General features: G+C 35.8%; 3 long non-coding RNA genes across 3 annotated transcripts; 1 reads left to right on the top strand and 2 right to left on the bottom strand.

Annotated features, from left to right (window-relative positions):
* Nucleotides 1-10,663: 10,663 nt before the first annotated feature.
* On the bottom strand, nucleotides 10,664-12,116 carry LOC146945595 (uncharacterized). The gene is made up of 2 exons (XR_015026432.1): nucleotides 11,764-12,116; nucleotides 10,664-11,209 (listed from the first exon to the last, which is right to left on the bottom strand). It is a non-coding gene; the product is annotated as an uncharacterized LOC146945595 (long non-coding RNA).
* Nucleotides 12,117-13,279: 1,163 nt separating this feature from the next.
* On the top strand, nucleotides 13,280-35,929 carry LOC146945596 (uncharacterized). The gene is made up of 3 exons (XR_015026431.1): nucleotides 13,280-14,107; nucleotides 34,466-34,775; nucleotides 35,515-35,929. It is a non-coding gene; the product is annotated as an uncharacterized LOC146945596 (long non-coding RNA).
* Nucleotides 35,930-42,017: 6,088 nt separating this feature from the next.
* Nucleotides 42,018-43,387, bottom strand: LOC146945597 (uncharacterized). The gene is made up of 2 exons (XR_015028177.1): nucleotides 43,257-43,387; nucleotides 42,018-42,279 (listed from the first exon to the last, which is right to left on the bottom strand). It is a non-coding gene; the product is annotated as an uncharacterized LOC146945597 (long non-coding RNA).
* Nucleotides 43,388-72,089: the final 28,702 nt, after the last annotated feature.

The raw sequence follows: 72,089 nt of genomic DNA on the forward strand, positions 1-72,089 counted from the left end.
TGAGACATGGTTAGAAAATTATTTTCAATATGTACCAAAATTGATTGTAGTGTTCGACACTAGAATACTTTCAAGAATATCCATGGATGTCTTAAAGGACTAATGATTGTTTCTTGAACACGGATTAAAGGAACATTGTAAAGAAGTTACAATGATGCTGACTTTAATATCGGTGTACAGTATATCCAAATCGCAATTTGGAATAAATGCTATGCTTGGATATCAACTATGAAATTTGTAAAAGTACAAGCTTCAAATAGTTGTTGTTTCTATTACAGATGTCAAATATATATTGGATTGTTTAGCTCATAACTGAACGAAACCATGTGTCTCTTGCGTTGCGGATTCCATTGATCCCGTTTGAGGTGAAATTGGTTTAATCTTGCGAGCAATGAATACTTGATTTCACCAATAATCCCAATGTATACTTTGACACTTCAATTTCTTTTCGATGGAAGATCGAAAGTGGAAATTGAAAGAAGTGTAACCTACCAACATAGGAAAGAGTTCCTTATCTACTAGAATAGTATCATGCCCAGGGTGTGCTTGATGCTAACACTTGATCAATATATATTGAGTTAATATTTGATTGGCTTTTAGTGCTAGTGGGAGATTGTTGGAGTAAGCCCTAATATCCAATCAATATTGATTGGGTTTGGCTTTGTATCATGATATTGATATAAATATATATTGTGAATATATATAATCATAAGGCATTTCTTTATTGATTTTGTTATGTTTCAAAATAATAAAGTCCCTAGAATAGATAGTTCATGTAATGGAATATTAAGTGTGACTTAATCATGAGATTACATTACGTAAAGAACGCTATTCTTAAACATATCCATAGTCAAGCTTTAATATGAATTGGGATAATAATAAAGCATAAAGACTATTATGTATGTAGACTGATGACTGCATCTCATGGGTCATTGATATTGAGATATTAAGTCTATACATAGGTATAAATATTAGGAGTAATATTTATACTGGATTGACCCGCCGTGAGAATACTATATAGTAAGTTATGAAATTGTCATAAGATATTCTCACAATGATAATAATGTATATCGCTCTTAGACCTGAAACCACTATGATCCCTAGATGTGGACTCAAGTGCTTTGTTGCCATTCTAACGTTGTCTGTAAAAGGATAACCATAACGTTGGTTGATGGGTACTTGATGAATCATGCTGAGGGACATGAGTGTCCTAGATGGGATTTGTCCCTCCTCATAAACAGGAGATATATCTTTAGGCCTCTTGATGAAATATGACTGTAAAATTGCATGGCCATGCCGAACTAAGTCAATATAAGATATTGGACTTATTCGTTATTCAGTATATTTCGGAATCAAGGAATATAAACATTGATCTATACAAGGGTGACAATATCTATGCCTTGGGATCAATAAAGATATCGAGACAAAGGAGTAAGTGTACACATGAGTATTATCATGGAAAGGTTTCGTCAGATCACTTGACATTCTTGTCACTTGGGTAGCAATGATGTGTTGCTAGATACCGCTCATTGTTTATAATATTAAATATTAGATTTAATATTATTGCCAACGTGACTAGAACCTATAGGGTCACACACAAAGAACAGTCAAAAGAGAAATATATAAGTATGACTTATATAAGGGGTGCGTTTAGTAAATAACGCTAATTAGTTAGCAAAATTACTAAACTCGTTGTTGGGCTTACTGAAGCCCAATAGTGACTTATGGCTTGCAGAGCACACTAGAAGTTCTATAAATAGAACTCTGGTGCTGAAGTTTTTGGTTACACGTTTTTGAAGCAACCCCTTTCTTCTCTGCACTTCCAATTCATTGGCTAGCACCGAGTTTTGGAGGAGAACTGTTCTTGTGAACTTGCTAGAGGCTTTGCTGCTTGCTGCTTGCTTGGCTGTGATTGAGATTCCAGTTTCCAGTTCTCAGCTTTCAGATTTCACACTTCGAGGTAACAATCGAATCACTGATTCATGTTTGAATTTCGTAATGATCCAAGGAATGAAAATCGAAATTCTTCTTCTTCTTCTTCTTCCGCTGTGTATGATATCTTTCAATTTTCCTTCACCATCAGCTTAGGTTTTGGTACTTCAGAAGCAGTAACTGTCTTCTTCTGAAACTTGGACTTCAGAACCTCAGATTTTGGTTTCACCAGACTCTGAGGAACAGGTTCTGATCTTTTCAGGATCCTTATCTTTGAAGTCTTGGAATCAGATTTGATCATAGCCTTTGGCTTAGAATTCTTTGGCTTTGAGGTGATCTTAGCCTTAGAGTTAGAAGCTTCAGGTTCTGATTGAACAATAGTTTCCAACTCAGCACCTTCAGGTACAAAGAAGGTTTTCAATCCTTCCTTGATGCATTCACAACATGCATTGAGACTGATTTCATTTGGTTTCCCTCCTGAAAAGCCAATCCCTTTGCCATTGTTTCTGTAAATGCTATAAATCATAGAAGCCACTCTGCTTCTGTCAATGCCAGATATGATAAAATCTTCAAGAGCAATTTCATGGTTGCTTAAAGGTTTTTCATCACACTTTTCTTATAGCTTCTGACATAAGAACCTGAGCTGATCTTCATAAGTTTTACGCATGAAGTCAAAGCCCCTAAGTCCTTGTTCAGAAGCTTTCAGATCCAATAGAGTTGATTTTTGCTATTTTACCAAATCAGCATATTTTTCTTTTAAATCCTTCAACTCATTGGTTCTTACTTCAAAATATGTAAGAAGTTCTTTAAGTGACTCAACAAGTTCATCTATGGGAATCTTAGAATATACCTCGTTTTCATCTTCAGAGTCTGAATCTGATCCTGCTTCTGAAGTTGCTGTTGCTACCAACCCAACAGCTATCTTTGCATCTTCATCAACTTCCTCTTTATCAGATCCAGATTCACTTCCCAAATCATCCCAGGTTGCCATTAAACTCTGCTTAATCTGCTTCTTGAATTTGCTTGGCTTGAATGTTGACTTCTTTGACTTGTCCTTTGTCTTCTCCTTCCGAAGATCAGGGCATTCAGCAATGAAGTGTCCAGGTTGAAGCATTCCTTCTGATCTTCTCTCCTTGAGCTTCTGGAGTTACCCCTTTTGGCTAGAAACTTTCTGTTCTTCTTGGCCAGATATTGAAGTCTGTTGGAGAGCATGGCCATTTCAGCAACATTTGGTTCAGAATCTGAACTTGATTGTTCTTCTTCTTCAGATTCAACCACTTTGAGAGCTTTTGATGACTTGCCTTTGGATGGAAGAGCTATTGATTTACTCTTCTTAGTAGACTCATGTTCATTAAGACTTAACTCATGAACTTTGAGAGAACTAACAAGATCTTCGACACTTAAAGTGTTTAAATCTTTAGCTTCCTCAATGGCAGACACCTTTGGTCTCCATCTAGCAGGCAAGCTTCTGAGTATCTTGCTCACATGGTCAGAAGCAACATAGCTCTTCTTTAGAATTTGTAGCCCAGAGACTAAGGTTTGAAACCTTGAGTACATCTCCTCAATAGTTTCATCATCCTTCATCTTGAATAACTCGTACTGATGTACAAGCATGAGAGCTTTAGCTTCTTTGACCTTCTTGCTGCCTTCGTAGTTTGAACAGAGAGAAGCAAACATAGCTTTAGCAGTGGATTTGTCACTCATCTTCATGTATTCTGCTTTGGGTATGGCAGTGACAAGAGCTCATCTGATAATATGATGCTTCTTGTAGAGTTTCTTTAACTTAGGAGTATGTTTCTTTCTATCCACAGCAGCTCCATCTTCATCAAGAACTAAGTCACCAACACCATCTTCTAGTATATCCCATAGTTCTTCATCTAAGCTCATGATATAACTATAGAAGTTGGTTTTCCACCAAGAAAATTCTTCAGTATCTCCGTTGAACTTATGAATCTTCCCAACACTGGATTTCTTACTGTCACTATAATCATGTGAAACATTATTATACCTAGTTTGACCAGAAGTAGAAGATTCAGTAGACATGTTTTTCTCAGATCTTGGACTGTTACACTGTTAGGTGTTATCAACAGAACTAATGCTCTAGATACCAATTGAAGGTGAGAAAACACAAGAAGGGGGGGGGGGGGCGAGTTGAATTGTGTTTTGAAAAATTCTTCGATTCTCTAAAAACTGAACACACTGATCAGAAGCTAAGTGAGACAGCTTCTGAAGTGATAATCAGAATCTGAACGCAGCGGAATAAAACAGAGAGAGAAGAAGAAAGACACAAAGCAATTATACTGGTTCCTTCCACAATCTGGAAGTAGTCCAGTCCCCCTTGCACTTCCAAGGAGATTTCACTATAATGTAATATCTGATTACAATTGCTCAAGCACACCTGCAAGAGACTTCCTTTGCTCAAGCACACTTTGCAAGAGTCTTCCTATGCTCAAGAACACAATCAAGAGACTTCCCTGCTCTAGAACAACTGCAAGAGACTTCTAACTAAACAAAATTACACAGAAAATTGTTTAAGTTTGAACACTTGATATACAATCAGAGGTGCTCACAATACAAATCAGATACAGACTCAATAACTTAAGAATTTCTAAGATGAAACTTTGAGACACATAAATTCTAAGTGAATGTAGAACAATTTCAGCAGAGGTTTGGAACTTGTAAAAATGTTGTGAGTCTTTCGTTTAGCATTACCAAATCTCTAAGTCTTCACTCCTTTATATAGAGGTGTGAAAGAGACGTTGTGAAATTGCCAGCACATCAAAGAGTCGTTGTTGAAGCTTGATCTTTCACTAGTGATCTTTTGCCTGATTTGGTTGTTGTCCTATGAAGAACAAATTTGAAATCCATTCCTTATCCAAAGGAACATCTTTGCAGGCGAAGCCGTATTCTAGAGCTGTTTTCTTGTCTTCTAGCGTGGACACAAAAACAGAGTAGTGGAGAAGGTGGTTGTACAGTTCGTACAATAGTACAATGTCAACGCTTTCGTCCAAAATTGCAAGCACATGCCTTCAAACACCTTTGAAATGACCGTTGCAAAATTCCACTAATCTTTTGTTGTCCTTTGATGAATTTCGATCCATGAAACAACTCTTGAATCCTTGAATTTCTCAAATTCAGTTGATCTTCAACTTCTAGTGAAATGGCTTCTGATGAGGCAGCTTCTGATAATGTAGCTTCTGATGATGACGTGGCGCTTCTGGACCTCTTGTCTTCAGGAGCACTAATCTTCAGGAGCACTATTCCGTCAGGAGCGCTTTAGTCTTCAGGGGCACTTTACTCTCTTCAGGAGCGCTTTTTCTCTTCAGGAGCATATTGCCTTCAGGAGCGCTTTTAATTATGGTCCTGTACACTTGAACAAATATTAGCTAGTCCAATTTACAATTTTTAATACCTTGTTATCATCAAAACTCTTTAAGGTTCATTGTTAAACACATTTTGTTCCAACACTAAGAAATGAAAAATGGTCATTTAAATCTGTAAGAAATTGCATTATTTGATTCCTATGTGTTTTAGCAACTCTAGAAGCTTCACGGCGACAAGTATGAATGCATACACAACTAGGAATAGGTCTATGTGAAGACAATTCCTCCCAAAAGGACTTCATTTCAGTAAAATAATCCAAAACGGATTTAACACCTTGCTTGAGATTATTAATGAAGAACGCAAATCAAGCCAAACCTCAAGAGCAGTATCACAAAACACTACAATTTGTGCAATTGAATCAGAAACAGAATTAGTGAGCCAAGATTGAACAAGATGATTGCATCGTTCCTAAGCTGCGCGGTTCAAATCATCAGAATCTGGCATAGGATGGTGCCATTGATGAACCCTAATTTGTTCTTCGTTCCCAATGATCATTCAATGGTACGACTCCAAGCAATGTAGTTGGAACCATTAAGTTTGGGAGTAATGGACAGTGAATTGGGGCTTTCACTATGATGAACAAAGTAAACAGATTCAGTATCTGGAGAAGAATTACATGGAGCCATGAAAATGAAGAAACATTTCAGAAACGGAGAAAAAACAGAGCAAGAATCACAACGACGAAGAAGAAGAAGATCAACGAAAGGAACCATTAAAGATGAAATTCAATCGAACAAAAAAACAGAAAATTCAACGAGAAACAAGAATCAAGATGTAGAATCTTGCACCAAAGATCAGGGAAGAACGATCAAATAAGATGATCAAAAGAGAAAGCACAACAGAAGAAAAACAGTTAGAAACCGTTATGGATCGAAACAACCTTTACCACGTAATAGAAGGCGCGTGATACCATATTAAGAAACAAGAAAGAATGATGAAATATGAATTCTCATTGATGAATCAATCATTACATTGGATATATATACAAAGATCTCAGTGTATGTTAGCCTAGTGTATGCATGCAGTAGCATATAACTACCTAGGGTTTATTACTTGTACAACAAGGAAAGAGTAAAACTAGCTATTATCATTAACATTCTCATCACTATGCAATAGTTATATCTATCCATTATTTATTTATTTATTAAATAAGTGGTAATTATACCCAAGGTAATCAAAACCGGACCGGAGAACGAACCGCTCCACTCATGGGTTCAAGGTTTAAAGGTCGGACCGGGGTTCAACCGGTAATAGTAAAATACACATTTTTTTATTTTTATAATATGAAAATATACAACCATAAATAATAATATTATTTTTTCATACTTTTAAAAATTAAATTTCACTCTAAATTTAAGAAATCATTTAAAATTAAAGATATTAATAACAAATATATAAAAATATATATTTACAAAATAAAAATATACTTATTAAAAATTAAATTATAGGTGAATTAATAAATTTATTTATTTTCTATCCTTTTATAGAACTTTGTTATGAAGCATATAATAACACTAAACCTGAAGCATGAAAAAACAAGTGTCATGAACTATTGGGCCATAATAATATACAGTAAGCCCAAACTTAAAAATAACCCTAATCCATAAATATGTATGTTTGTTTTGCCATTACCAAGTTTGCGCCGTCGCCTCATCCTCTTCATCTCTTCTTGTTCTGCATCTTTCTTCTCCATACTTGAAATTTGTAGAGGATAAGGAAGAAATGATATTCAATTTCTGATTTGGCTTCTACTGTATAATATAAGTATATAACAGGAAAGGAAAATCATGGATCTTCTGTTATGCCAGCCAAACGACGCTTAATTTTTCTTCCTTTTATTATACAAACGACAAAACACGGTCTAACCCGTGGAACCGGCCGAACCTCCGGTTTTGTCCGGTTTTCCCGGTTTCTGTCCGGCTTTCCGGTCTGTAACCCGGTTCTAGCCCAGGGCGGTTTTTAAGAAGAATCAAACCGGACATTGGTCCGGTTCGCGGTCGAACCGGTCGGTCCGGTCCGGTCTGATTACCATGATTATACCTTAAGTGGACATTCTGGTAATTGCCCATAAAGTAGAAAGTCTCTTTTGTAACCAACGTGGTTTACTCCATTTTTCACTGCTCTAAGGTCGTGAACATTTTACCATGTACCCCAACACTTATACCTTCATCCCTACAAATCATAAAAAATCCCAATTTTAACCCTTTTGTCATATGACTTCACCCTACAATACCTACAATATTTTTTGACAGAACAAGTTTTCCCGAAGTTGAAATCGAACACAAGATTTCTTGAAATTGAAATTTAAACAGTGGCTGAACTGCAGATTTCTGTCGATGAAATTACAGTTGTTTAGGTTACCGAAAAACGTTTTTGGTCTTCATCTTCCGTTCACAATTTCTAATTGTATGAATAATAATGAAAATGAAAGGAACTTTAAAAAAATCTAAACTCACGAAGCTAATAATAAACCACAATCCAAAAAGGAAAAAGTAAAAGAGAATAGTGAATCAATGTTTTCAACCTGGATACAAATAATGAGCGTTTAATCGAAGAGCGTTTGCTTATGATTTACATGATTTGTCCAAGGTTGTTCATATTTTCCCATGAATCTAATAGTTTTTGCAGAATTTTTTGACAAAATTACGACAAATTAAGATCAACCATCATTGCAATGCTGAAGATAGGATGAGAAAATCTTTTATGGAGATTTCGGTTTACTTTGTTTAAAAATTCATAAATCTGTCAGTGTTCTATACAATTTTTGCATAGGAAAAACTTGGATCAAGTTTTATGGAATTTTACTCGGTTCTGAAAAAAACATGTATCCATGGGAAATATTTTGTAAGGGTAAAATCAAATTACAAAAGTGACAAACGTGTAACCTCGTGAATTTGAGTTTGTGGAAGATTTGTTGTTAATACAATGATCATGGAAGAATTCCTTGATTCAAGATTAAGTGACGATGAGTTTGCAGGATTCATGCCATTTCCGACTTTTAATCAGTTGAAATATTTTGTAGGGGTGAAGTCAAATCATAAAAAGGGTAAAATTGGAACTTTCTATAATTTGTAGGGGTGAAAGTATAAGTGTATGAGTATAGGGTAAAATTTCCTAAGGTCGTTTGTTTGATACACACGGCATCCAATTTTTTGGTAAATTTTATTTTTTGATATTTTTCCCTCAATTATATTTTACTGTCCAGGAATTACGAGCCCTTACATTTTTATTTGAATGTTCAAAATATATTCTAGGGTTAAATATATTTTTTACTATAAATAATCAACACAAAAAAGCTAATTTTCCACAAATTACAATTAACAAGGGTATTTTAGTAAATAAAGCTAATTTTATCATTAAAATCAACACAATTTATCATTTTCTTAAAAATCGTGCGCAAACCTTAAAAGACTATTATTTTAAGACGGAGGGAGTATTTTATTTTATTTCTTCACTTCAGCTTGTAAGAATATTTTCATACAAAATTTAAGGTTAACAATTTCAAAGTTACTCACAACAACATATATAGACATAACTCTCTTTTTTCTCCTTCACAAACCCTAGTCGGCACCACTCTTCTTCTTGATGTATCGAAGAAGTGTGATTTATGGTTAATTTTGACAAAAAATCTCCTCTTTGAATTGTTTTTATTTATTTTTTTGTTAAATAAGTGATTTAATCTTATTTCATTTGTTTTTGTGATTTCATCTTCTTTGCACAACTCTGTTTATTTTGATTCTCGTCTTTGTGCGGTGTGTTTTTTATTCTACGCCTTAGTGTTATGTTTATTTGATTCAGGTGGAAAGACTAGCTTTGAGCAAGTGTAGATTCAATGAATGACTTCTACGTCGCCAACATTGCAAATACGGAGTATTCTGTAGGCTTGAATATAGTCATATTGGTAGGCATATGTATTATGCTGTTTTAGGCTATTAACATGGATACAATGAGTTTGATTAAAGATTTATCCTTTTTGTTTTTAGCGACATTAAATTTATATTATATTGATGTAATTTATCAATTTGAATGAATGAGTATCTTTTATTTTTGTAAAAAAAAAAAAATCAAAGTTAGTTATTTCTTAAAAAAAAATAAAAAATATTCATATATTTGCTATTTGGCGTGGGCGTGTTGCAAACCGCGGCTTGTAAAATTCATGATAAGTTCATTATATATGCAATACAGTAACAACCACCGTCCACCGCATTTGAAATCTTTGACGATTTCTGTTCTTTAATTTTGAAGCCAAAATGCATGGAAATTTAACATTTCGTACTGAACAAGTATTAATCGAAATAATATTTCTTAAATAAAACTGAAATTTTGTAGAAATTCACCATTTCCTGGGATTATCCCATTTGCTGCTAGAATTACCTAGCAACGCGTGTTTTCTTCAAATCATTATAAATATCCATAACACGTTAAGCTTCTTCAATACTCATCGACTCCAAAATATATTTGTGTTAATTTTCTCTTAGAAACAAGCTTGTGCACTATCCATCTCTCTCATTCAAACTTGAAATTTATAAGTTGTTGCACCATGAGTTCTAAACAGCCAAGCATTCAGAAAGTTCTTTATCCAACTACTAGGCCATCATCATCGACTACAACAACTACCTCTAAATCAACTGGGACTAAACCTCCAACCATGGGGCAAATATTTGGAATTAGAAACTAGAAAATATTTAGTTAATTGCACTTTTGATCCTCCAATCGTGATTGTGCGATTTTGGTATCACACTTTTTTTGCGATTTTGACCACTTATGATTTTCTCTTAATGGCGAGGCAGTCTCCCTCTCAACTTTCCTCAAGATTTAAGTTGACGTGCATGTGATCAATCATTAACGCGACACTCAAACTTTCATAACCAATATGCTTTTTCTTATAATTCAAACTTAACAAGGTCAAGAAGTTTGAAACCTTAGTAGCGAATTTCATTCGCTCTCACACTTGTGGTCTGATTTTTTGGCAACAACAACATAAATGATGACACATCAACGTAAATTTTGGAGAAAATTGGATGGAGGCTGCGAAATCACAAATGAGAAAAACAGAAGGGGTCAAAATCACTGAAGAAAAAAAGTAATGGCCAAAATCTCACAATCACAATAGTTGGAGACCAAAAGTACAATTAAGCAACATATTTTTACCGTTGTGTGTAATATACCTATGTAGATTTCCTTTATTCGTTGATTTAAATTTGTTTCTTTAATACATATATTCCTTTGTATTTGATGTAATAAGAAAGTTTAGGGTGTATTACTTTGCAAAAAATGAAATTATAATTTTATTATCTATATTTTATATTAGTGTTGACGTGGAAATATATTCTCTCAACAAATGAACTTGATGATCAACAAATTTTATTGAATAAATATTGAAGTGCACACTTTTTGAGCAATACATTGAGTCTTATATATACACCTATAACATAAGCTGGATTAATATCACAATGCAACAAATTTAAATATGTCTACGGTTTAAATAATATCAATAGCTTAACATTACAAAAGGTTACAAAAGAATATATATAAAACTTAATGGACCACTAACTTAATAATATAAAAGTTTAATTGTAGTGGGTTGACATTCCAAAATAGTTTTGCACACACAATCAATCAAAACATTCTAAATTGCCACGTCAATTAATGATTTTAATTTATATGGGCCAAACATGACAATTCAGAATGTTTTCATTGGTTGTGTGTGCAAAACTGTTTTAGACTGTCAACCCACCACAATTAAACTCATAATATAAAGGTCCAATAACTTAAACTCGATACTTTATTATTTAATAAATACAACTATTACAAAGAGTAAATCTTTAACTAACAATAGAATCCGTTGACGTAAACTTTCTTCCAATGTGTAATTTCCACAAGCAAAAAGATCCTGCAAAGTTTATGAAATGATCAATGATGTGAATGTGCCGAAGCAAAATATAAAGGATTGATGAATAAATAAATAATAAGACACTCTGTAAATGATGTGAGAATTTTTAAATAAACTTTTAAACTAAATTATATTATGATTTAATCCTTAACTTATAAAAAATGTATAGTTGATTTGAATTTTTTTTGGATAGAATTTCAATTTTTATTAGGTTACTCAACTTTAAAAAAATAAAATAAGAAAATAATAACTGGTTGGTGAATATATACTTACTTTTTTTTGTTAAAACCAATCATATTTGAAAAAAGCAGCTAAACTCTATGGTATACAAATGATACAAGTCTTGCATCATGTATAAGTTAGTTTTCATTATTGGATCAATAATCATATTATTGGATAGAGTGAGATATGATGAGATTTATTAATTAAATGGTGAAAAATATATTTGTGCATGATGCAATACTATTTTACTTGTGCACATTAGGTAAAACCTTAAAATATATATCGGAGAGAAAAATCAAATACAAATATACAATCATAGTGTCTTGATATACCTGTTAGCCATATCAAGTGTTGCTATAAGACTGATTCTTAGCACTTAGTGTCTGAGTTCTTTGAAAAGTAGTGTATTTCTCAGGAGGAGGATCCGAATAGCCCATACTTCTCTGGTTTGAGACTTGGTTTTTCTTGGTTTCCTTCGCCTTCGTACTTGCAGGAGGAGGACCCGAATAGCCCGTATGTTTAATCTGGTCTGAAACTTGGTTTTTCTTAGTATCCTTCGACTTCATTTTTGTAAGCAATACAAATATTAGGTTCAAGCAAAAGTGCTAGATAATGATGTATTTTTTCTCTGTCTTTCAAGGAATGTTGAGTAGTATTTATAAATAAAACCTTGCGATGCAGGCTGCATGCATTACACAGGTAATGCACCATGTAATTCATGGTAGTTTAAGCCATATTTAATGCCATGAGCTGAGTCAAAATGATGTAAATTAGGGTTAAATTGCACCGTTTCCCTTCATTTCATCATATTTAGTTCGTAGTACAATTTATTTTTTGTATTTTTTAAATTTTTATTGTCTTAGTATGGTGTTTTGTTTGCTCATCGTCTTGAGCGATGTTTAATGGGGTTTTCATCTTAAGACGGTGTTCGTCGGTTGAGATTTACATAATCACTCCAAGTCATTACAGATCTAATAAAGATATAAGTGTCAATGTTGCAGAGTCGGAAGCACGAATGTTCCGGTTACAATTTTTTTTTTTTATATTTGTAGGCACTATCAATGTAAGCTATTAACCAATGGTTGCAAGAATGTTTGCAGATTCAGATTCACCTTCTCTAGTTTTTAGGAATCTTGAATTTATAATGATATATGCATTTTTCCTGATTTGAATAAATTAATATCTTGAATTTTATTTTATTTTTTCATTTCAGCTGCTTGTAAAATTTTGGGTTAACAAATTTTTTCATTTCAGCTGCTTGTAAAATTTTGGGTTAACAATTTGCTATTTGGCGTAGGCGTGTTGCAAACCGCGCGGGTTGTAAAATTCATGTTAGGTTCATTATATATGCCACCGTCCACTACATTTGAAATCCTTGACGGTTTCCGTTCTTCAATTTTGAAGCCAAAATGTATGGAAATTTAACATTTCGTAATGCACAAGCATCATAAAAAAATCATAAATAAAATTCAGGCTTTAAGAGGAAAATAAGATTGAAACATCTCTTACTCTAAAAGCTTATTAGGTCATGCAACCATTAACCCTAATTTTTCCCTCTAATATTCTGTCATTAAATGCTAATGCATACAATCCTAAAATATTTTCCCTCCCATCTGATTTGAAATTTGAATTTTGGTGGTATTTTGTGGGGTTTGTATTGTTAACCGAGTCATTGTGGCTTTCGGATTCTCATGCAGAATTTTTTTCAAACTTTCCCTGCTTGATATACGTAAAGCATTAAATTGTGCCTATTGGAAACTAATTATACACTCCCCAAACGGTGCCATACAATTTTCCTGGTTAGTTATTTGACACGCTAATTCTACTTCTTCTTCTTCTGTCTATTTCACTTTCTCTTTCTTCTTTACCCATTCATTTTCTAATCTCAATCCTTTCTCCCTCATCCAATCCATCTCTTTCTCTCACGAGCATCCTTCATAACAGCTCCTGCAATTTATGCTTTCTACTTCTGTATTTCCTTCTGCAACTCGATTGCTGCCTAACCAATTTCGCTGTTACTACCTTCATGGCGTCGACATATCAAGCCGATTTATGCTTTCAACGAATTATGAGAACAGATTACCCCAAATGCTATTCTCTTCTTCACTACCTCAGAACAACAATCGATCATCTTTCTCTTTCTCTCCCATCTCCTCTGCGACTTATCTCCTCAACTCCGTTAGCCGCCGTATTCACCGGAGTAATTTATCCAGCGACGTGAGCAGCAATAGAATCATTAGATTTGTTTTGATGTATAGAGTAAATAAAATTCAATTTCATTCTGATTTAATTTCAAAATTTGATGGGTTGGTCTCACTTTGGAAAAGGACCAATTTTATTCTTTTAACCGGATTTCTTCAACGATGTATCAAAGGGCGCGAATATGGTGGCGGAAGGTGATTATTCGATCAAGGAAAACAAGTTTTCTATTTTCTCAAACATGTTTTCTACTGCCCTATAAATAACAATTTCAAACATTTGTATATCTACTGCCCTATAAACATTTGTATATCTACTGCCCTATAAATAATAGAAAATATTCTACTTTTACATTCGTATAACAAGCAAAGGGGTCAACTTCATCTCAAATTATTGTTATTTTTCGTGATTCTCATGAAATTGCTCAGGTTTAAAGTATCAGTGGCAATAAAATCCTAAGCATCCTAAAAGCTCATGGTATGTTTGTTATACCCTAATTTTGGACCTAAAAATACTTGTTCAATTCTTCTTTTCTTGCATTATAAGTCATTTGATATGTCTCTGATCAATTGCATCTTTCTCTGCATTTTATTTCAATGTTATTTGCAAAATTCACATAAAAGGGTATTTTAGTCATTTCCTGCATTCAACTCATTTTAATCTTTGAAAATTGTTTGAGTCTTTCCTTGTTTCAATCTCATGTCAAAATTCATTTCAAAAAATATCAGTTAGGTCATTTTTTAGTCAATTTAGCCCCTAGGGGCATTTTAGTCATTTCCTGTGTTAAAATTTCTTTCAGTCTTTTAAAAATTTGGTTGAGTCCTTTCAAATAGTTTGAATAAGTCTTCATTTCAATTCTATGTCAAAATCCATTTTTAAATTGCATTTGAAGTCATTTTGAGTCAATTTTGCCCCTAGGGGCATTTTAGTCTTTTCATGTGTCAAAACCCTGTTTAAATTCTAAAAAATTGTCTTTGAGTCTTGTATAAGTTCTTGCTTTAATTTCCTGTTAAAAATCCATTTTAAAATTTTATTTGAGTCATTTTTAGTCGTTTTTAAGCCCCTAGGGGCATTTTGGTCATTTCACATAATATTGCTGATTCATTTTAATCTGCTGTGTTGTTTTTAATCGTCTCATTTTACGTTAATTTTCAATTTACTTTTTCAATTCAATTTTAGTTTTAATTTTCGTTTTAGTCCGCGCACTTTCGTTATTTACATTTTAATCCCTTTTTAAGTTTGTTAGAGTCCAAGTGCCATGTGTCCAAATGTTATTGGTTCTTAAAAGTTTGTTACAAGTCAAGTGCCACATGTCTCTATCCTATTGGTCCAAGGTCAATGACTTAGCCTATATAAGTCAAACCATGGTCAATTTTTTCATTACCAATCATTTTTTACAAACTCCAAAAAAAATCACAAACTTTCTCTCATTTTTCCCTCCTTTCTTCTCTCATGTAACAACCTTCTCCTCCACCATAACCACTTCTCTCCACCACTATCACCACCCTAACAACCTACCTTCTCCACCATAACTAACCAAACAACCTTCCTTCTCCACCGTAACTAACCAACCAACCACCCTAACAAACTCCTCTTTCCCTTTAACCACCTCAAACCACCACAACAACAACCTCTAGCCGCCACTTCCCCCACCTCAACCAATTCAATTCTCCACAAAAACAATCGGAATTCAATCATCATCACCGCAAAATCATCGGATCAAAGCAAGCGTCCGTACAAAAATTCCAATTGCATCCGTGAAAGAACAAGAAAGAAATAGGAAAGAGGAACGGCTCACGCAAACTTCCAACAAGCAAACTCAATTGATTCAAACTCAACAAAATCGAGAACAGTGAGCAGCAATTGAATTGGATTCGGACGGCGACGAACAACGCAAGCGGAATTGAAGACGGAGTAGGATAAGAACGCAATTACAAAGTACCGGAACGAATCAGCAAGAATCACAGTAAGGGAGTTCAACACTGAAACGTTGAACAAGGTAAACGCCATGGCCTCATGCTTTTACGTGTCTTTGATTTCGTCTTTGTGTTGCTTGCGAACCTGTTTGCATCGGATTTAGGCCATTCTTGATTTGATCTCGAAAGATATGTTTGATTTCGAATAGAGGAGTGAATTCTGGTTACGAAACCATAGTTTTCGTGTAAGTTGGAATGTTGTGAGGTTCGCCGGAATCTGCACTTCTCGCCGGAGAAGATGAAGATTCCGGCGAGTTCATGAGTGTCCGGCAGTGCCATGCGATTTCCGGTGAGGCTTAAGGAGAGAGGAGAGGGAGCGATTGGTAGAAAGAGGGAGTAGTGATTAAAACGTGATTTTAGGAAGGAAGAGGGAGGAACATCACGTTTCCGTTTTCTTCACCAAAGGAACGTGAAGCTTCCTTCAAATTCTGCTCCTTCAACCCGTTTTTTCCTTGCTCCATGACCCATAACCCATGGTCCAACCCGTCCTGCATCCTAAAGACTGGGCCTGGGCTTGATTTATCTATTCACTTCATTTTCTTGCAATATTTTTACTATTCTAACACTACTTAATGCTGTTTACACCCTGGTTTTTACTAAAATTCTTTCAAAAATTCCAAAAAAAATTACTCAATATCTTCTTGATGTTTTCAATGGATTTCAATGTGTTTTGCATGTTAATCTTGATGGAAAACACATAGATATATTTGTCTCCTTGTTAATTCAATTTTTCCCACTTTTTATTAAAAATCTTGTTAAAGAACTTCTAAAAACTTTGTGAAATCCCATGCAACTATCCTTGGCACTTGAAACTTTTTTTCTTATGACATTTTGGCATGTTAAAAATTGGTAAAAATGTATGTGAAATTTTCTTGTGATCTCATGTTCCTTTTTGATAATTTCTTGTGAAAATTTTGCATGATCTTGGCCCTTAATCTTGAGTATTTGATATGGAACCTTGTTATATGAATTTTGTGAAAATTGTGACTTTGAATCCATGAAATTGGTGCTGTTTGTGAATATGTCATTAATGCCTTGTGTTCCAAGTTTTGTTTGTAAATAAATAATGTAAAATTTGCCTAATCTTTGTCTTAAATGCTTGGTAGTGTATATTCCCTTAATCCTCTTTGTGAAAAATTGAGTTGAAATTCTTTGGAAATCTTTTGAAGTATGAGGATTATAGGTCATATTCAAGCCTTGCATTGGTGATGATTTTAGGCCTATTTCACATTGTTTTTGCTTGTTTTTTATGTTGATTTTCATTACTTTTGTTATGATAGCTTTGACTTGCTTTATATCTTGTGCTACTAACCATTTATTCATTGTTTCATACATCATGAGCATTCCATACTTCATCACTTTTATTTCTTGCATTTTAAGTTTCAATTTCATGCAAAAAATTAGAATGTAAAGATTTAGGAATTCTTGTAATATTTTACTTTCATGCTTTTAATTTCTTGGCAAAGTGGCCATAGAATGTATCTAGGGTACGATGTAAAGGACAATGGACTCTAATAATGTACACCGACACAAGCACCGACACATGCACACACCTCACTTTAGATAAATAGCTAGAATATGCATGTTTAGATGTATGTTTAGGATTGTATGCTTAGATGAATGCCTAGGGTTTATACTTAGGAAAATCAACTTTCAAAAACATATGAACAAACTTCACTCAAACCATTTTCCAAATAAACCTTGGGATCCAAAATCCCATTGTATTTTCTTTTCCATTTTCTTAATCAAATTTCAATGAAAATAATCATGTTTAGACCACATTTTGCAAATGACTAATTCAACCTCACAATTTCCTAATCTCATGCCCTTGAGGCCTCTTTCTCTCATTCTTCAAAATTTCCATTTTCAAACTTAAAATCAACCAACAAAAACAAAAAAACATTTTTGAGAGAGAACTACGGTGGATTTGATCCCTTAATCGGGTACGTAGGCAAGGAACAAAATTCCTCCAATTCAACTAAAAATAAAAATCCAAAAACATTCTCCTCCCTCCAAGTCTTCACTTAGTAACTTTTAGGTGTAAATAACATTTTCAAATAGCATTTAAAAATAAAGCGCGCGCGTAGAAATTAAAGACGGTTCCTATAGGATACTATAGTCGTTATGGGTGCCTAACACCTTCCCGTAGCGAAAACAACTCCCGGACCTCGATTCTCAAGGGTTTTGCTTACTTTTTCCCTTCCCAAGAAAAAATAAGATATCACCGGTTAAAAGGTTCAAACGTAATCAATGTTTGACACCCGAAAACCAAGATAAAACAGCTGGCGACTTCACTGGGGAGATTCGAGAGTTACGCCTAGTCTTTATTTCCACGCTTGCGCTTGTATTTTTACTTGTTTCTTTTACTTGCCTTCCTATGTGAATAAATGTTTAATTTCTCGCAAACGTGTGGGGTGAGAATATCAAAAGTCCTGCACCCGGGCTGAGTGAACTTAGGATTTAGGAGGGATATAATCGACAATTCATTCCGGGGGTTGCCTCGTGTTTTGGATTATGCGATCAATCCCACATAGCTGAGGCATTTTGGGGGTGATGTTGTCGGCGCGTGTTGTCGCGTTTAGGCACTTTACTTCTAATTGTTCTATGACGCTATGAACCGTAGATAACCGAACCCATCCATGGCCATTTTTCTAGGACGTAGTGCGGAGACTAAACCGAGTGTTGTCTCGAGTTTTAGTCGTCACGCGATACTACACTCAAGTTAGACCTTCCACGTATAATCATGGAGCGAGTGTTGTCTCGTGACACCATGAGATACGTCGGAGAGGTTGCAACTGGGGAACCTTTTAGAACCCGGTTACTATTATCCTAAAGCCCTAGTTTCACCGGACGCCGTGTCCACCCATGACTCCTCGACTTTGAACTTCACCCACCATGTTTTCTCCGAACTTGAACATAATCATGCATTCATGCATACATGCATACATGCATAAACTTTTTTCATGCATTGTTATCGAAGGGCTTAGACAAGTTGAATTTGTAAACATTGTAGGGATGAAGATGACTAAGTCCTACAAGTTCAAGGAAGTGGATTTGGCTAGTTTGAGAGATTTGGCACTCAAGGTTAAGGATCCGACCGGTTTCCGACATCGTTACGGGGCTTTACTTCCTATTCTTCATACTAATGTGGATGAGAAGCTTGTGCACACTCTAGTGCAATTCTATGATCCGAAGTATCGGTGCTTTACCTTTCCGGACTTTCAGCTGGTGCCTACTCTAGAGGCTTATTCTTCCTTGATGGATCTGTCTATTGCTAAGGGGGTACCTTTCTCAGGACTTGAGCCTCCTCTTACTCCATTGGATATTGCTAAGGATCTCTATCTCAAGACCACCGATGTCTCCAAGAATCTCGTCACTAAGGCTCGTATCCGAGGGTTCACGTCAGAGTATCTTCTTGGGAAAGCTCACCTCAATACCACTTGTCAGGACACTCTCGAGGCTATTCTTGCACTTCTCATCTATGGGCTTATTCTCTTTCCGAATCTTGATGGCTTCGTGGACATGAATGTTATTATGATCTTCCACTCCAAGAATCCGGTTCCTACTTTGCTAGCTGACACATTCCATGCTATTCATGATCGTTCCGGCAAGGGTCGTGGCTACATCCTTTGTTGTGTGCCTCTCCTCTATAGGTGGTTTATTTCGCACCTTCCAGAGTCTTTCCATGACAATCCGGAGAATTGGTCTATTTCACAGAGGATTATGGCTCTCACTCCTAATGAAGTGGTTTGGCTCACTCCCGCTTCTAGGGTTAAGGAAATTATCTTTGGTGGTGGAAAGTTTCTTAATGTACCTCTTCTTGGTACTCGGGGTGGAATCAACTATAACCCGGAGCTTGCTTTGCGACAATTTGGTTTTCCGATGAAAGATAAGCCCATCAATCTTGCTACAGCTCCTTACTTCTTTCACTACTCCAATGCTCCCACCGGCATAAGAGAGGATTTCCTGGAAGCTTGGACTAAGCTTCGGAAGAAAGAGGTAAAGCATATGGGTGTAAGGTCCGGTATTGCTCATGAGGCCTATACACAGTGGGTGATAAACCAAGCTGAGGAGATTGGTATGCCTTACCCCTCTATGAGATATGTGTCTGCATCTGTTCCTACCATGCCTTTACCTCTACTCCCACCTACCCAGGAGATGTATCAGGAGCATCTAGCTATGGAGAGTCGGGAGAAACATCAGTGGAGGTCTAGATACTATGAGGCTGAGAACTTGATCATGACTTTGGATGGAAAGGATGAGCAGAAAACTCATGAGGTCTTGACACTGAAGAAAGAGTTAGCTAAGGCTAAGAGGGAGATTGAAGAGAAAGATAGGTTGCTTATGAGAGACTCCAAGAGGGCTAGGGGTGCCCGTGATTTCTATGCACGATACTGCAGCTATGCGTCTGAGTCTGAGGACGATGCTTCCACTTCCTATGCTTGAGGATCTCCATTTCCTGTTGTTATTTCCATTTTGTGTTGATTTACATTTCAAAGTCTATCCCTTGGCTTAGCATTTCAAAGGGAATCGTCTTGTAAAAACTATATGTTGGTTATTTGTTTCCCGTTCATGTTAATCGTTGTTTAGTAATGTTTACAAGTTTCTAATTTGTCTAAAAACCCTTCGATAACACGTAAAAAGAATCTTTTTGCATATGCATTTACACATTTCATGCATCATATGCATTCATTGGTTACAAAAAGCTTCTCTCGTGCTCATTGCCTCCTGGTTTTGTCCGCCGCAGTCTGAAAAGTGGCTCGTGGTCGCAAGATTTACCAACGAGATAGAGTGCATCAAACAAGATTTCACAAGAGAAGGATTATGGCTAACTTTGAAGAAGAAAATGCTCGGCTCCGTGCCGAATTGGCTGCTATGAAAGAAGACTTGGCTAAGGCTCATGACACTATGTCTACTTTGCTGGCTGCACAAGAACAACCAGCCACATCTGTCCCAGTTTCTACTGAAGCAATTCCGTCTATCCCACTATCTACTGTGGCTACTGATGCTCGTTTTGTTATGCCCAATGGGCGTCCTTATGGTCTCTCAGCTTACTATTCTCCTAATACTGCTGCTGGTGTCTCTGGTTTTGCTGGACAAGGACAGATTCCTGTATCTACTGCTATGCCTCAGGTGACCACTGTTGTTACCGACCCTGTTGTACACACTGTGCAACAGGTAATTGATGTCGATACTCCGCGTGGACAAGATCCCGCAATGGAAGCTATGAGAAGACAGTTGATGGAGTTGGCTGGAGAACTCCGTGAGGTCAAGGCTAGCCGAGGAAACAATGGTGCTCCTGCTAAAGCTCGTGATCTATGCTTGGTGTCCCGATTTGAGGTTCCTAAGAAATTCAAAGAGCCAGAATTTGACAAATACAATGGAACTTCTTGTCCGCACAACCATGTTATCCGGTATGTCCGAAAGATGGCTAACTACGCAGATAATGACGCACTGATGATCCACTGCTTCCAAAGTAGCTTGACAGATGATGCAGCAGATTGGTATACTAGTTTGAGCAAAGACAACATCCATACTTTTGAGGATCTGGCTGCTGCTTTTGAAAGTCAATATGAATTCAATACCCGTCTGAGGCCAAATAGAGACTCTCTTAAAGCCTTGTCTCAGAAATCAGATGAAACCTTCCGAGAATATGCTCAGAGGTGGAGAGGGGCAGCTGCCCGTGTTTCTCCTCGACTTGATGAGGAAGAGTTAACACAGACATTCCTGAAGACTCTGAAGAAGGAATATAAGGAGAGAATGATAGTCTCTACCCCAAACAACTTCTCTGATATGGTTACAATGGGAACGCGTCTAGAGGAGGCCGTCCGAGATGGTATTATTGTCCTAGAGAAAGGGGAATCTTCAAACAGTGCATCAAAGAAGTATGGTAATGGTCATCATAAGAAGAAAGAATCTGATGTGGGGATGGTGTCTGGTAACCCATCTGCATCTGCCACACAATTACCTATGCCTTATCATTACATGCAGTACTCTCAGCATCCTTTCTTCCCGCCATTCTACCAGCAATATCCTCTGCCACCGGGCCAACCACCAGTGCCTGTCAATGCCATCGCTCAGCAAGTGCAACAACAACCTCCTGCTCAACAACAACAGCAGCAGCAACAGGGTCCCCGACCCAAACCCTCCTTTCCACCAATACCAATGCGGTATGGTGAGTTGCTCCCAACTCTACTGGCCAAGGGACACTGTGTCACTAGACCAGGCAGGCCTCCGCCTAATCCATTGCCTCCCAGGTTCCGACAGGATCTAACATGTGAATTTCATCAGGGTGCTCAAGGCCATGATGTTGAGGGTTGCCTTGCTCTGAAGTATATTGTGAAAGACCTAATAGAAAAGGGACGGTTGACTTTTGAGAATAATGCTCCTCATGTCCTCGGCAATCAACTTCCAAACCATGCTGCTGTCAATATGATTGAGGCTTTTGAAAGGATTCCCGCTCCTCAAGAGGATCCCATGTTGGATGTCCGCAATGTCGTTACTCCCTTGGTGCCATTACATGTCAAGCTCTGCCAGGCCTCTTTGTTCAAACATGATCATGATTCTTGTTCAGAATGTCTACAAAATCCCATGGGCTGTTGTGTGGTGCAAGGTGATATCCAGAGCCTGATGGATGACAAGCACTTGATTGCCAGTGATGTATGTGTGATTGTGCCAGTGTTCCATGACTCCCCTGTTGAGAGTGTATCTCAGATGAGAAATGTTGAGCCTTTGGTGATCAGGTTACCTGGTCCGGTGTCTTATACCTCTACCAGAGCAATTCCTTATAAGTACAGTGCAACCATGATCGAGAATGGAGTGGAAGTACCTCTGGTATCCCCAGCTGCAGTTGACAATGTTGCCAGTGAAGTTACAACTCTGAGAAGTGGAAAAGTCCGTCCACCCTTGTTTCAAAAGAAGGTGGTGACACCTATTGCCACGGTAACTCCACCAGTTGCTCCCCCTGTTGACAAGAACACCGGCCCAGCAGGCCAATCTATTGAAGAGTCCAATCTGGACGAAATCCTGAGGCTTATCAAGAAAAGTGACTATAAGATTGTTGACCAGCTGCTACAGACCCCATCAAAGATATCCATCTTGTCTCTACTTATGAGCTCAGAAGCTCACAGGAAGGTGTTAATGAAGATACTGGAGCAAGCTTATGTTGACCACGAAGTCTCTGTGGATCAATTTGATGGGATAGTGAGTAATATTACTGCCTGCAACAACTTGGGGTTCGGTGACGATGAGCTCCCCGAAGCAGGGAAACGCCACAACTTGGCTCTACATATCTCGGTGCACTGTGGGTCTGATATGATATCCAACGTATTGGTGGACACTGGATCGTCTCTGAATGTAATGCCTGAATCCACACTAAGGCAATTGAGCCATCATGGAATTTCTCTGAGGGGTAGCAGCTATCTGGTTAAAGCTTTCGATGGGTCCCGCAAGGATGTTCTCGGGGAAGTGGACTTGCCAATCACCGTTGGTCCCGAGACATTTCAAATAACTTTCCAAGTCATGGATATCAATGCCTCTTACAGCTGTCTCCTCGGAAGACCGTGGATCCACGACGCTGGAGCGGTAACTTCCACTTTGCATCAGAAGCTCAAGTTCATGAGGAATGGTAAGATTGTCACTGTGCATGGTGAGGAAGCATATCTAGTTAGCCAGGTATCATCGTTCTCTTGTGTTGAAGCAGGGTCCGCTGAAGGGACGTCGTTTCAAGGGCTGACTGTTGAGGGTGCAGAGCCCCGGAGGGCTGGTGCTAGCATGGCTTCACTAAAGGACGCCCAGAAGGCTGTTCAAGCAGGGCAAGCTGCTGGCTGGGGCAAAGTGATTCAGATTCTGGAAAACAAGCGTAAAGAGGGCCTTGGATTCTCCCCGACATCTGCTGTTTCAAAGGGAACTTTCTACAGTGCTGGGTTCATCAATGCTATTACTGAAGATGCTGCTGAAGGTGGTCACGTGCCTGCATTTGTTATACCAGGAGGCACTGTGAGAAATTGGGAAGCCGTTGATGTTCCTTTAGTCATGCATGCTTCCATGTAATGTGTCTTGTTGCTCATGTTTTTTGTTTTCAAAATAACAATCTTTTCGCTCTGCCCAAGGCGAAAGTGATATCATTGTAAGGGCATGTTTGTTTCGGCATTGCCGTTATCAATAAAAGTTGTCGTTTTCCTCACGACTCTTTGTTTTTTACTTTTTAGTGCTTTTTCCTTGGAAATAATGGTAATGCCAGAAAAAACCAAAACATCTGTATTTTCTTATTAATTTCAAAAATCTGCATAGAAAACATTTTTCTAAAATCATCCCAATCATATTATGCAGATTGAACCATAATAAACCCGTTGAACACAGTGACCCTATGGTTCATCCAAATTTTGAATTCCCTGTATATGAAGCTGAAGATGAGGACGATGATGAAGAGATACCATATGAGATCACTCGACTGCTTGAGCAAGAAAGAAGAGCCATTCAGCCTCACCAGGAAGAGATTGAGCTTATCAACCTGGGTACTGAAGAAAACAAGCGAGAGATCAAGATTGGTGCTGCACTTGAGCCAGAAGTGAAAAGGAAGATTACTCAGCTTCTCCACGACTATCCAGATGTCTTTGCATGGTCTTATGAAGATATGCCGGGTCTAGATCCCCAGATTGTGGAACATCGGATACCGACAAGACCTGAATGTCCTCCTGTCAAACAGAAATTGAGAAGGTCTCGTCCAGACATGGCTCTTAAGATCAAGGCTGAAGTACAAAAGCAAATTGATGCAGGTTTCCTCATGACAACTGAATACCCTGAGTGGATTGCCAACATCGTACCAGTACCAAAGAAAGATGGGAAAGTTCGAATGTGTGTCGATTACAGAGATCTGAATAAAGCCAGTCCAAAAGATAACTTCCCATTGCCTCATATTGATGTGCTTGTTGACAGTACTGCTCAATCCAAAGTATTCTCCTTCATGGATGGTTTCTCTGGTTATAATCAGATACGGATGTCTCCTAAAGATAGAGAAAAGACGTCCTTCATCACTCCATGGGGAACATTCTGTTATAAAGTAATGCCGTTCGGTTTGATAAATGCTGGTGCTACCTATCAAAGAGGTATGACAACTCTATTTCATGATATGATTCACAAAGAGATTGAAGTATATGTTGATGATATGATTGTGAAGTCAAATGATGAAGAGCAGCATGTTGTGTATTTGAAAAAGATGTTTGAAAGACTGAGAAAGTACAAGCTGCGTTTGAATCCTAACAAGTGCACATTTGGTGTAAGATCCGGAAAGTTGCTAGGCTTCATTGTCAGTCAAAGAGGCATTGAAGTTGATCTTGACAAAGTCCGAGCCATCAGAGAGATGCCGGCCCCTCAAACTGAGAAGCAAGTCAGAGGTTTCCTCGGGCGCCTGAACTATATTTCAAGATTCATATCTCACATGACTACTACCTGTGGTCCAATTTTCAAATTGCTCAGAAAGAATCAGCCTGTTGTATGGAATGATGAATGTCAGAAAGCTTTTGATAGCATTAAAGAATACCTGTTAGAGCCGCCTATCCTTGTCCCACCAGTGGAAGGAAGGCCTTTGATTATGTATCTGTCAGTGTTAGACGATTCAGTGGGCTGTGTTCTCGGTCAACAAGATGAGACTGGTAAGAAAGAGCATGCTATCTACTATCTGAGCAAGAAGTTCACCGACTGTGAGACTCGGTATACAATGCTTGAAAAGACTTGTTGTGCTTTAGCTTGGGCTGCCAAACGCCTGCGTCATTATATGGTGAATCATACAACTTGGTTGATATCCCGAATGGATCCAATCAAGTACATCTTTGAAAAGCCTGCTGTTACTGGAAAGATCGCACGTTGGCAAATGTTGTTGTCTGAATATGATATTGTGTACAAAGCTCAGAAAGCAATCAAAGGAAGTGTCCTTGCTGAGCATCTTGCTTGTCAACCTCTTGATGATTACCAGCCAATTAAATTTGATTTCCCTGATGAAGAAGTTATGTATCTGAAGGCAAAATACTGTGAAGAGCCACTGATCAATGAAGGGCCAGATCCCAATAGCAAATGGGGATTGGTGTTTGATGGTGCTGTTAATGTTTATGGTAAAGGAATTGGGGCCATCATTGTAACTCCGCAGGGGCACCACATTCCTTTCACCGCTCGAATAACTTTTGAATGCACGAATAACATAGCTGAGTATGAAGCATGCATTTTGGGCATTGAAGAAGCCCTTGACCTGAGAATCAAACACCTTGACATCTATGGAGATTCTGCACTTGTTATTAATCAGATAAAGGGTGAATGGGAGACTCATCATGAGAAGCTGATCCCATACCGTGACTATGCAAGACGTCTGTTGACATACTTTACAAAGGTTGAACTGCACCACATCCCTCGGGATGAAAACCAGATGGCTGATGCTCTCGCTACTTTGTCTTCCATGTTTCGTGTGAACCACTGGAATGATGTGCCTGTGATCAAGGTGCAGCGTCTTGATAGACCCGCTCATGTGTTTACTATTGAAGATATGCCAGATCAAGCTGATAGAGATGTGAATAATAAAAAGCCTTGGTATTACAACATCAAACAATTCTTGCAGAATCGTGAATATCCACCTGGTGCTTCCAACAGGGATAAAAAGACTTTGAGACGATGGGCTAGCAGATTCCTTCTGGACGGAGAAGTCCTATACAAGAGGAACTATGACATGGTCTTGTTGAGATGTGTTGATAAGCAAGAAGCCGAGAAATTAATGCACGATGTACATGATGGTACCTTTGGGACCCATGCTTCGGGTCACACCATGTCAAGGAAACTGTTAAGAGCCGGCTATTACTGGATAACTATGGAGCGTGACTGCCACAAACATGCTAAGAGATGCCACAAATGTCAAATTTATGCTGACAAGATTCATGTGCCTCCACACGCTCTCAATGTTATATCTTCCCCATGGCCCTTCTCCATGTGGGGCATTGACATGATTGGAAGAATTGAACCAAAAGCTTCCAATGGACACCGTTTCATTCTAGTGGCAATTGATTATTTCACCAAGTGGGTTGAAGCTGCTTCCTATGCAAATGTGACCAAGCAAGTGGTTGTCAAGTTTATCAAGAATAACATCATCTGTCGATATGGTGTTCCCAACAAAATTATCACTGACAATGGTTCTAATCTGAACAATAGCATGATGCAAGCTTTATGTGAAGAATTCAAGATTGAGCATCACAACTCTTCTCCTTATAGACCTCAGATGAATGGTGCAGTTGAGGCCGCTAACAAGAACATCAAGAAGATTGTTCAGAAGATGGTCACTACTTACAAAGATTGGCATGAGATGCTACCGTTTGCCTTGCATGGTTACCGAACTACAGTGCGCAGCTCAACCGGGGCAACTCCTTTCTCTCTTGTGTATGGTATGGAAGCAGTTCTCCCTCTGGAAGTGGAGATCCCATCTCTTCGAGTAATCATGGAAGCAAAGTTGACTGAGGCTGAATGGTGTCAAAGTAGGTATGATCAATTGAATCTGATTGAAGAGAAACGTATGGATGCTATGGCTCATGGACAGTTGTATCAAGTGCGAATGAAGAATGCTTTTGACAAGAAAGTCCGACCTCGAGAATTCAAGGAAGGCGAACTTGTATTGAAAAGAAGGATAAGTCAGCAACCCGACCCAAGGGGCAAGTGGACACCTAACTATGAAGGTCCTTATGTTGTCAAGAAGGCTTTCTCTGGTGGTGCTTTGATTCTCACACACATGGATGGTGTTGAACTTCCAAATCCTGTTAATGCCGATATAGTCAAGAAATACTTTGTCTAGAAAGAAAAGAACAGCGTGGTAGGTCGAAAACCCGAAAGGGCGGCCTAGGCAAAAATGCGCTTCCCGGTGGATCGAAAACCCGAAAGGGCGATCCAGGCAAAAGTTAGGGACAAAAAAAATGAATATGAAAAAGCTCGCTGAGATTGTACGCAACTCAGGCAAGAATGAGCGCCTCGATGAGCCGAAAACCCGAAAGGGCGGTTCATGCAAAAATGAGGTTGATAAAAGACAAGTAACTATATCTGGCAAATCACCATCACCCCTTGGGGCATCTGCAACTGTCAATGATCTTCTTCATCAGAGGCTTCTGTACTTGTGGATTCAAAATTTCTATGAAATGTAGCGGTCATCGTGTTCAATGTATCACCAACCAATAAAATTACCATTTTCCAAGCTTTGTAAATCCGTGAAGTCATGCCTTTGGCTAACTCTCACTCTTATACATCAATTTGAGCCTTTCTATTGTTTGAAACTCTATATTTTTCTTTCTATTTTCAATGCTATATACAAAACATTTTCTTTCTATTTGATAATGTCAATGTCTGAAACAAACATCTTTTGAAAATTGAAAAATCTTTTTCTGTCTATTTTGAAAGCAAACCTGAGCAATAAGGTACATTTCAATGAAACATGCATGAGCGAATGAATGTCAATGTCTATTTCAATACATGTTACAAGCAGGTTACTCCCCAGGATGATCTGCGGTCAATGGCAAGAATGAAAAAACAGAATGAAAAATGAAGAGAAAAATGAAAATGAAAATGAAAAGCTCGCTAAGTTGAAAACCCGAAAGGGCGGCTTAGGCAAAAATGAGCACCCCGCTGATTGACAACCTATGAAGGCAATTCAGGCAAAAATGGGGCAATGAGAAGAATCTTTACTCCCCGGTGAATCGAAAACCCGAAAGGGCGGTTCAGGCAAAAGTGGGGTTTGAAAATGAAAAATGAAAAGAATGAAAAAGCATTGACCACAGATGCGAACATCCAATGTTTACCCAGCACTGACACGCCTAGCAACGGCGAACTGTGTCCAAGAACCTTCCAAGGGCCCTCCTTTACAAGTTTTATTGCCCTCAGCCATGGTTTTGATACGTCTCTCAAACGACGGTCTCTCCAAAGAGGTTTTCCCCTGTGAATATGTCACAGCACGAGCCATTGCGTGCCCAATCTTCCAATGTCTTGTCTGCCTTTGTGAAACTTCTCTGCCAAATTGCCAACCAATCATGCATTTCAAGCATTCATACATGCATGATCATGCATTTTATGTGCTCATACATCCAATAATCTTGCTAAACCATACATACATGTTGCATATCCAACTGTCAACTGTCAAATTCAAAGTCAATGTCAATGTCAATGTCAAATTCAAAGTCAATGTCAATGTCAATGTCAATATCAATGTCAATGTTAATGTCAAATGTCGATGTCGAATGTCAATGTTAATGTCAAATGCCAATGTCAAATGTCAATGTCAATGTCAATGTCAAGGTTAATGTCAAATGCCAATGTCAATGTCAATGTCAATGTTAATGTCAAATGCCAATGGCAATGTCAATGTCAATGTCAATATCCAATGCCAATGTCAATGCCAATGTCAATGTCAATGTCAATGTCAATGTCAATGCCAATGTCAATGTCAATGTCAATGCTAATGTCAATTTCAACTGTCAATTCAGTTCAAATCAATGTCAATTTACTTTTGGGCCAACAAAAATGGTCATGTCTATTTTCAAATCAAGTCAATGACAATTTACCCTCAATTGGTATCTTGTTAAACCAGACTTTCAATTTGTATCTTGTTACTGGTCAAGTGGCAAGTTCGATCCAAAGAACAGCTTGTACCTATCTTTTGTTTGTATTCTCTTGGTCAAGTGGCAAGTTCGATCCAAAGAACAGCTTGTACCCGCTTTTTGTCTATATTTCCGGTCAAGTGGCAAGTTCGATCCAAAGAACAGCTTGTACCCGTGTCTTGTTTGTATTTCCTCGGTCAAGTGGCAAGTTCGATCCAAAGAACAGCTTGTACCCGTTTCTTGTTTGTATTTCCTCGGTCAAGTGGCAAGTTCGATCCAAAGAACAGCTTGTACCCGTGTCTTGTTTGTATTTCCTCGGTCAAGTGGCAAGTTCGATCCAAAGAACAGCTTGTACCCGTGTCTTGTTTGTATTTCCTCGGTCAAGTGGCAAGTTCGATCCAAAGAACAGCTTGTACCTGTCTATTTGTTGAATCTTTCGGTCAAGTGGCAAGTTCGATCCAAAGAACAGCTTGTACCTGTCTATTTGTTGCCCGTTCTTTCTACCTTGATGTCTATAAATCCCTTGGTGGTGTGACACAGCCCGTAGATTCCGGTTCGATTGTCTTGCATTCGTAAATGAAATGTTGCATGGCATTCGTGTTTTCTTGAAAATCTGAAAGTGTATTTTTATGTCCAAAAGCAGTGCAAATGTTAATATTTAAGTATCTTCGTCCCGTCAATTCTAAGACTTCGTCTCTTGACTCCCCGGACAAAGAAACTTAAATAGGGGCAGCTGTTATACCCTAATTTTGGACCTAAAAATACTTGTTCAATTCTTCTTTTCTTGCATTATAAGTCATTTGATATGTCTCTGATCAATTGCATCTTTCTCTGCATTTTATTTCAATGTTATTTGCAAAATTCACATAAAAGGGTATTTTAGTCATTTCCTGCATTCAACTCATTTTAATCTTTGAAAATTGTTTGAGTCTTTCCTTGTTTCAATCTCATGTCAAAATTCATTTCAAAAAATATCAGTTAGGTCATTTTTTAGTCAATTTAGCCCCTAGGGGCATTTTAGTCATTTCCTGTGTTAAAATTTCTTTCAGTCTTTTAAAAATTTGGTTGAGTCCTTTCAAATAGTTTGAATAAGTCTTCATTTCAATTCTATGTCAAAATCCATTTTTAAATTGCATTTGAAGTCATTTTGAGTCAATTTTGCCCCTAGGGGCATTTTAGTCTTTTCATGTGTCAAAACCCTGTTTAAATTCTAAAAAATTGTCTTTGAGTCTTGTATAAGTTCTTGCTTTAATTTCCTGTTAAAAATCCATTTTAAAATTTTATTTGAGTCATTTTTAGTCGTTTTTAAGCCCCTAGGGGCATTTTGGTCATTTCACATAATATTGCTGATTCATTTTAATCTGCTGTGTTGTTTTTAATCGTCTCATTTTACGTTAATTTTCAATTTACTTTTTCAATTCAATTTTAGTTTTAATTTTCGTTTTAGTCCGCGCACTTTCGTTATTTACATTTTAATCCCTTTTTAAGTTTGTTAGAGTCCAAGTGCCATGTGTCCAAATGTTATTGGTTCTTAAAAGTTTGTTACAAGTCAAGTGCCACATGTCTCTATCCTATTGGTCCAAGGTCAATGACTTAGCCTATATAAGTCAAACCATGGTCAATTTTTTCATTACCAATCATTTTTTACAAACTCCAAAAAAAATCACAAACTTTCTCTCATTTTTCCCTCCTTTCTTCTCTCATGTAACAACCTTCTCCTCCACCATAACCACTTCTCTCCACCACTATCACCACCCTAACAACCTACCTTCTCCACCATAACTAACCAAACAACCTTCCTTCTCCACCGTAACTAACCAACCAACCACCCTAACAAACTCCTCTTTCCCTTTAACCACCTCAAACCACCACAACAACAACCTCTAGCCGCCACTTCCCCCACCTCAACCAATTCAATTCTCCACAAAAACAATCGGAATTCAATCATCATCACCGCAAAATCATCGGATCAAAGCAAGCGTCCGTACAAAAATTCCAATTGCATCCGTGAAAGAACAAGAAAGAAATAGGAAAGAGGAACGGCTCACGCAAACTTCCAACAAGCAAACTCAATTGATTCAAACTCAACAAAATCGAGAACAGTGAGCAGCAATTGAATTGGATTCGGACGGCGACGAACAACGCAAGCGGAATTGAAGACGGAGTAGGATAAGAACGCAATTACAAAGTACCGGAACGAATCAGCAAGAATCACAGTAAGGGAGTTCAACACTGAAACGTTGAACAAGGTAAACGCCATGGCCTCATGCTTTTACGTGTCTTTGATTTCGTCTTTGTGTTGCTTGCGAACCTGTTTGCATCGGATTTAGGCCATTCTTGATTTGATCTCGAAAGATATGTTTGATTTCGAATAGAGGAGTGAATTCTGGTTACGAAACCATAGTTTTCGTGTAAGTTGGAATGTTGTGAGGTTCGCCGGAATCTGCACTTCTCGCCGGAGAAGATGAAGATTCCGGCGAGTTCATGAGTGTCCGGCAGTGCCATGCGATTTCCGGTGAGGCTTAAGGAGAGAGGAGAGGGAGCGATTGGTAGAAAGAGGGAGTAGTGATTAAAACGTGATTTTAGGAAGGAAGAGGGAGGAACATCACGTTTCCGTTTTCTTCACCAAAGGAACGTGAAGCTTCCTTCAAATTTTGCTCCTTCAACCCGTTTTTTCCTTGCTCCATGACCCATAACCCATGGTCCAACCCGTCCTGCATCCTAAAGACTGGGCCTGGGCTTGATTTATCTATTCACTTCATTTTCTTGCAATATTTTTACTATTCTAACACTACTTAATGCTGTTTACACCCTGGTTTTTACTAAAATTCTTTCAAAAATTCCAAAAAAAATTACTCAATATCTTCTTGATGTTTTCAATGGATTTCAATGTGTTTTGCATGTTAATCTTGATGGAAAACACATAGAAATATTTGTCTCCTTGTTAATTCAATTTTTCCCACTTTTTATTAAAAATCTTGTTAAAGAACTTCTAAAAACTTTGTGAAATCCCATGCAACTATCCTTGGCACTTGAAACTTTTTTTCTTATGACATTTTGGCATGTTAAAAATTGGTAAAAATGTATGTGAAATTTTCTTGTGATCTCATGTTCCTTTTTGATAATTTCTTGTGAAAATTTTGCATGATCTTGGCCCTTAATCTTGAGTATTTGATATGGAACCTTGTTATATGAATTTTGTGAAAATTGTGACTTTGAATCCATGAAATTGGTGCTGTTTGTGAATATGTCATTAATGCCTTGTGTTCCAAGTTTTGTTTGTAAATAAATAATGTAAAATTTGCCTAATCTTTGTCTTAAATGCTTGGTAGTGTATATTCCCTTAATCCTCTTTGTGAAAAATTGAGTTGAAATTCTTTGGAAATCTTTTGAAGTATGAGGATTATAGGTCATATTCAAGCCTTGCATTGGTGATGATTTTAGGCCTATTTCACATTGTTTTTGCTTGTTTTTTATGTTGATTTTCATTACTTTTGTTATGATAGCTTTGACTTGCTTTATATCTTGTGCTACTAACCATTTATTCATTGTTTCATACATCATGAGCATTCCATACTTCATCACTTTTATTTCTTGCATTTTAAGTTTCAATTTCATGCAAAAAATTAGAATGTAAAGATTTAGGAATTCTTGTAATATTTTACTTTCATGCTTTTAATTTCTTGGCAAAGTGGCCATAGAATGTATCTAGGGTACGATGTAAAGGACAATGGACTCTAATAATGTACACCGACACAAGCACCGACACATGCACACACCTCACTTTAGATAAATAGCTAGAATATGCATGTTTAGATGTATGTTTAGGATTGTATGCTTAGATGAATGCCTAGGGTTTATACTTAGGAAAATCAACTTTCAAAAAAATATGAACAAACTTCACTCAAACCATTTTCCAAATAAACCTTGGGATCCAAAATCCCATTGTATTTTCTTTTCCATTTTCTTAATCAAATTTCAATGAAAATAATCATGTTTAGACCACATTTTGCAAATGACTAATTCAACCTCACAATTTCCTAATCTCATGCCCTTGAGGCCTCTTTCTCTCATTCTTCAAAATTTCCATTTTCAAACTTAAAATCAACCAACAAAAACAAAAAAACATTTTTGAGAGAGAACTACGGTGGATTTGATCCCTTAATCGGGTACGTAGGCAAGGAACAAAATTCCTCCAATTCAACTAAAAATAAAAATCCAAAAACATTCTCCTCCCTCCAAGTCTTCACTTAGTAACTTTTAGGTGTAAATAACATTTTCAAATAGCATTTAAAAATAAAGCGCGCGCGTAGAAATTAAAGACGGTTCCTATAGGATACTATAGTCGTTATGGGTGCCTAACACCTTCCCGTAGCGAAAACAACTCCCGGACCTCGATTCTCAAGGGTTTTGCTTACTTTTTCCCTTCCCAAGAAAAAATAAGATATCACCGGTTAAAAGGTTCAAACGTAATCAATGTTTGACACCCGAAAACCAAGATAAAACAATGTTCTTTTCTGTTCGTAATTGTTGTTGAAATTTGAGTCATTTCAAATTATGGGCATGTTTGAATTGACCTATTTGAATCTATTTAGTAGCATAAGCACTTATGAGACTTCTTAGGATAGCTTATATAAACAACTTATATAGGATATTTAAAAACATTTTGATTTATTTTATCTTTTGTTAAATAAATACTCCGCTTATATATAGCAGTGATGCGATTTGAGTTTGTTCTTATATATAGCGCTTATGGACTTCCTTGGTACTTAAGATTAGTGTTTGAGATATTTGCCTCAGCCGTAGCAGGTTTTCCTGCAGTTTTGCTTCTGTTTTTTTGGTGTTTACGTCATATGTTGCATCAGATTGTATTATTCGATATGTATTGTTCTGCTACACTTATTTCGTGTTCTAATGCCTTGGTATAGTGTCCTGGTCACATGGAATCTATTTGCACTGTTGTGCCAGTTCTGTTGTTCGTGTTACTATTCCTATAACAGCACTAATTGTGTTAGGCTGATATTGTTGTACCCGTTGGCAAGTTCAATTCATCGTTATATCATAATTTTCACAAATATTGAATCTATTTTATTATGGCAAGTTCAAATCGCATGAAATCTGAATAATCTGATGGGTACAATAATATTAGCCTAACACTATAGGTGTTGAGTTTGCTTCTCTGTGTCATGGGTTTTAGCAAGCTATTGAATGTTGTGTAACTTATTTTTGCAAGTGCCATGTTTCAGGAATCACATTGTTGCATATTGTGGGTGACCTAGCTGTAATTTGGAATGCTGTTACAGGTGCTGTGCCTGTGCTGCTATGTCTGTTTTAGCTGGAAGGTGTTTTTTCGGTATTGGCAATTTTGTTCCGGGGGTGTTTTTTTTTGCTTGCTGAGACTACTCTATTCCTTTTTGTGCTATTGTTGGCTTTATTTTGGTATAGGTCTTGGCCTTTTGTAATTTCCTTGCCGTTTTGCACTACTGGTGTGGCTATTAATGATATGCTGCTTCAAAAAAAAAAACATTGTAGCATATTGTGTATCAACTAGGAAAGGTACTTCTTTTTGCATAGCAAGATTTACACAAGACAAGACATAGTCATGTAGATTAGATCGTTTGCTGATTTTTCAGAAAAAATATTTTTTATTCTTCAATCTTTAGCTTATTCACTTATGTTTTCAATTTCTGTAATATGTTTGTGTGCGCTATTGATAAACTATATTTTATAATTTTACCATTCAATATTTGATATTCATACTATATTTTGCATATTTTTTTTGTAAGCATGAGAGGTTTCTCACCGTGACATTTTCAATTAGAGGGGCATTGGAGTTTTTATGCATTTTGTATTCAATTCTTCATTCTGTATAAGATCACATTATAAAGGCATATCATTTACAATTTTTTCATTTGATTATTCTTTTTATTGAACTATATGGAGTGTTGATAAGATAATTTCAACTTAACATGGAATTTCCCTTTTACAATTTTGATCCAGATTGATTGTTTTCTTAGCTTTTAGATTTTCGACTATTGTTTTATAATTCACCAATATATCAGTTGTCCCTTCTTCTTTGTGACACTATTTTCATTTAATTCACCGTAATGAAAATTCTATCTGAAGAGGAACAAGTGAAAGTTATGTTTTTATCACTATTTTTTTATCACTAACATGCACATCTTATATATACACACACACCTTCACGAAAAATTAAATGTAAAATGAGCTAAGCTTAATGTTGGTATAAATTAATGATTTATGAGGTCAGTATTTTTATGAAATTGCATTGCAGGTTTGTGAAGATGAACCTTTATCAATTATATTAAAGGTGCAAGCACAAATGAAGATAGTTCTTTTGGTACCTGTGTTGAAGCTAGGCTCCCATAAGGGATAAGTATACAAGACTCTCAAAGTGGGTTGGAAAAGTGGGCAAATGTTTAAGTCTTCCATATAATTAGTGTACATAATGAAATTTTCTGTTATGTTGCTTTGATAGTGGATTGTACTAAAAATGAGGGGTGAACATCATGATGTGCTCTTACTTATTGCATATAGGTGGGCAGTGGCTCTGTTGCTGTCATGACAGTGCAGCACCTGTTTCACCTGTTTATTTCTGGTTCGGCACCTGTTTCTGCTGCTGTTTTTTGACTGATCTCTCCGCTTCAGGTGCTTGGGGGGTTCCGGTTTTTAGTGTTGCGATTTCCGCAGGTTGTGGCATAGTTATGGGTCTGAATTCCGGTGGTTATTATTGGATTTCAGTGTCATATCTTACGCTATTTCGCTTCGTTTCGTTAGTGGGGCTGTTATGAATTTGTGTGGGATTATAGTTTTGGTTGTTTGGGTGAATGTTACGCATATATGCGGCCTCTTTGTTTTTATTTTCCACCGTCTCTTAGCGTCTTGTGAGTGTTTTGGTTATCAATAATATTTTGCCGATTCAAAAAAAACTTATTGCCACTTAAGATCCTTTTCACATTGATATTTTTTTGGCTATACTTAGTGTTTGATTATATTAGTGCACATTTGAAGCTTCAATTTTTTTTAGTTTTTTTTTTATACTTAGTAATATCTTTTGTAATTTTTTTGTTGATCCTTATTCCCTTAAAGTAAAACATTTTTTCACTGATGTTAACAGAATGAATGCATGATTCAATGATATTGAAATCACTATAAAAAAAATATGATATTGAAACCATTGTCCTTTTGAAAAAGCTATTGAATGAATGATTATTTATTATTTTTTGCTAATATGAATGAATGATTAAATGACATAGAGATCATTGCAAATCATTTATGTGATTGCTACTATTTTTAAGCGTCTTTCTAACAATTGCTTCAATGATCCAAAAAATGAAAAATTGGGTTAAAAATAATTGTGTATTTTGTCAAGTAATAATTATACCATCTTTTCTTCCAAAAAATTACATCCAAAAAATTACAATTGCTTCAAAGACCTGTGCATCAATCATGATCTTTCAAGTTTCAAAGACGACAGTTTCCTTTAGTTGTCTCATTTTTCGTGCCAATTAACGAGAGCCAAGGGCAATTACTGTGACATGTTGGATTATATCTCTCAACGCCAGTATTTTCACATTGACAATTATATGTTATTGTCTCGAGAGTTACATCCAGAGGAGGGCGATAACTAATGAAGATGGTGAAGATATTGATGTGACGTCTAATGTCGTGTACGAAAAAGTATTTCGAAATGTGTAATATTCCATAATATATGCTATGTTGTCATTAAAAACCGTTTATTTCTTTGGTGTAACATGTTTGGTTGGCGATACAATATTTATTGATATTGTAGCTTTTGTTTGGCGATAAATTTCATTTATGTAGTTTAATTATTTAAATTTCATTCCACTATATCTCGGTTTATTATATATCAAATTATTCCAACTCATAAGATCCGTGCGGCGCACGGGTCTGCGTTCTAGTTAATTAGAAATTTCATTAGCTCCTAGCCTCTCATGTTTATGGTATGAATTTTGGTATTTTAAAGCTTGATTTTAAAGGAAAGTCAAACTGGCTGATGGAGTTGGATGTCACGTCAATAAATGATAGCTGCTCGACGTAAATTAAGGAGGAAATTTGAAGTGGTACAAATCACAAATAGGAAAAAGACAAGGGGTCCAAATTGCTCAAGAAAAAAAATAGCGGATCAAAATTGAACATTCACAATAGTTGAAGACCTATGTATTTTTACAATTATCTTTAATATATGTTTTAATTATGATTATTATTGTAGTATATACCTATGTAATTTCTTTTATTCATTGATTCAATTTGTGTCTTAAATATGTATTTTCCTTTGTATTTAAAAGAATGAGAAAGTTTTGGGTGTATTTACTTTGTGAAAAATATTTCTACATTTTTATCTAAAGTTTATATTAGTATGGAAATATATTCTCTCAACCAAAAGGAACTCGGCGATCAATTTATGACTCAAGTTAGATCTTTAACGCATTCTAAGTTGATGGGTATTAAATTACAAGGTTTAATTTGCGGTGCAAGAAACACGTAATAGTAAGTAAACATTGTTGCTCAAAAAAAAAAAAAAAAGTAAACATTGTAAAAGTTATAAGAAGAAAAACACATAAACCGTAGAAATGTAGATAGACAAGAACAAGAGTAAGAGAAAATGATATTAGTGCAAGTAAAATTGTCTTACATACATTATTCGATCAAACAACTAGTAAGATGTTTAACCTATGTGGACAAATGTGTAATCTAGTAGACAAATTTACATAACAGAAATTAACTAATTTACATAAGTAAAATGAACCCATTCTTTAACTACCTCAAAAAAAAACTTCTTTTCAAGTTTCTTCTAATGTTTTTGATTATAATTGCTTCTTAAAAATATTTACGCTGAGAACATCATGATTGGAAACCTTTGTCAATTTACTCCCCAAGACGACATTTTAGAAGAGATTTAATTTTTCACACTTTCTCATGTTCGACCACTCCTTGCAACATTACTTTATTGGTAGTCTTAACGGCCAATCCCATTGGTCATTGATGAACCTATACATGTTCACTTTACTTCAAAAAAAAAAAACTTCCATTATAAAAAAACTCTTTCGATCTTCTTTTTTTTGTTGGACTTGTTGGAAAAACCAACCTCTTAATCTTCAAACTTTATAGACAATTCACGATTCTAAAAACATGTATGCCGGTTCTTCTGCTTCGTCTTATGTCTTCCATTAACATTCCTTTGTGACAAAATTATTCATGGGGATAACACTGCGCATGTTACTGAACTCAGAGAAGATGAACCTAAACAAGTTCTTTGGTGTTCCCTGGTAATTATTCATTTTGTTCTAAAAGATCAACACTTTTGGTCTTTTTGGCCACTTCCTCAATGTAATCATCTTAAACATGTGTAAGATTTCAATAAATCCTCTTGAATCAATTCCTACTTTCAAAGTTCATCAACCCTTAAATATCAGTTCTTGGATAGCTCCTTTTCCTAGTCAAAAAATGGGTCCTGCTTGGTTCACCCAAAAAAACTTCAAAAATTATTAATGAATATTTTTGTCGGAGAATATGTGGACACTCGAGGTGAATTCTCCCATCCCAACTTATACATCTGACCTTTTAACTAATATAGTATCTAATTGTTTAAAAGACCAAAATCTCTTACCACTTGGACCAACTCAGTGTTGGATGATATAATTTTTTTAAGAAATTATTTCCAAGTTTAATTGATATGTTTTGTCAATGTAATTAATTTTACAATGACATCAAATAAGAATTACCTATGTCCCTAAAAATAAATAAAATAAGAATCAGTTATTTCTCCATGTCATATCTTTAAAGTTGGATGTCGTTGCATAAATTGGGAGAATAAACGACTTCTATTTGATGACGATGTACAATTATTTTACATTTGTCCGTCAATATCCTCTTTTAATTTTTTTCCAAAACAATTTTTTTTTTGAGGGATCTAAAATTAATATTTTAAATTAAGAGAGAAACGATGAAATTAATTTATTTTGTTCATTTCAGTAGGGTGTAACAAAACATTTCAAAGTTTTTGACGAAAAAAAAAAAAAGTTCCAAGTTGGTCATAAATTTGCATTTACCGGTGATATTAACAATCTTTGCCACCGTGGATGGGTCAGGCGTGTAGCAACCGCGGATTGTAAAATTCATGTTACGTTCTTTTCTTTTCTTTTTTGTTACTAAATTTCATGCAAATATACAAATATACAATAACCAACCACCACATGCATGCATACTTTGACGGTTTCATATTTTCATTTTTGAAGCCAAACTGTAGGGAAATTTAACATTTCGTAACACCCAAGGTGTAACAGCCCGATTTTCAAAATAAGAGTGCATTTTTTTTTTTAAAACAATTCAATGCCATGCACTAAAGGATTCAGGATCGTCTTTAATTTAAAATCAGAGTAAGTAAAATATTTTGAAAACATTACCAACAAGACAATTTGAATCAAATGTCACATTTTATAAAACAATATTAGGCAATGAGCTTTTAATATCAAATCATGCACTACGAAAACATAAAATAGTGTTTGAGTATTCATTTCTCATGGTAGTATCATTTACAGCGGTGCCCAAACAAAAGAAGTAAAAATACATAAACATAAGACACCACAAGTAAAACATCTAAGCTGATCCTTAACTCTGAACTGGGATGACATGGTACAAGATCCCACCAATGACATCGAGCCTGACTGCCAAACTGCTATTCCCGCAAAGCACACTCCCTATTTGGATATGGGGCAAAGCCCGATCCACGGATTAATGTAAAGGGTCACGATCTAAAAATAACATAATTACAAAAAATACTGCAGGCATAACATACTAGCATGATAAATTACGTCAGCATAAACATTCTTCACACAAATATAATGATGCACAATTAGCCTAGAAAATGCAGACTCTACATGTGTGTGTGAGAGAGAGAGAGAGAGAGAAAGAGAGAGATGAGAGAGAGAGAGAGAGAGAGAGAGAGAGATGTGATTTTGTGAGTTTTGGACCACAAACTTACTATATATAGTAGGTGGAATGGTTCACAAATAAACCGGACCCGGTTCTCGTGGTCTAAGGCACACGTAACTGATAAAGTTCTATCCTAACTCTGATGAACTTCTAATCAGTTTCAAACATCTTAAAATTACTTCCATACTCTAAAACCACTATTCATTCTCGATTATTTTCTTTTCAGAAATTTTCTCAACTAGCAGCTCTAAATCGCTAATTTCCAAACAAATCCTATCAACGACAAATAAATCCCCTGAATGAATATTAATGGCTCCAAAGGTCCAATGATATTTCATTTGCAGAGGAAAACATATTCATGTTTAACAAAGATTATGAAGATTATACTCAATCATCCAGAGTAGGAAAAAGAATATATGTGAGTCAATCCTAGACCTCACATAATTGACTTGTTTAACAAGTTTCCATTCACACTCATAGTTTTGAAATCAAAATAACTTTCTGACAAAAAAATCTCATTTCAAAAATTTGGAGAAATATAATGGAAACATCTTCCCATAATATATAAAACTCTTGTTTAAATTTTCATAACGCTCTTGGTTCTTTGAAATTTAAACAGGAAGTACTTCCAACATGTTTTCTCAAAATCAATAGAAAATAAATTTTGAAATTCCGACAAAGTCAAGACATTTCATGAAGTCATTTATTAACAAAGAAAACATCAAAACAACTATAAAGCCCTAAATTTAGTCGCAGCTAAATTACGGGTCTTACACAAGGATCTTCATAAAAATATTTTATAAATAATAAAACTGAAATTTTGCAGAAATTATACAGAAATTCACAATGGCTTTCTGCTTTGAATCTCCTATATATGGTTTAGTTTCTTCGGCCATTCTAAATATCCATAACTTCGTGAATCTTATTCAATACTCATCAATTCCAAAAAAAAAACATTGTGTTAATTTTCTCTCAAAAATAAGCTATTATACTATCCATCTCCCTCATTTCAAACTTGAAATTTAGAAGCTATTGCTGAATTGCACCATGAGTTCTAAACAGCCAACCATTCAGAAAGTTCTTTACCCAACTACTAGACCATCAACCTCTACAACAACTACCTCTAAATCAACTGGAACTAAACATCCAACCATGGACAAGATCTTTGGAGTTAGAAATTAGAAAATATTTGATTTAATTGCACTTTTGATCTTCCAATGATCGTGATTGTGCGATTTTAACTTCCCATCCTTTTCAGCGATTTTGACCCTTATACAATTGGGGTGTTAAAATTGCATAATCACAATACTTTGGAGGATTAATATTGCAATTATAAAATAATAATATTTTTACAAGTGTGTTTAATAGAAGTTTTTATTCATTATTTCAGCATATACTTATGTAATTCCCTTTATTCATTGATTTCAATTTGTTTCTGAAATATATATTCTTTTGTATTGGAAGTTATAAGAAAGTTTATAATCTATTGCTTTGTGAAAATATTTTTATTTCGATTTTGTAAAACTTATGTCAATTTTACATGTTAATAAGATGAAAGCAGATTCAATCACATCAGATGTGCATTCTTATTTAGACGTCAAAATTAAAATGAGAAAGAAGACTTTCAGTATATCAATTTCCATAAACAAAGAAATTGGCAAAAGAAATATTGTTTCGAAAAAAACTACCCGAGTCTGGCCCTACACAGACAGCGAGCTAAACGGGCCGCCCCATACAGGCTAGCTAGTCTATTTTAAGAGCTCTACATAATAGAGAGGATCGGAGAATGAAACATGTTTTATGACTTGAAAATGGACTGAATGATCTCTGAAATTTTATTGAATAAATATTGAAATGCACACTTTAAACAATACATTGAGTTTTATTCATACACATGTAACATAAGCTGGATTAATATCACAATACAAATTTATACACCAATAACCAAAGCTAAAATAATATCAGAATACAACTATTACAAACAAACAGTAAATCTTTAACAAACAATACATTACGTAAATATGTTTTGTAAATCTGTTGCTGTAAACTTTCTTCCATTTGTAATTTTCACAAGCAAAAGATCCTGCAAAGTTTATGAAACGATCAACGATGAATGTGCCGATGCAAAGTATAAAGGATAAATAAATAAATAATAAGACACACTTTAAATTATTTGAGAATTTATTAAAAAAAATTCAAACTAAAATACATTATGACTGAATCCTTGAACATGTTAAAAAATTGTTTAGTTGAGTCTTTCAATTGTTTTCAATAGAAGTTGAAATTTTATTAGGTTACTCACTCAACTTAAAAAAAAAAAAAAAAAAGAAATTGTAACTGCTTGTTGAACATATAATTACTTTTTTAACTTTTTGTTTAAACCAAACAAATTTAGGCCATTTGTTTAATTTTTTTTTTGATCTTTTAGTTATATTTATTTGTATGTTTTTAACTAATTTGTTAAAAATAGATTATATCCTAAACACTATTTTAATTAAGTTTTGAAGAAAATCATTTTTAATAAAAAAGAGAAATACCTCGTGTGGAGTCTTTGTGTTGCATTTCAACCACCTCTTTATCATTTTCAAAAATTATTGAGACGTCAAATTCATTTAACTAAAAAAATTATTTGTAAAGATTATTAGAAGAAAATTTTCATAAATTAATTTGTTAGGAGTAATGTGATTTGTTAGTAGCACACGAATCGAAACTTAGACGTCACTACTTTCTTCTGGGACTCATTTTCAAAAATAAGTTTGTAAGATTTTTATGTTCAACCTTTTATTTAATAAAATAACTAAAACATCCAAAAAAAAAAAAAAGGTAAACTCTGCACTACACAAATGTTATTAGTCTTGCATCATGCATAAAGAATTAATTTATATTATTGGATTAATAAATCCTACCAATGGATTGAGGAGATATATAAGGAGATTTATTGATTCAACAATGAAAACACTTGTGTATGAAGCAAAACTATTTTACTTTTGCACGTTAGACAAAACCTCAAAATATAAACATGAGAGAAAAATCAAACACAATTGTAGTGTCTTGATATACCTGTTAGCCATCTATTTTTTCTTAGGAGGAGGATCCGAATATCCCGTACCATTCTGGTTTGAGAGTAGGCTTTTCTTATCCTTCGGCTTCTAGGAGGAGGATCCGAATAGCCCGTACCATTCTGGTTTGAGAGTAGGCTTTTCTTATCCTTCGGCTTCGTATTTGCAGGAGGAGGATCCGAAAAGCCCATATTAGTTTTCAACACATCTTTTTTAGTATCTTTTGATTTCGTAGTACGTGCAGGAGGATGACCAGAGTTGCCCATATCAGATTCGAACACATTCTTACCCATTTTAGTATGCTGATACAAATGTTAGGTTCAAGCAAAACGTTTTAGATGATAATGTATTATGTTTCTGTCTTTCTTAGGAGATATGTGAGATATGTGATTTATGGCCTGGTATTTATAAACCCTAAAATGATGTAAATTAGGGTTAAATTGCACCGTTTCCCTTCATATCATGATATTTTAGATCGTAGTACAATTTATTTTAGAAAATGCTTTGGAAATTATCAGCTCTATTCATAAGGAATTTCTCTGCTTTGTTTTAATTTTGTTATCGATTACAAGTTAGCCATTTTGAAATGTTCAAATATTAGAAGTAAGAAAATAGGAATAGATTAGATAGATTTTGTAGGTAAGAAGTAAGAAAAAAGATTGGAAACAAATAGCCAATTTCGAAACAGTATCCATCGATGTTTATTGAGAACCTTATGTCATGTAAATGCACTGTGACCCTTCATTTCATCATATTTAGCCCGCAGTATAATTTATTTTAGCAAATCCTTAGGAAATTATCAGCTCTATTCATAAGAAATTTCTCTGCTTTGTTTATCGATTACAAGTTAGCCATTTGAATTGTTCAAATATTAGAAGTAAGAAAAAAGGAATAGATAGATTGGAAAGATCTTGTAGGTAAGAGTATGATAAAAGATTGGAAACGAAGAGTCAATTTCGATAGTGTCCAATATCCATCGATTTTCATTCTTTTATTTATTTATTTCTGAATATAAATTAATTTTTTTTCTTTACAAAAATATAAAAGAAATATATTTTCACTCTTTTGTTATTGAGACATGTTAGACTAGTTTGTTTAGAGAGAAATAATAATTTTTTGAGTAAATTACATTCTCCTCCCTTTAAAGAAGTTCGAATTACACGCTCCTCCCTTTTTATGTTAAAATATATAATTTTCTCTCCTCTTATTAAAAACATATTAAAAAACATTTCACTCTCATCCCTTAAGAGAAGCTTGAACTACATTCCCATCTCATCTTATGTTAAAATCTACATTTTACTCCCTCAATAATTTTTTATTTATTTCTAATAATCTAGAAAAAAAAATCTAACACACGTGGAGAAAATCTACACTTTTCGCTATTTTTTATTCACAATATCATTAACATATAGTTTTAAACTCTATTATAAAATATGAAACAACCCAAAATAAAATTAAAATATGTGAAAAATTACTAAAGACAATAAAGTATGGTTATTTAAAAGTTAATTTTATACTCTAAATTATAAAACTAAAAGCAAAATATTTAAATTTAATTTTCATTATAAAGAAATGAATTTACTTGTTGTTCAAAAATATTTATTTATGTATAGATTAGAGTGTAATATATATATATATATATATATATATATATATATATATATATATATATTTAATTATTAAGGAATGATGTTGTAATTCAAGCAACTTATAGGGGAGGGGGGTATAAATTTTACTTTTCAAGGAATGAGTGTATATTTTAACATAAGGGGTCCGTTTGGTTTGAGAATTTGGAGGGGAGGGGATGGGAGGGATTTTAACGGAGGGGACGGGGGAGATATTTTAATTAAAAACGTGTTTGGTTCGCAAGGGGATGGGAGGGGAGGGGGATTATAAAATTATTTTACCGTTTTACCCTTACACTTAATTAAATAAAAGAAACTATTTGTTTTTACGATTTCAGAGACCGACGAAAGACAAACACACATCTAAGATGCTTATTTTATCTCAAACTGGCTCATATATTTTGCACAACAAGACATGAATCGGTGAATTAATAGTGAAAAAAAGGAACAACAATTAATAATAAGCTGAATTAAAATAAGATAATAATAATAATAATAAGGTCGTTGACAGCAACAAAGTAGTAGTAGGAGTGGTTTGTACATGTAACAAATAAGAGTGATAAATAATATAATAATAAAAGTTGTTACAAGGAAAATATAAAAAAATAATAATAAAAATTGTTACAAGAATAAGATAACCTAATAATAATAAGATTGTTACAAAGATATTATAATCTAATAATAATAATAAAAGTTGTTACAAGGTTAATATTGAGATTTGAAATTAATTTAAGGATAATTATGACAATGCAATAAGATTTTAAAGAGATTTGCTCCCCTCTCCTCCCCTCCCATCCCCTCCAAACTCTCGAACAAAATGGACCCAATGGAGGAGAGGAGTGTAATTCAAGTTTCTTTTAGGGGAGGAGAGTGGTAATTTACTATTTTTTTTCTTACAAGGAGAGATATAATTTGTTGGCGTAAAAAATAATCTGCGTAAAAAACATCTGATTAGTTAAAGAAAACTTTGCAGTCCACGTGAGCTTAGCTCAGTTGGTATGGACAATGCATAAAATATGCAAGGTCTGGGGTTCGAACCCCGACCACCAGAAAAAAAAAACTTTGCAAACTTTAGGCTTAGCCGCCTCACACCATTTCTTAGCTTTTCTCTCTTTTCATTCTTCCATCGTAAGTTTTTTTTTTTAGCCTGAAATCAAGCCTCAACATCTTTTTTTTATCTATCATTTTTTTAAACAAATGGTTATTCACATGTATTTGCTTCTTATTTTGTGTTTTTTAAATTGTCATTGTCTTAGTTCGGTGTGTTTTGTTTGTTTGTTGTCTTGAGCGACATTTGATGGGGTTTTCATCTTAAGACGTTCGTCGGTTGAGATTTACATAATCACTCTGTAATATCCCGCCTGTCAGTATCGAAATATTACCGGTCGATTGTGCCAGAGGATTAATCATCAAGGAAAATAAGTATGATGGAATATAATTACGAAACGTCACTCAAGCATGAGTTAAGTATCAGTGTCCTACAAACACGCATAAGGCAAGGGTATAATGGTAATTTCTTGATAAAGGATATTTATGTGGTTTTGGTCAAGATATTTTCATAATTCCTATCCTTTTCTCTCTCTAAGTTTGGTAAAGCAACTCTCTCTTCCTTCTCTCTTCTCCACCGCCCCCTTTCCTCCACCTTCCTCCCTCAAACTTTCACAATCATTTCAAGTGGTAATTAAGCATGAAATTTGTTGTCCTTTTGTTCAAGAAACAACTATTGACCTTGGATTCATGCTTGAGTTTCAATTCTCCTTTCCTTCTTGAAGCTAGGGTTTGGTTTTTGATTAAGAAGTTAGTTCTTGGAAGCTTATGATGAGCATGTATCATGGAATTGGAGAGTAAGTAAGAAACAATTATGGATTGAGTGGAAGCTTTGGAGTCACCTTGAAAGCAAGAGTTAGGGTTTTGGTAAAGGGAAGCTTTGAGTTGGGATATAACTTAAGGATTGATAATCAACAAGGATCATGATGTCTTGGTTTGCAAGAAAGAATAACAAGAATGAATGGTTTGAGCCAAGGAAAAGCAAGTGATCAAGGCTAGGGTTTTGAGGTGTGAAATGGAAGTGATGTTTGGAAGCTAAAGAATCTTGTGCAGCTTTGTTTAGGTGAGTTCCATAGCTAGTATTCCTTACCTTTGGGATTATGTTATGACTTGTGAGTATAATATGAAAACTTAGGGTTTTTATAAGTAAGTTAGTTGCCATTTTCTTGCCTTGTTTGCCAAACTTGTCAATACTTGCCACATGAGTGTTTTACAAGTATTTTATGATCAAATATGTTCCAATATACTTAAAGACACTTGGTTTGAGGTTTTTGGGTCAAAAATACCATTTTTGAGGGTTCTAGACTGTCACAACTCGCCACGGCGAGCTATTACTCGCCACAGCAAGCAGAAGCAACAGAACACATGATCTGCTCGCCTCCTACTCACCTCCCCAGTAAAGTTGCTCGCCATAGCGAGCAGACTGTGTGGTAACACACGGTTCACTCGCTTTCGGCAGCTTTGTCGTCTTTCCGAACGGTTTTCTTTGAGCAATCTTTTTATAGAAGTAAACCCCTCAAACCAAGGTCCTATTTGATAATATTTAGCAAAGTTTTCTTGAGAAAGAAGCAAGTATTTGACAAATTAATATAGCATGGCAAATGTGAGAATAGTACGACAAAAATTGGGTAGCAAGATAATCATTAAGCAAGGGAATGAAAGTAGAGCCTTGACATAGTTTGTCAAGAAATAGAATGCTTTGCATTAGTGATATGCTTGATAAGACGCGAAGTGATATAGAATATCACCTTCGCATAAGAGCCAAGTGTCATATGAGTATGGCAAGACGTGAATCGATTGATATCTATTCACAAAGTAAGTTAAGCAAGCATATAAGTTTACCTCTAGTGGGATCGTTTAAGGATCCGAGGTAAAAGAGATAGTATGAATAGATTTAACCTTCATACATGCATAAGACTAAGATTTTAATAAGAGTGTCATGTCTCTTGTAATCCTTCCAAGGTTGGATTCAAGGGGTTCCCCAAGGGGAATGGTTAAGCCGAAAGGGAGTCGCATGTCACTAAGTTAAGGTGCCGTGTCTTTTGTATTCCTTCCAAGGTTGGATATGAAAGGTTCTCCCAGGGGAACGGGGTAAGCCGTAAGGGACCCGCACGTCACTAAGGGAGTCCGGTACGCCCTTGCTAGGCATTTTACCGGTAGTAAGGGATTAACTTCCGGGGTTACTCCACCCGGCCGTAAAATGAACTCAGATAATGTTGTTTGTTACACGCTAACATAATCAATGAAGTTGACTATGCATATTTATTATACATGTATATGTATTTTATAGAGCCTTGACGTAGATCGTCAAGAACAAGTAGAGACATGGCGTAGATCGTCAAGAAGTAGTAAGATAGCAAGAATCACTATTTGTGATAAGGGATGATATGTTGTTAGATATAACATATTAAGGCCAGCTGAAGCAAGTAAAGAAAGATATGCCGGTGACGATCTTAGGTTTCCCCTAATCGTCCGGTTTAGAGTCGTGTCATGATTATGTTATGCTTAGGCCTCGATACGTAGAGATTATCTTGGCATCGCGGTTTTAGATTCCCCTTGACCGCCATGACACGTATAGAAGAGAAGCCTATAACAAGTTAAGATGAGACTATGACGGCCCTAGTATGCACGCACGACCGTCTAAGAAAGCAAGTCCCCACACACGTATAATCTACCGGCAGGTTGTATTGTAGACACGTGGTGACCGTAGGTTTCCCCCATGGTTGCCTATAGCCTAGGATTAGGTGGAACTCACTGAGACATTATGTCTCATCCCAATCCTTATTTGTTTCAGATATCAGGATGGATTAGCAAGCTAGTAGCCGAATGGATGTTGCGACAAGTGTTCGTTCGTACCGCTGCAGGACATGTGGATATTCAAGGATGCATCTATTATACTTTAGAAAAGTTGAGTTGTATTATTATGTACGAACGCATTTGGTTGTATATATATATTCATTCGAAGTTTTATTGTTGTAAATTTTAATGTATCCAGTACTAAACTAGTGCACATGCTAGACTTTCTAGATACGTCTAGTATGGGTGTTACACACTCCAACTCATTACAGATCTGATGAAGATGTAGGTGTTAATGTTGCAAAGTCGGAAGCGTTAATATTCCGGTTACTATTACTTTTTATATTTGTAGGCACTATCATTGTAAGCTATTAACCTATGGTTGCAAGAATGTTTGCAGATTCAGATTCACCTTCTTCAGTTTTTAGGAATCTTGAATTTAGAATGATATATGCATTTTTCTGATTTAAATGAATGAGTATCTTTTTTAGTAAAAAATAATAATAGTCAACGTTTCAACACATATGAATATAATAGGGATAATGTAGGTGTAGGTGTTAATGTTGCAAAGTCGGAAGCGTTAATATTCCGGTTACTATTACTTTTTATATTTGTAGGCACTATCATTGTAAGCTATTAACCTATGGTTGCAAGAATGTTTGCAGATTCAGATTCACCTTCTTCAGTTTTTAGGAATCTTGAATTTAGAATGATATATGCATTTTTCTGATTTAAATGAATGAGTATCTTTTTTAGTAAAAAATAATAATAGTCAACGTTTCAACACATATGAATATAATAGGGATACCCCGGGGTTTACTTTGCGATTTATTACAATAAAAGAAAAAGTACACTATGGAGTTTTTAATTTTTATATTAACCCTTTGATTTCAAAGAGAATGCCCCCCCCCCCCCCCCCCCCCCCCCCCCCCCCCCCCAAGTGATTTGGGATCTTTCAAAGGATCCGACTTTTTGTGGAGCTAACCAAATCTTGAATCCAATAAAGTAACACGTATTTTCAAATTGGGAGAGTATATATTTTTTGTTCTTAAAACAACTCAAAATTTTACACTTACATTAGAGAATTCACGATTGTCTTTAATTTAAAATCAGAGTGAATAATTTCTTTTGAAAGCATTTTTTTTTTTTTAAAATGATATGAATCTGAACTCACCCAAATTTCAAGGACCAAAAGAACAAATTGTATTTTTAAAAAGAAATTATGATAATTTTTTTTTGGTTAATATTACATTCATGATTTTTTTTTTGTCAAGTAGCCTTAGTCCAATGGCTAGATATTTACTTGTTTTAGGTGGATAAGTAGGGAGTCTGGAGCTCGAGCGCTTGAGAATAGAAAAAATAATGATCATAAAATCAATATTGTATTTTATTTTTTATTTCAGGTGCTTGTAAAATTTTGGGTTAACAATTTGCTATTTGGCGTATGCGTATTGCAAACCGCGGGTTGTAAATTTCATCAACAGCCACTGTCCACTGCATTTGAAATCCTTGACGGTTTCCGTTCATCAATTTTGAAGCCAAAATACATGGAAATTTAACATTTCGTACTGCATAAGTTTCATAAATAAAACTGAAATTTTGTAGAAATTCACCATTGCTGCTTGGTTGTCGGTACCTACAGGTTTAACGATTGTGCGATTTTGGCATCTCAATTTTTTTTAGCGATTTTGACCCCCTATGAATTTCTCTTTATGATTTTGTATTCTACCTCCCCATTTTCCTCCAGATTTATTAACCGACACTCAATTTTCATAATCAATATGCTGCTCTTAAAATTCAAGCTTTAAAAGGAAAAGAAGATTGAAACATTAATTAGAAATTTCATTAGCTCTTAGCCTCTCATGTTTATGGTATGAATTTAGGTACTTTTAAGCTTGATTTTAAAGGAAAGTCAAACTGGCTGATGGAGTTGGATGTCACGTCAATAAATGATGGCTGCTCGACGTAAATTATGGAGGAAATTGGAATGGGTACAAATCACAAATGGGAAAAAGACAAGGGGCCGAAATTGCTCAAGAAAATAATAGCGCATCAAAATTGCACATTCACAATAGTTGAAGACCAAAAGTGTAATTAAACCAATATAATTTTACAATTACGTTTAATCGATGTTTTAATTATTATTATTATTATTATTATTATTATTATTATTATTGTAGTATATACCTATGTAATTTCCTTTATTCATTGATTTCAATTTGTTTCTTAAATATGTATTTTCCTTTGTATTTAAAATAATGAGAATGTTTAGGGTGTATTTACTTTGTCAAAAATATTTCTACTTTTTTTTTTTTTATCTAAAGTTTATATTAGTATGGAAATATATTCTCTCAACCAAAATGAACTCGACTAACAAATTATGACTCAACTTAGATCCTTAAAGGTTCTTAGTTGATAGATTTTAAATTACAAGGTTTAATTTGCGGCGCAAGAAACACATAATGATAACGTTGTAAAAAAAGGTATATGAAGAAAAGCGCATAAACGTAGAAATGTAGATAGACAAGAACAAGAGTAAAAGAAAATGATATTAGTGCAACTAAAATAGACTTACATACATTATTCGATCAAACAGCTAGAAAGATGTTTATCTTATGTGGACAAATGTGTAATCTTGTAGGCTAATTTACATAACAGAAATTAACTAATTTACATAACATATAACTAATTTGTCAAAAGAATTTAAAAATGGACATTTTAACTCGAATCAATGTAAAGAACTTGAAACATTTTGAGCATTATTATTCAAATATCCATCCATTTTGATAAACTGTAACGCTGAGAACATCATGATTGGAAACCTTTCTCAATTTTAGAAGAGATTTAATTTTTCATACTTTCTCATGTTCAACCATTCCTTGCAAGTTGCAACATTAGGTTATAGGTAGTCTTAACGGCCAATCCCATTGGTCATTGATGAACTTATACATGTTCACTTTACTTCAAAAATAAAAATAAAAAATCCATTATCAAAAAACTCTTTAGAGCTTCTTTTTTTTGTTGGACTTGTTGGAAAAACCAATCTTTTAATCTTCAAACTTTATAGACAATTCACGGCTTCTTCTGCTTCGTCTTATGTCTTCCATTAGCATTCCTTTGTGACAAAATTATTCATGGGGATAACACTGTGCATGTTACTGAACTCGAAGATGAACCTAAACAAGTTCTTTGGTGTTCCCTGGTAATTATTCATTTTGTTCTAAAAGATCAACACTTTTGATCTTTTTGGCCACTTGATAACAAGATAACAAGAACCTTTAACTAATATATCTAATTGCTTGGGGTTGTGTTTGGATGGAGGGTTTAGGAGGGGAAGGGAGGGGAGAGTTTACATTTCCTTTTTAAATTGTGAATGTTATAAAATGATTTTTAAAAAATTGAATTAACAACATGATAAATGATCTTATAATACTTCAAAAACTCTTAATTTATTTTAAAAAAAAAAAACATTTTACATTGTTCGTAATGAAAAAAATAAAAGTGAGTCCTCCCCTCTTAAACCATCAATCCAAACTCACCCTAAAAGACCAAAATCTCTTACCACTTCGACCAACCTAGTGTTGGATGATATAATATTTTTAAGAAATTATTTCCAAGTTTAATTGATATGTTTTGGCAATGTAATTAATCTTACAATGACATCAAATAAGAATTACCTATTTACCTAAAAATAAATAAAATAAGAATCAGTTATTTCTCCATATCACATCTTTAAAGTTGGATGTCGTGGGATAATTTGGGAGAATAAACGATTTCTATTTGATGATGATGTACAATTATTTTACATTTGTGGGTGGATGAAATTAATTTATTTTGTTCATTTCAGTAGGGTGTAACCAAACATTTCATAGTTTTTGACGGAAAAAAAAAAGTTCCAAGTTGGTCATAAATTTGCATTTACCGGTGATATTAACAATCTTTGCCACCGTGTTTGGGTAAAGCGTGTAGCAACCGCGGATTGTAAAATTCATGTTACGTTCTTTTTTTTTTGACTAAATTTCATGCAATATACAAAGAGCAATGCTATATATCTAGAAAAAAAACATCAAGAATTCTTCAAGAATAAAGAGCAACCAATCACAAGGTACTATTTGCCACAATTCAAGGAGGTGTGGCTGAAAAATAGGAAGTGGACAAATAAATCATGCAATTAAAACTTGCCACATGTGTCTTGAAAAATTCTTGATGCTATTTTTCTAGATAAATAGCATTTTCCATATACAAATATACAATAACCAACCACCACATGCATGCAGGCTTTGACGGTTTCATATTTTCATTTTTGAAAGCCAAACTGTAGGGAAATATAACATTTCGTAACACCCAAGGATCTTCATAAAAATATTTCATAAATTATAAAACTGAAATTTTGCAGAAATTATACAGAAATTCACAATGGCTTTCTGCTTTCAATCGCCTATATATGGTTTAGTTTCTTCGGCCATTCTAAATATCCATAACATCGTGAATCTTATTCAATACTCATCAATTCCAAAAAAAAAAACATTGTGTTAATTTTCTCTCAAAAATAAGCTATTATACTATCCATCTCTCTCATTTCAAACTTGAAATTTAGAAGTTATTGCTGAATTGCACCATGAGTTCTAAACAGCCAAACATTCAGACAGTTCTTTACCCAACTACTAGACCATCAACCTCTACAACAACTACCTCTAAATCAACTGGAACTAAACATCCAATCATGGACAAGATCTTTGGAGTTAGAAATTAGAAAATATTTGATTTAATTGCACTTTTGGTCTTCCAATGATCGCGATTGTGCGATTTTAACTTCCCATCTTTTTTAGCGATTTTGACCATTATATAATTGGGGAGTTAAAATTGCATAATCACAAAACTTTGGAGGATTAAATATGCAATTATCTCATAATATGTTTAGAAGTGTGTTTAATAGTATAGTAAAAAAAAAGTGTGTTTAATAGAAGTTGTTATTAACTACAACATATACCTATGTAATTTCCTTCATTCATTGATTTTGATTTGTTTCTTAGATATATATTCTTTTGTGTTGGATGTTATAAGAAAGTACTCTATATGGTCTATTTACTTTGTGAAAGGTTGTTATTTATGTCTGTTTTATAAGAAGAACCAGTCCCATGAAATGTACATTCTCATTTAGACGTAAAAAAAAAGAAGGGGAAAGAAAATTCTTGAAATGAACAATATCAATTTCCGTAAACAATGAATAAAATCAGAAAATAACTATTTTATATTTTTGGCAAAATTACACAATTAGTCTCTTAACATAATTTTAGGTAATACTTTTGTCCTTTATCTTTTTTTTGTCACGATTTAGTCCTTTATGTTATAAAATGACAATATCTTATCATTTTTATGATATTTTTTCAATGAAATTTGATTTTCTAGGCTTGTATGATGAATATTTGCGTTTGTCTATGAGTTTGATGATTTTTTTTTGGAGTTTTTGATTATTTTTTTCATAAAAAAGGATAACTATGTTGTTATTTTATAATATAAAGGACTAAATCGTGACAAAAAAAGATAAAGAACGAAAGTGTTACCTAAAATTAAGTTAAGGGATTAATCGTGTAATTTTGCCTATATTTTTTAAAGCATAATCACTTGTATTTTTTTTCTTTCTATCTATTTATTATTCGCTAACTATGAACAAAAGTAAATAAAAACACGATATATATATATATATATATATATATATATTTTGTTGGACAAATTAGACATAGAATTATCATAAATTATAAAATCAAAGAGAAATATCAACACAAATAAACTAACTTATAATAAAATAAAATAGAAAATAAGAAACTTATCAAATTTGATTGAGGTGTGCAAGTGCACTCGATCAGTGGCGGGACGAGGATTATTATAAAGCTTGGGCAAAAAAAAATTGCAACACATTTATAGGGGTTTATATAAGAAATTGCAAGCAAATAATAAAAAAATCTAAAAAAATTGTCCAATTTATAGGGGTTTATATAAGAAATTCGTAGGGATTTATATAAGAAATTGCAAAAAATTTGGGCCGGAGCCCGGGCGAGTGCCCGGGATCGTCGGGCCTTAGAACTGCCCATGCACTCTTTCAGAGTATTTTACCACCACAGGTCAATCAAACGATGTGAATGGTCTCACAGCTAGTACTCTCCAAATACAAGAAAATGGTGTTTTAGAGTCGGTAGAAAAATAGATGCTAAAATGAAAATTGTGGACACTAACAGCCTTTTCGCTTCAATATAGAGTCCAAAATATTGACGACAATAAAAACTTCGATTCTAAACACTAGCTTTCAACTAACGCTAAAATAGCATCTTCAAAGTGGACGTTAAAATTGAAATTAAATGCATATTACAAGTGTATGTAATGCAGACACTACTTAGCATCTATAAAAGTGGACACTAAAGTTAAGCTAAATTTAGTGTCAGCATTTGTGAATATTAAGATCAAATTTAAAAAACTAAATTATGTCAACTTTAGCGCTTGAAATTGTGGATGCTAATCTTAGCAAACAATTAAAACAAATCCAAAATTGATGATTTTGCGAAAAATAGCGTATGCAATATCATTCGGTTCACTGACGCTAATTAACATGAATGCATATGGTTATTTTTTGTTGGTTAATGACCCCTAATAATCAAACTTACAAAATAATATTTGAGACTTAATAATATAATTTTATAGATGGGGTAAAATAAATGGGTCTTGCTTTTCTTCATCCTGGTCAAAAAATGGGTCCTGCTTGGTTCACCCAAAAAACCTCAAACATTATTGATCAATAATCTTTGTCGGAGAATTTGTGGGGCACACAAGGTGAGTTCTTGATGGTTGGATATGGTAAGTGTACTCGTTTACCAAATAATAAAGTGATAAGTAGAGTATCGTATCCACAGAGATTGTCGTTTCGTCCAAACAATCTGCGTTATTTACTTTTTTAAGTTTGATGATATAAAAGATAAGGGTTAGAAAGGTTGCAATTTTTATCTGTTTGCAACAGAGCAAGTTTACCTGTTTTGGTTGCAGAAAAATAAACAGCGGTTAGGATTCTTCGAATCCCCCTGTTTATATTGTTGGATATTAAGTAACAGTAATGTCGGGTTTATTTATCTTAGGTAGACTATACAAGTGATGAGGTCGTTGGGATGTTACTAACCTAATTGGTATATCCCTCCGATGGCTAACTGCACCTGCTGATCGCAAGGTGATCCTTATGTGCGGGGTCTTGCTAATTCAAAGGTAAATGAAACATAAACTTAAATTGGCGTTCCAGTTTTTCCCAAGGCTATGAAGGCCAAGGTTCCATTAGGTCAGCCCATCTATGAATCTTAGGACACACATAACACACCCTTTCTATGCTCTTAGTAGTTCTACAAACGGACAACCCTAATCTACGTCTACCTTACTAAGAATTTCAAGAGAATGGTTCGATAAAGGTTTTTTCTCCGGAGATGCTTGTTTCCCTAATTACTAACCAGTTACATCCAGATTCAATAGAGTTACTACACTCAGTCTTAGTAATGTCACCTCCTAAGCACTTACTACTAAGGTCAACTCTCTTTCGGTATCTTTCGCTTCCTAGACAGATAGTTAATAGTATAATGCTATAAATATCAAGATATAAGCAGCAAGATAGTAATAACAATGTTAGGCCCTGTCACAACCTAAGTAACTAATATAGGGTTACGATCCTTTGAAATAAATAACTAAATCAGGAACTTAATAGCAACCAATAAATAAATAAAACAAACGACATTATATTAAATAAATATCTAACAAAAATAAACAGAGGTTCATCTTAGAACTCTAACCTAAAAAGATTTAGTTAGACATGGTAACTAAAAACAAATTACTAAAGATAAAAACATACCCTAGAAAATCAAGGAGAAGATAGAAACTCTTCCGAAGCTTCAAAGTTTCCTTCCTCTTGAAGTGCCACAATTCTGAACGAGAAATTCTGAATGAGGAAGACTGGTATTTATAATGGAGATTTCTAACTGGATTTTGGTTAAAAACGCGGGCTAAACCCACAAAAACAAATAAACTTACGCTTGCGGCCCTTGCATTTGAGATGCTCGGGGTGCATATAGCATGCCCTAGGCGCATCTAGTGCATGCAAGATGCCATAGGCGCATGCAAGATGCCCTAGGCGCATCTAGCAAATTTGCTATGCCCTAGGCGCATGGCGTTGCCTTCTTGGGCCCAGTTTCTCCGATTTTTGTCGTTTTTAGTTCTTCGTCTTCAAATAACTTGCCTCGGAACTTGGGAACATAATTCCTCCCTATGTAAAGTCTCTTGAGGCCTCTTCAATCTTCATTCTTAGTCTTCCCTAAGTCTTGACAATTCTTTTGATGTTCTTGATTTACCGATTTGCATGATTTCGTGAATTACTTCATAAACCCCTTAAAATTGCTATGTTTCTGGAAAACTAGAATTACAGACTCAAATATAGAAAACATTACAAAAGTCCCAAAATCATAGGGAATCATTCTAATACTCCTCATTTTTGCTGCTAAAACCTACTTACCACAGTACATTCAAGCGGGTCTGGCTTGGTAAAAGTGACCTATATTCACAGCCATACTCTTTTCCATGATACACATATGTATCTCATAAAGCCAGTTGGGTTGTTCACGACATTTGCCCATTCCAGTTGTCACATGAATGCACCTTGCTATAAATTAGAGAAAATTCTAAACAGACAGTCAAAATCAGATTATTTACACACTTAGAGGACTTTGAGGGTTATAACTTAGCTTAGGTTAAGGGTGGATAAATTTAGGAAAGTAGGCTAACAAATGAAATTGGAGTTAGTTCACTAACCTAGGGATTCCTACTAAATATTACTGCATTGTCATCCTTCCTTCCTTGATTCAAACAAGATGGGTAACACAGTAGAACTATTTGTCTTTTTATTTTTGACAAAAAGATACTCTTTTTTTTTTTGAAGAGACCATATTTTTGCCTCTTGATTGTTTTCATTTTTTCTATTTCTTCTTTTGTGTAGATCCATGGTCATCGACATTTTTTCATTTTTTTTCTTTTTCTGACATGTGTTCTGCTGTTACCCCACCCCAAAATTCAAATGTTGCTAATTTCAAAGAGCAACCCTAAACTTAGTTTCAAAACATGTGCAGTCATAATAATACATATCTAACTCTAAGTGAAATCAAACAGGGTTCATGTAAATGTAGGACTGTGACATGATTCGTCACTAATAAAGAAAGAAAATTTTCGTCTGGAGGCTCAAAGTGGTTTCGCAAAGGATAACAAGAATATAAAAGGGTGGCTTGTGATGTAGGCTTTCTACATGTCATATAACTATGTACACGTGAGTATATATAGGATCGTTTTCCACAGGGAGTTGCGTTATATCATAAGCGTTTTCACAATCGTTCACATTAAGGTATCATTTATAAAATGTTTGTTTGTAACACTATATCCATAGATGACATAAAAGTAAAAACAAGAGGAGATCGAACTATTTCGCTTGCGGTATAAGATAACGAACAAGCATAACAGCAGCAATCTCTTGATCGATTAACAGACTCTAGCTTTATAACCAATATTATTACAATCATTTCTACAACATCCTTCATGTCCAAAGCGACATCGTTATTTCCAAGTTAGCGTTTAAACATTCGTGTCCAAATTCCTTAAACGATAACAAAGTCGATCGGATAACTTAATCGACCGTGTCCAGCCTGATTAAGTATCCAAAAGCATTAAAATCTTGATTAAAAGTAATTATCAAAGGTTTACAAACTTGTCAAGAGTGATATAACATAAGATAGATTGTTATTCTAGTTCTAGATTCAAGAGTTCGTGTCCAAATCATCTTGAATCTCTTTGAAAGCATTAAAAGCAAGAATAACAACAATATTGAATCATTAAGCTAGAACCTTATATATTAAAAGATCAAAAGATTACATAATAGCTTGGTTGTTACCTCAATACTACAAAGAAGGTGATAGCTACACATAGACATGTAAACTAATGCAAGGAATGAAGGAAAGATGAAGATTCCATGCCAAGATCCTTGATGTCTCAATGAATCTAGGGTTGAATCTACTCCTTAATCACTTGCTTTGTGTTTCTCTCTTTGAAATAGCTCTAACCTCTCTAAAAATGTATAAAATGTTTCAATGGAATAGTGAATAGTCCTAGAGAGAGGGAAAACTCCTATTTAAATGGGGCTGAACTCGTGTTGGACGCTTTCGCGTCCTCTGGACGCTTAAGCGTCCTTCACAAAATATCTCCCAGTGACCAATAGCGAACTGCCACGTAATCAGCATAAATATCTTCTGGCAAAAGTGAATGAGTACGCTTTCGCGTGCTAAAAGCGTGCCGAAAGCGTCCTAAGACGGTTTGTTCTGGAGCTTGCACGCTTTCGCGTGCTGAGGATGCAAAAGCGTCCTACTTGAATTATGAATAGCATCCCAAAAGCGTCCTGAAAGCGTGCACTTAGCTGCATTCGACATTGTGGACGCTTAAGCGTGCTGAGGACGCGAAAGCGTCCTGCTTTAGATGTCCCAAGCATTCCAAAAGCGTCCTGAAAGCGTGCACTTAGCTGCATTCGACATTGTGGACGCTTAAGCGACCAGAGGACGCGAAAGCGTCCTACCTTTGGTTCAAAAGCTTCTTTCTTGAATCTTGCTTGTTATTTCCTGCATAAATTGGGTAGAATTAGGCATTTAAAGCATAAAGGGTATAAATACAACAATTGGTAGCTTTTCCTTAGATAACTTGCATAACAAGTTACTAATATGCCTCTTTTAACACATGAAAACTATTACTTTTAAGAACTTATCAAACTCTCCCCAACTTAGCTTCTTGTTTGTCCTCAAACAAAAGAATAAAAAGGAAACTCACAAGGCTTTTGACAAGCTTTCTAGCATAGTGCCAAACAATTCAAAACATTAAATATTTGCAAGTGATGATTCAAATGTGACTGCACAGGCAAGCGTGAAGTCCTCCGCTACTCTAGATGCAAACTAAGAATGTGAAACTAGTCCTAAACACAAAATATACATCATAAACTTCAAAACATAAACATAACTATCTATGAACCACACCTAACACACTTCTTTAAAAGTAAATGCAATACTATGATAACAATAAGTGAGGTAATGAACACACATCCAACAATCATGCTAACATCCTGATTAAGTTAGGTGTCCATCCAAATATCGTCTCAAAAAGCACAAAAGCATGGATATGGATCAAAAGGTCTTTCAAGCGTTATAACTTGGCCAGGCTACAAAAGAAATGTCATATGTGGGGCAATTGATCAGAAATCCTATCAAAGAGGAACATTCTTTGTTTCACAACTTGAAATCCAATATCTTCCCTACCAATAATTACAACCTTTGGTGATTAACAATCAAACTAATAACCTTGACAACTTATTCTATTTTTGATTTTTTTTTCTTTATTTTTCTTCTTTTTCTTTTCTTTTCTTTTCTTAATCAAATGTACAACTTTTTCTTTGATTCTATGTTGTCAGGTTATTCTAACAATTTCACCACAAACTTGACATATAATGCCTCCTTTTTCTCCCCAACTTGAATACAACTAAACTCTAATTGAATGTTCCCCTATCCTAAGGCAAGGGACAAAGTAAAAAAAGGTTATGGGTTCAACAAAGTAAAAATATCAAAGTCCTATAAGATTCAACCATGAACTGGATTTTTGAAAAATTTCAGGCAAATTCAACAAGCATTGTGCTTATGAATATTGACAGTTCATGTTTGAGGACTTGATTCATTTGGCTCGGATTGGGGTATCAGATACTCGCTCTTCTCACAGGTAGGCTTTATGTGGTCAAGTAGGTTACTCTCAATTAAAAAAAATGCCTTGATCCTTTCCATGCTTTCAAACAGTTCAAAATAATTATCAGATTTAACATAACTAAAACAAGTTAGACGGTGATTATCGGTCTCCAGCATATATACAACAGATTGAAGCTACCTCACATTTAGGTTAAGTACTAAGTGGTTCAAAAATATTTATGTTTGTGACAAGAATTAAATAAGATACATTTTGTGCAAAGTACACGTTTCAACTTCTTAGTAACACCTAGAACAACGGGAAACCAATACCTTGGCTTTAGCGCTTTCTCACAATTCATATCATTATCACTCACCTGCTTTTGCTCAATAATTGGCTCCTTGGAGCACCTTAAACTTTGATGTTCATGAGCAATCTTTCTTTTGACGAAACACAAGCAAGTTTAAACAAAAAATTTCATCCAAAGCAATAAGTTAAAAACCAAACAACAAGCTAAGTTATTTAACCCAAAATGAAATTTAACTAAACCAAAATGTTGAACACTCGAAACCGTGCTCAAAAAGTATAAGTACAAAAGAATTTAAATTGTTCCAACATCAACATAGAAACATAATCATAAATAGTCAAAGCAGAAATATCAAAGTATCACTAAAAATACAAGCTGATGCGGTCAGTTTGCCGCATCATCATCATCCATGTCATGATCATCACCCTGAGTACCACCAAAATCTGCACCACTGCCCCCTCCTGGATAAATAGGCCTGTCTCAAGGCCATCTGCAATACTCCAAATACTCTGCAGGAGTGAGAGTGAAACCTGATGGATCCAAGAGATGCTGATATATACCCTGATTGCTGCGAAAGACAACAGCTGTTTGGTCCATCATATGAATGTCCTGTTGCTCCTGCCTCTGAGCTCTCTCTACTGCTCGCTGCTCGTACTGAACCATATAAGACTGAAAAGCTGCAAAATCAAAAGAAGCAGACTGATGCGGTAAATCCTGCTGATGCTCCTCCTCCTGAGGTATCTCATGCTCTTCTTCTTGGCCTGGTGCATGCTCTGGCTCTGTCTCATGTGGTAAAAGTCCAGCTAGTCTTTGGGAATGGATGAAAATGTATCGATCATCAACCATTCCTTTAATCTTTTCAAGTCGGGGTTCAGGAATATCTACACCCCGGTTTTTCAGTAGACCCATAAGGAATCCGGGGAAAGATAGCTTAGAGATCTTGCCTATGTAACCACACAAGGCTACATGCTTCAACTGGTCAGAAATAATTCAGGCAACATCTACTTGCCCTCCTTGAAGAATGTGCCAAAGCAAAGGTAGGGCAGCCATAGGTGTGGTTGTGACATGACTCCTGGGCACGACATTATGCACCAAGAATTGGAATATAATATCAGCTTCAAGTTTCATGTCCCTAAAATTGGCGGTTGTATACTCCTGGCTCTTTTTTCCCTTGTTATAAGTTTTCCCTGATAAGAGTATGTCTCTAGCTATTTGCCTAAAGCTGTAATCTTTGTCTCTCTCCATCTCTCCATAGGCACAAAGGGTGGGGATAGTAGGATCCTCGGGTGGGTCAAGCTCTAGGGGATTACCGAGATATGTGTTAATGGTGTCTCGGTCAAACCTTACATTGGTACCCCTTACAAAACTAGTATATGTGAACCTAGCATCCATCTCCGTTTTCTCACAATTAGGCAAAGCATTGGCGTAGAACTCTCGCACAATGTTTGGGTTGATTTGGGTTTCAGGTGTCAAAAGCTTATCCCACTTCCTAGATGTTATCATGTTAAGGATGTGGGCATAATTGCCAGCCGGGTTGATGTTGAAAGTTTTCTCGTGCCAGGTGCCCTTGTTCAATTCATTGTACCTCAAGAGATGTTTCCCGGAAGAGTACCGTTTTCGGTCAAAAATACGTGGTACGGGTATGAAACGCTCAATGGTTCCGGAAGTGGAACCTCTAGTTCGTTTGGTGCCGGTGGTTTTGTTTTTAGGTGCCATCTGCAAAACAACCAGAAAAGTCCATATACATATGATAAAATTCAATTAGAACACATATGGAATCAACCTAGTTAAACAGATTTGAAAAGCACAGAAAATTAAATGACTGGGGGTAGGACGCTTTTGGGACGCTTAAGCGACCTCAAAAGCGTGCTATCATGTAGACTCTGCCATTTGCACGCTTTTTGGACGCTTAAGCGTCCTCAGAAATGATGAAAAGCGGCCTCCATCTGCACCTGCATAATTTCATCCCAAAATCCAACCAATCCAACATTTTCCAGCATATTGATCCAAATTTTCGACCCTAATCTCTACCAACACATTAGTAATCAAGAAATGAGCAAAAATCACAACAATGGCTATAATTTCATTCAAACCCTTATTTGATTCCAAAATGGGTAAAAGTTCAAAAAATTGAATGTTCATGGAAATTAGTTGTGATTCTTGTTCTTTTCATCACAAAATTCTTATTACCAAAGTCTCTAAACACAACAAAGTTTCTAACCCTAACCTAGCCAATTCTACCATTGTTACACATGAAATTTTTTTAAAATAAAAAACAGAGAAAGGAAAAGATTCAAACCTGTTGAATGATGATGAATGAAGCAAGCAAATGAAGAATGAATAAGTGAAATGTACTAGTGCTTGACTTGAAAATGATTTAGGTTTGATTTTTGGGTTATGTTTGTGAAAGAGAAGAGAAAAAGAGAGTTATAGTGTGTGTTGGTGTTGTGAAACCGTGAATGAGAGAAGTGGGGGTGGTTGGTTGTGATAAAGGGGAGTTAATCCCCTTGGAAAACGTTATATTTTTTTTTCAAACCAACGCGTAGGACGCTTAAGCGATCTCCTGTCACGAAAGCGTCCTCCCCAGTATGCTCAAAATTTTGCTTTTTCCAATTCTTGCTTTGATTTCTAAATGACCTAAAACTAAATGCATAACATAAAAATACTTACAAAACTGGGTGTGCCTCCCAGCAAGCGCTTGTTTTACGTCATGAGCTCGACGCCTTTATCTTTGAAGAAATCATGGTTCTATTAGTGAAATCGTCGACATATTCCGATCAATTTCACCACCGAAGTAGGGCTTAAGCCTTTGCCCATTAACATTCCAGTTGGCTTTTGTGACTGGATCCTCAAGTTCAACAGCTCCATATGGTTTGACCTCTTTAACCATGAAAGGTCCGGACCACTTAGACTTCAATTTGCCCGGAAACAATCTTAGTCTTGAATTGAAAAGTAACACCATTTGCCCCGGCATGAATTGTCTCTTGGTGATCTTCTTATCATGATACTTCTTGGTCCTTTCTTTGTAGAGCTTTGAAGATTCATAAGCTTGATTTCTCAATTCTTCAAGCTCATGCATTTGAACTTTTCTTCTTTCACCGGCCTTCTCTTGATCAAAGTTTAGGAACTTCAATGCCCAAAATGCTTTATGTTCGAGCTCGACCGGTAAGTGACAACATTTGCCATAGACCATTTGGAAAGGAGTGAGGCCTATAGGAGACTTGTATGCAGTCTTATATGCCCACAAAGCTTCATCAAGTTTAGCCGACCAATCCTTCCGAGATGTAGAGACCGTCTTCTCAAGTATTCGTTTGACCTCTCGGTTGGAAACTTCGGCTTGTCCATTTGTTTGCGGATGATACGGTGATGCTACCTTGTGCTTGACTCCATAATGATCTAGTGCTTTGGCAAGTTGTGCATTGCAAAAGTGTGACCCTCCATCACTAATAAGAACTCTTGGTGTACCAAACCGGGTGAAAATATTCTTCTTTAGGAACTTCACTACCGTCTTGCTATCGGCTTTAGGCGATGCTACGGCTTCCACCCACTTTGAAACATAATCAACAGCGACCAAGATGTACTCATTGGAATATGAAGAAGGAAAGGGGCCAACAAAATCTATACCCCAACAATCGAACACTTCCACTTCAAGGATGAGTTGTAGAGGCATCTCATTTCTCTTTGACATTGATCCGGTTCTTTGGCATTCATCACAATGCTTGCAATGTAAATTGGCATCTTTGAATAGAGTTGGCCAATAGAACCAGGATTGAAGTACCTTTGCGGCTGTTCTCTCCCCGTTGAAGTGACCTCCATAGGGTGAATTGTGACATTGCCATAGGATCTTCTTTGCCTCTTCATCATCCACACACCTACGCAAGAGATTGTCTGCTCCAATTTTGAACAAGTAAGGCTCATCCCACACATAGTGGTTAGCATCATGGAGGAACTTCTTGCGTTGTTTCCATTCAAAATCTTCCGGAATGAACCCGGTTGCTTTGTAGTTCACCATGTCGGCAAACCACGGTCTCACATTGATTGCAAGCAACCTTTCATCGGGAAATTCTTCACGAACTTCCGGTTCATTCTTGGTTACCTCATTGTTTGTCAACCTTGAAAGGTGATCAGCTACAAGATTCTCCATGCCTTTCTTATCTTTGATCTCTAAGTCAAACTCTTGAAGCAACAACATCCAACGGATGAGCCTTGGCTTTGAGTCGGACTTAGTAAGGAGATACTTGATAGCTGCATGGTTAGTATAAACAACAATTTTGGAACCTACAAGGTAAGAACAAAATTTCTCCATTGCATAAACTATTGCAAGTAACTCTTTTTCAGTTGTGGCATAATTGATTTGTGCCTCATTTAAAACCTTACTTGCATAGTGAATAGCATGAAAATTTTTGTCCTTACGTTGACCCAAGACCGCACCAACAGCATAATCACTTGCATCACACGTTAATTCAAAATTTAAATCCCAATTAGGAGCAATGATTATTGGTGCAGTGGTCAATCTTTCTTTCAAAGTTTCAAATGCTAAAAGACATTCATTATCAAAAATAAAAGACTTATCTTTGTTGAGCAAGTTGCTCATAGGCTTTGCTATCTTTGAGAAGTCTTTAATGAATCTCCGGTAAAATCCGGCATGACCAAGAAAACTTCGAACACCTTTGACATTCACCGGTGGTGGAAGCTTTCCAATAACATCGACCTTTGCTTGGTCTACCTCAATACCCTTAGCAGAAATCTTATGACCAAGGACAATACCCTCGGTAACCATGAAGTGACATTTCTCCCAATTGAGCACCAAGCTAGTTTCAATACACCGCTTCAGCACGGTATCCAAGCTATTCAAACACATATCAAATGACGAACCGAAAACTGAGAAATCATCCATGAACACCTCCATGCATTTACCAATAAAGTTGGAGAAGATTGCTTGAACACACCATTGAAAAGTTGCTGGTGCATTACACAAGCCAAATGGCATTCTTCGATAAGCAAAAATACCAAAGGGGCAAGTGAAAGCCGTCTTCTCGTGATCATCTGGGTTGAGGGAAAACTCCATCTCGTGACCATCTAGGAAGCAATAAAAGGATTGACTGGAGAATCTTTCAAGCATTTGATCCATGATGGGCAAGGGGAAGTGATCCTTCCTTGTTGCTTGATTGAGTCTTCTATAATCTATACACATCCTCCATCCGGTGACGGTTCTAGTTGGGATCAACTCATCTTTATCATTAGTGATCACCGTCATTCCTCCTTTCTTGGGAACTACTTGAACCGGGCTTACCCAAGCACTATCCGAGATAGGATAGATCATGCCGGCTTCAAGCAACTTCACTAATTCCTTTCGCACCACCTCTTTCATGTTTGGATTTAAGCGGTGTTGTGGTTGTGCTACCGGCTTGTAATTTTCTTCCATCATAATCTTGTGCATACAATAAGATGGACTTATCCCTTTCAAGTCGGATAACTTCCACCCTATCGCTTCCTTGTTGGCCTTGAGGACCTCTACCAACTTTGTTTCTTCATTGATGGACAAGGAGCTACTAATGATCACCGGTTTTGTACCATCTTTCTCAAGAAAAACATATTTCAAATTAGATGGTAAAACATTTAATTTTACCTTGGTGTCATCAACTTTTGCTTCTTCCTTGGATTCTTCTTTCAAATCTTCAAGAATGGCTTGATTAGGAAGAATCTCCTTCAAGGAATCTAGCTCCTTCAAACACTCTTCAATAGCTCTTGCTTCGTCTTCATCAATAGCATTGAGTGCGTCCACCAAAGCACTCTCAAGGGGTGTTCTATTGTGCAATTGCTTCCGAGTAGTCAAGATGACTTCTTCGGTTGCATCCATTTTGAAACATGCACCCTTGTCTTTTGAGTACTTCAAGGCTTCTCGGATGTTGAAAGTAACCTCTTCATCATTTACCTTGACCTTCATGATATTATCATCAAGATCAATCATCATCCGAGCCGTTTGCATGAAATTCCTTCCCATTAAGATAGGCACATCCTCATCTTCTTCAACATCCATAACCACAAAGTCAGCCGGAAAAATAAATTTGTCCACTTTTACAAGAACATCTTCGGCCATACCTAGTGGTTTTGCAGAAGATTTGTCGGCCAATTGCAACATCATCCTAGTCCGCTTTATACAAAGGTCACCAACTCTTTTGGCAACGGACAAAGGCATGAGATTGATGCTTGATCCAAGATCAAGTAGTGCTTTACCTACATGTGTTGTGCCAATAGCTACCGGTAGAGTGACTCTTCCCAGATCTTGCTCTTTCTTAGGCAACGTTCTTTGAATAATAGCACTACAATTGGCATCAATTTGGATCGTCTCTTCATCGTTGACTCTTCTTTTCTTGGAAAGGATATCTTTCATGAATTTCGCATAGACCGGCATTTTCTCCAAGGCTTCTGAGAATGGTATATCAATTTGCAACTTCTTGAAGAGTTCAAGAAACCTTGCGTGTTGCCGCTCTTTGTCTTTCTTCGATGGAGCATGTGGATATGGTAAGCGTTGAGCCAACAATTGCTTCTCAACTTCTTGTTTCTTCCCTTTATCTTTCCCCACATCTTTCTTCTTCCTCTCCATCTCCTCTTGTTCCACTAGTTCTCTTTTTTGATTTTTTTCTTTTTCAACTAATTCTTCTTTATTCTTTATATACACTTCCTTCTCTATCTCTACAACATCCTCCTCGAACTTCTCTTTTACCTCCTCATTGACAACTTCATCATCCTTCTCTTCAACAACAATATCTTCACCTACCCCTTTACCTACTACTTTACCACTCCTTGTAGCAATAGCTTTTGACTGCTATGCTTTGTGATGCTCCTTAGGATTTGGTTGAGTGTTAGCGGTGAAAGTTCCCACTTGCGGAGGACCTTGAGCCATTTGTTGTGCTAACTGACCAACTTGCGTTTCAAGGCCTTTGATGGACGCGCAGTGTTTTTCTGGTTAGCCATGGACATTTGCATGAATTGATTCAAGGTTTCTTCGGTGCTTTGGGAATTTTTAGGTTGTTGGGGGTTATTTTGTGGTGGGAATTGGTATTGATTATTGAATGTTTGTTGGAATTGAGGGTACGGTTGTTGGTAGAAATTTGATTGTGGATATTGGTAGTTATTGTTGTAAGGTGTTCTCCAAGGTCTTTGTTGGTTTTGGTTGGCCGGATATCTTCCTTGGAAGTTGGAAGTACCTGGATTTTGAGCTTGTTGTGAGGTTCCGGCTTGTTGTGGTTGGTTAGGTCTTTGTTGGTTTCCCACATAATTTACCTCTTCTTCGAAAGAACCGGGTGTGGGACAAAAGCCGGTGGGATGATCTCCCGTGCAAAGCTCACAAGCGTTAACCTGAGATGTTCCTCCTTCTTGCTTGAGAGATTCGAGAATTTGTTTTGGCATAGCTCTCATCTCCTTTTGTTTAGCTTCTATCTGTTGAGTGAGAAGCTTATTTTGAGCCAAAACTGCATCGTTTGCTTCTAGTTCAAGGATACCGGCTTTCCTTTGATTAGGATTCCGGTTGTGAGAAGATTTTCTAGTGTTGAGAGTCATTTGGTTAATGATTTTGACAACATCAGCTGGACTTTTCAAAGCAATAGATCCTCCAGCACTTGCATCTAGCATCGTCTTGGACATGTCTTGAAGCCCTTGACGAAATAGGTAGATTTGCATCTGGCTATCATAACCATGCTTAGGACAGCTCCTAAGCAAAGATTTGTATCGCTCCCAAGCATCACATAGAGACTCACTTTGGCCTTGAGAAAAAGTTGTGATTGATGTTTTAGCTTCAAGATGCCTATCCTCCGGAAAGAACCTCTCTTGAAACATTTTCTCCAATTCAGGCCAATCTTTCATCAAAGAAGTAGGTTGATCTAAGTACCACTCCTTAGCTTTACCAATCAAAGAGTGAGGAAATAATTTGCAAAACATTGGCTCTTCCTCATCTTCCCTCATACCAAGAGTACCGGCGGTAACATAGAAATTTGTGAGATGCTTGTAAGGGTCTTCATGATCCATTCCATTGAATTGGTTATGAGTTATCAAATTTATCAACCCCGATTTCAACTCGACTTTCTTGGAATTTTGATTACCAAGGTTAGCAAGCCTTCTTGGACTAACCCAACTTGGAAGAGCATTCTCATCTTGATTAGCCATTGTTACAATAGTTTCCCTTTCCGGTGATGATGGTGGAGTTGTGTGTAGAGAACCACCCGGACATAGTGTCTGAACCAAACCCGAAGGAGAGTGAATAGAACTAGATGATTCCGGCTGAGCCAGCCTGGCTAATCTCTTAGCTTCCTTTGCTTGCTTCTTAAGTAACCTAGCAGTTTTCTCTATTTCTGGATCAAATTGAAGGTCTTCTTTAGAAACGGTACCTCGCATAAACAAAGTTTACTAAGACTATACCAGGTGGTTAGCATCAAAAATAATGAATGATATAAGTGTATAGGTATATGCATGAAAGAATTTTGTGCAAAATTGACTTAACATGACAAAATTGTTTCAAAGCTTATAATATAAAATACGCTACTCCCCGGCAACGGCGCCATTTTGATGTAGGCTTTCTACATGTCATATAACTATGTACACGTGAGTATATATAGGATCGTTTTCCACAGGGAGTTGCGTTATATCATAAGCGTTTTCACAATCGTTCACATTAAGGTATCATTTATAAAATGTTTGTTTGTAACACTATATCCATAGATGACATAAAAGTAAAAACGAGAGGAGATCGAACTATTTCGCTTGCGGTATAAGATAACGAACAAGCATAACAGCAGCAATCTCTCGATCGATTAACAGACTCTAGCTTTATAACCAATATTATTACAATCATTTCTACAACATCCTTCGTGTCCAAAGCGACGTCGTTATTACCAAGTTAGCGTTTAAACATTCGTGTCCAAATTCCTTAAACGATAACAAAGTCGATCGGATAACTTAATCGACCGTGTTCAGCCTGATTAAGTATCCGAAAGCATTAAAATCTTGATTAAAAGTAATTATCAAAGGTTTACAAACTTGTCAAGAGTGATATAACATAAGATAGATTGTTATTCTAGTTCTAGATTCAAGAGTTCGTGTCCAAATCATCTTGAATCTCTTTGAAAGCATTAAAAGCAAGAATAACAACAATATTGAATCATTAAGCTAGAACCTTATATATTAAAAGATCAAAAGATTACATAATAGCTTGGTTGTTACCTCAATACTACAAAGAAGGTGATAGCTACACATAGACATGTAAACTAATGCAAGGAATGAAGGAAAGATGAAGATTCCATGCCAAGATCCTTGATGTCTCAATGAATCTAGGGTTGAATCTACTCCTTAATCACTTGCTTTGTGTTTCTCTCTTTGAAATAGCTCTAACCTCTCTCTAAAAATGTATAAAATGTTTCAATGGAATAGTGAATAGTCCTAGAGAGAGGGAAAACTTCTATTTAAATGGGGCTGAACTCGTGTTGGACGTTTTCGAGTCCTCTGGACGCTTAAGCGTCCTTCACAAAATATCTCCCAGTGACCAATAGCGAACTGCCACGTAATCAGCATAAATATCTTCTGGCAAAAGTGAATGAGTACGCTTTCGCGTGCTAAAAGCGTGCCGAAAGCGTCCTAAGACGGTTTGTTCTGGAGCTTGCACGCTTTCGCGTGCTGAGGACGCGAAAGCGTCCTACTTGAATTATGAATAGCATCCCAAAAGCGTCCTAAAAGCGTGCACTTAGCTGCATTCGACATTGTGGACGCTTAAGCGTGCTGAGGACGCGAAAGCGTCCTGCTTTAGATGTCCCAAGCATTCCAAAAGCGTCCTGAAAGCGTGCACTTAGCTGCATTCGACATTGTGGACGCTTAAGCGACCAGAGGACGCGAAAGCGTCCTACCTTTGGTTCAAAAGCTTCTTTCTTGAATCTTGCTTGTTATTTCCTGCATAAATTGGGTAGAATTAGGCATTTAAAGCATAAAGGGTATAAATACAACAATTGGTAGCTTTTCCTTAGATAACTTGCATAACAAGTTACTAATATGCCTCTTTTAACACATGAAAACTATTGCTTTTAAGAACTTATCAGCTTGAAAGGCTCAAGGTACCAAAGAAAATTGCATCGTGTGTATAATAACCTAACCGATCGGCCGTAATGAACGGACGCAAATTCAAGCAAAAATAGCATTATTATGGAACACTCATTATATATATTGAAAATATTTAAGTATCTAACAACCTAGAATGGATATGGAAATATTTGGCTCTGAATCTCACCGGTTATGCTATTCAGAAAAGAGTTGGTGACCCTATAAGTACATTTACCAGCAAGCCCCAGAAATTTACCTCCTTTGGCGGAAGAATGAAATTATGCTCCTGATTGTTTAGATAGACTAGTTTGTGCCTTAAATTCTTTGAAATGAATACATAAGACTAAATCAAAATTAAGCATAAAAGGAAAGGTTGTGAATGTAATGCAAAAGAAATAAAATTTTATTAGATAATACTTGTAAGAAAAGCAACAGAAAAAGAAAAGAAATTGATTAGTCAGATCATCTCAGCTTAGCAAAAAGAAAATGCAGAAAATAAAAATAATGGGTTGCCTCCCATTCAACGCTTGTTTAACGTCTGAGTCCTGACATTCAATAGGTTGCCTCCTATTCAGCGCTTCTTTTTCCTTCATTCATTCATTCATTCATACATCCATTCATTCATTTTGATCCATGTTTTCATAATCATTCATTCAAAATTAAAATACGCAAAATTAATCCGAAAATCAAATGAAAATGTCATAAAAAAACGTAAACGTGCAAATGTAAATATATTACATCCATATCCACCAAAGTGTCATAAAAACATCTAAATATATACAAATGTCAGGAAAACACACAAAAAAAACCTAATCCCGTGGACTATTGGCTCCTAGTCCTCCTCTGGGGAACCGACTCCTCTTAGATAATGTTATACTCCGACTGGATGCCCTCCAAAATGCCGGTAAAGACAAGAGATTAAAACACATCAGGATGCCCCATTGCATTATCCACTCTGGCTTTGATGTTCTCAATAGTCTAGAGTGGGTCACGAAGCTGTCTGACCCACTACTGCTCAACAATAACCTCCTCGTAAGGGGGGACAGAAGTTGTATACTCAGCAACATGCGCAGGCTCGCTGAACATACGATGCGATACACGGTAGAACCATCTGATGTACCTCTTCTCATACTTCCATAGTTTCTCCTCCCTTGTCTACCGACCACTCTGCGCCTGGGTAAGGACATGGACCATA

This window comes from Medicago sativa, chromosome 2 (genome assembly GCF_051527215.1).
Source record: "Medicago sativa cultivar Bolivia chromosome 2, Bolivia_mono, whole genome shotgun sequence".
Classification (NCBI taxonomy): domain Eukaryota; kingdom Viridiplantae; phylum Streptophyta; class Magnoliopsida; order Fabales; family Fabaceae; genus Medicago; species Medicago sativa.